The sequence below is a fragment of the Vicugna pacos genome, chromosome 25, assembly GCF_048564905.1.
Source record: "Vicugna pacos chromosome 25, VicPac4, whole genome shotgun sequence".
NCBI lineage: Eukaryota > Metazoa > Chordata > Mammalia > Artiodactyla > Camelidae > Vicugna > Vicugna pacos.
This window is the reverse complement of record NC_133011.1, coordinates 5,936,157-6,008,245: the sequence shown is the minus strand read 5'-3', so window position 1 is coordinate 6,008,245 and position 72,089 is coordinate 5,936,157. Positions and strand designations below refer to the sequence as shown.

At 44.3% G+C, this 72,089-nt stretch overlaps 1 protein-coding gene and 1 non-coding gene across 3 annotated transcripts; both read left to right on the top strand.

The window, feature by feature from the left end:
• Positions 1-16,527: 16,527 nt before the first annotated feature.
• Positions 16,528-16,609, top strand: TRNAS-AGA (transfer RNA serine (anticodon AGA)). The gene has a single exon. It is a non-coding gene; the product is annotated as a tRNA-Ser (tRNA).
• Positions 16,610-16,969: 360 nt separating this feature from the next.
• Positions 16,970-42,375, top strand: CFAP418 (cilia and flagella associated protein 418). Of its 2 annotated transcripts, none has more exons than XM_006209676.4 (6): positions 16,970-17,243; positions 21,861-21,948; positions 27,636-27,700; positions 28,215-28,280; positions 35,449-35,544; positions 40,175-42,375. In XM_006209676.4, the coding sequence occupies exons 1-6, from the start codon at positions 17,086-17,088 to the stop codon at positions 40,326-40,328; spliced, it is 627 nt and encodes a 208-aa protein (XP_006209738.1). In that variant the 5' UTR covers positions 16,970-17,085; the 3' UTR covers positions 40,329-42,375. The 2 variants fall into 2 exon arrangements, with proteins under 2 accessions (XP_006209738.1, XP_015099443.1); XM_015243957.3 differs by having other exon boundaries at positions 35,431-35,544.
• Positions 42,376-72,089: the final 29,714 nt, after the last annotated feature.

Here is a 72,089-nt window from a genome sequence, read left to right as displayed (position 1 = left end):
AACTCCCTGGGTTAAACTCCCACGAAACTTTTGAAATGATGCAACACACTGAACATACCAAAGAGAAAGGTCCCACTGGTGTGGATCAGAGAGTATTTTCTCCTTTTACTTGTAATGATTCAAACGCTGAGGGAGGGAAACCAGACAAAGATGAGGACGCAGGTGGGGGAGGGAGGATCCTGATAGAGCTCATGTATGCAACATATGGAATAGGTTACCGAAGAAAGCGGCTCTCACAGAATTTGCAAAAGTTGAGGAGGGGCGGCTGTGCTTCTTTTGGAGACAGAGAAGATTGAGGGTGTGGTGAAAAAACAGCAACACGGGATTAAGATAAACCAAAAACAGAGGAGAACTATTGGGCCAGGTGAACTTTCACCTCCCCTAAAATGATTTATGTACTTACGAATAGCTACACTGGACTTGATTTCTGGGGGTGAAAGTTGCTGGTACTCTTGCACGAGTCCAGCATTTCTGCAGGGATTCTGGGCAGACTTACAGTTCTACGGGCAGAGCTAACAGCAAACGCTCATGGTGATGAGGTTTAGCATTTAACTAGAACAAACCACTACTAAGTCTCAGACTTGAGCACCTCACTCTGAGGAGAAGAAGAGATGGAAGGAAGGGAGGGAAGGAAGGAGAGAGAGAAGAGGGAGAGGTACAAAGAGAAGGGAGGCTCTGATTGTATAGAAATTAGAGGAAAGAAGTGGCTCATTTTTTAAATTCTCTAGTCTTTATCTCTGTCCTAGAAAAGGATAGCTTACCACTGTCTCATTTATGACTTATGGGCATAGAAGTCAAGAGGGGCCCAGCGGTGGCTTGAGACCCCGTGAGGACCCAACCAGATCCAACCAGTGGATTTCATAATCGCTTGGGCCAGAGAGGGTTTGGCAGAATAAAGACTGTTAGCACATGGCTGAGATACAGTGTCAGAGTACCTAACTGCTGAACCGTCACAGGGGAAAGCAGGAGCCAGGATCCCAGGGAGATGAGATGTTAAGACTGAGAAATTTTACTGGGAGTCAGGTAATGGATGGGGAGATTGGGAGAATGAAGACTTGCCAAGCTAAGGCCCAACGAGTCCGCTGGAGGCTAACCCTGACAGCTTTACTAAGGGTTGAGATCCATGGAAGGGTCATGAAATCAATGTAGTCCTATTTCTCCATAATTAAAAAAAATAAAAAGGGTAGGTTGAAATAAGACAGACTACAGTAGACTATACTAGAAGTGTGCCTCACATTTTATACTAAGGATAAATATTGTTCAATGAAACTTTTAATTCAGGGTGTGTGTGCCTGTGTCTGTGTGTGTGTGCACTAGGTCGTTAGATAAAATACACATCTTACCATGGGTATTTAACCAAAAAAAAGTTTGAAACCACTAATAAGCACAGGCCCCAGGGAAATTAGGGGAAGAGGGAGAAAAGAGTTGTAAAATTCATGAAAATTAGAGTTCTTAGCAAAAGATGCCACAACAGTTCTAACGTCTTCCTTGAAGAAATCGAAGCCCAAAGTTCTACGGTTCAGGGCAGAGCAGAAAAAGGATCTTCATTACTGTAGTGTCAGGGCCGGACTTTGAGCTTTTGACTGCTGAGGCATCCATTTCAAAGACGTCCATCTTTAATAAATACATTACCAGTTGAATGACACAGCTACTAACAAAACACTCAGATAAAGAGTTAGGCCACCCTCACCCATGAAATTTCCTCTTTCAGAAAGCCCTGGGTAACCTCGGTAACCGACCACTTGAGTGACTTCCCGGCTCCTTTCCTGTGCCCTAACTCCCCCATCATGCTTTAAGTTAGCCAGCAGTGAACCTACAAAACCCTAGACATCCCACCCTTGGGCCCTAACAAAGGCAGAGACCCAGGTCTCCTCACGCGCGCTCTCTCTATCTCTCTCTCTCCACCCACCTCCCACTTGGCTGAGCAGACTTCAGGTGTGCTGTGTACCCTCCAGGACTCATGAGTAACAAATCTCGTTCAGTGATAGCTTGACTGAAGGGCGTCCTGTGTTTACAATAAGACCTACAAGGACTGATCCAACCACAGCACTGGTCCAGTTTAGGGGGATGTCTGAGGGGGCTCAACAAGTACTGTGGTGAGGCCTTCCGAGTGCCTCAGGTGCCCAGCAGAGGGCACCGCTGTCAGTAGGCTGAGATCTCCCAACAAGGCAAGCGAGTACTTTTTTATAACTTGCAAGGGGAAGAGGATGAGAGCGGAGGAGGAGAGGAGAGGGAGGTGCTGCAGACAAACTCTGCTTTGGGTGTCATCTTGGGTTGGCTCTACTGCTAAGGTGGACAGTGGATTTATAATTAGAAGTGTCTGTTCCGTCACCCACTTAACTGTGAGTAACCCTCAGGTTTTTCCTTTGTAGCTCAGCAACAAACACTTGCAGTAAACCCTATGGAGTGCTGCCAGTGCCCATTCCCCTCTGCTTATGTCCTAACAGAGCCCTGACTTTGTTCATTCATCCAGCCCCTCCCCATGACCCAGGGGAAACTGACTCCATGTCCAGCTCCAATCTATGGTCTGTGCCAATCACAGTCACCCCATCCTTTCTTGCCAGTAATTGGCCTGGGAACCCAAGCCAGTCACTGTGGGTCACCACCCACTGCCCCTGCACCATAGGATGGACACATTGCCTAACCTGACTAATCAGGAGAAGAGAAGGACTTCTCTCCCACACTTGGGAAGGAGAATTTTTCTTCTTTTGAGCTAGACACGAGTAGTGAGACAGGCAGTCCCAGGTGTTAATAACTGAGCTCTTACTACCACGAGGGGAAAAGTAGTCTTGGCTTGAGCTGATGCCCTGGCTCACAGGGCAGAAAGAGAGAGAACAGGACCTGAGTCCTCACCAACCTGCTGGATTAACAACCCTGAGACCAGGACACCTCTGGATTTGGAGTTAAGGCAATCATAACTTTTCTTACTGTCTGATGCAGTTTGAGTTAGGCTTTCGGTTGCTTGCTACTGACTACATCACAAGGCAACAAGGCTAAAGATTAAATGAGATAATCTACGTAAAAACATTTTATAAACTGCAGAAAATTTATTCAAATGTCAGCTTTTTCCAAAATTATAAAATTTTAACTAACCTTGATAGATGGGGTTTTTAGGAAAAATCCTTAACTATTATCAGCTTCATATTCTTTCTTTTGGGAGATGCTTGCCCTCTCTTGACCTCTGAACAGGGATTGTATTCTGTACAACACCTATTGCATTATCAACACTTAATAAATGCAAAATAATGTTGTGTTAACTACAAATTGCCACCAGCTGTTCTTAAGGCTTTGGAAACTTCAAGTGAAACTGATTGCACAAAATAGCAGTTTAATTATTACATCATCCATCTCAGTAATGGCAAGCGTCTGTCTGTCCTAGGGCCGAAACCTCAAGTCAGACCGCTGCTGCCGTGTTGAAGATCAAATGTTTGATCTGTGGTCCCTAAAGGCTGATTTTGGGAAGAGCCAACAATCAGCTTCTCTCTACATCATCATCTTGACTTATTTTGTTCAAAGACAAAGCTCAGCATCCAAAACAAGATGTCAAATGAGAAGATGTCAGAAAAAAAAAAAGTTTCTGGCTGAAATGAAGTTTAGAAAGATGAGTACTTCCAGCAGTGCAGACAAGCAACTAGAAGCATTATCCATAAGTGGTTAATAAATAATAAGGTAGGATGACAAGGCTGTTTAGAAGAGCTACAAGGAACTGTCTCTTTGCTGAAGGGCAACAGGAAAGGATTCCTGCATCCTCAGAAAATGTTCCTCCCATGCAGTGGTTCTCAACCCTATCTGTAGATTGGAATCACCCAGATGGGGGTTTTTGTTTGGGCTCTTGTTTTTTTTTTTTAATTGTTCCAGAACCCCACTGCAACTAATTAAATCAGAATTCCTTGGGGAGGGACTTAAAGTACATTTTTTGAACCAACATTATTAACATCACTTAGGAATTTGTTAGAAATGCGGAATCTCAAGTCCCACACAAGCCTGCATTCAAGGCCCACTGAACCAGGATCTGCCTTTTAACAAGACTTCCAGGTGATTCTTGTGCCCATTAAAGTATGAGAAATGCACGTTCAGATAACAAAGCAGCTTATTTTTCCTCACATGACAGTTCCAGGGCTAACATTCTAGGGTAGCAGGGAAGTCCTACTCCACACAGTCATTTGCGATCCAGGCACTTTACTTTATGTTGCTCTGTCGTCCTCTAGGACAGTGCTAACACCTGCCTGATCAAAGCTGACCTACTGTGGGTTCCAACCAGCCACAGGAAAAGAGAGCGCTGGAGGAAAACCCTCTGCTGTCCTGAGGCCTAAGGCCAGAAGTACTACACAATGTTTCTTCTCTGAATTTAGGCACAGGACCACCTCTAACTCGAAGGATGTTGGGAAAGCTAGTTTAGTCATGTCCAGGAAGGAGGAGGGGACATATTTTGGTGAACAAAGATCAGTCTCCATGCCAGAACATAGTAAGTGCCCAATAAATGATAGCTATGATTAGAGCTATCATTAAGCATTAATGATCAAATAATTATCATTAATTATATAGTAAAGGATATATGCTTCACAAGCTTAGAATACAAATACTGTTTCATTCATTCCATTCTTCCAGTAAATTGCTTGAGGCCCAAAGGTCATACCGGCAGAAAGTCTGGAATTCCTTCCTTGAGGCCTCTCCCATTCTTTCATCCCTATTCAGTACAACATCCTCGGGCCTTTCTCAGTTCTAAACAGTCAATCGTGCTTCCAAATGCCAGGTGAGAGAAGTCACTAGAAAGTTCCACTAGCTCACCAGTACCACTGCTTTGGTGGCTACTCATGGGCATACAAGACACTGGTCCCACCCAGTCCAGGGGTTGATTATCCCTGCCATGAAGCAGTCTTTGCTTCTCATAAGCCACAGTCACACCTCCACCCACCCTTTCAAGTCAAATGCATCTACTCGGTCATCATCCCTAAGCGTGAAACTATGGCCAGCTGGCTGGGTGTAGAAAGGTCCAGCTTCATGCAATTGCTCTGGAACTACCCCTTTCCACAGTCCCAGGGTCCCATGAAACCCTGACCCAGACCTTGAGTCCAGACTAGACATGCCTATGGTGAATTTCATTCAAGAACCCTTGGTGTTCTTTCTTTCCAACAAATTTCACCCAGTATCTCAGTGTCTCATTAACCCTCAAAAGAGAAGAGCCAAGGACTTTATGCCTTTCCTTCCAGGGGGTTACTTGGCCTCCTAGAAAAACTACCAACTCCTATTCAAGACCAGCTCTATATACCAAGGGCTACGGTGAAGGGGCTACCTTTGTCAGACCCTAAACAAAAACCCCTTGAGAATATTACTTCAGGGACAAGAGGTACCTACTGGCCTTACATTTTTACAACTAAGGGATGCACTCAAGTGATTTTTCCTATTATAACAAAAAATCTGCTCCAAGACTGTTGCTGGATATTAAAGGGGTTAGTACCATTTTAAAAACATCATCTCCGCAGTTTTCAATAACGTCTAACATCTCCTCAAGGCAAATATCATTAACCTTTTCTGTTTATCATTTTAGAAATGGAGAGTTTAAGAGACCCCCTAGTCTCCAAGAGCCAGGATTCAAACAAGGTCTTTCTGACTAATAATAGTAATAATAATATCTAACCTTTATTAAGCACTTTTTATTCACTGTGCACTATTAAAAAAATTAGTAAACAAAAACTTCTATTAAATAGAGTTGAAAGACCAGAAGGGGCGACCATAGCAGAGCCCAAGAGGAACAAGAACGACTCTTCTTTTCTGGCAAGAACTCAGTCAAAATCCATGGACTCTTTGTTTACTCTAGCCCTCCCAACTTCCTTTCCCCTACATAAAAGAGTTCTTCCCTCCCCACACAGGGACTTGCACGTGGTTCACCATGGTTGCAGTCCCTGCATTGCAATTTTTTGCTGATCCTGAATAAACCTACCTTTGCTGGAGAAAGATCTGGCAGTGGCAGTCTACTTATTTCAGGTTAACATTTTAGTGGCCCATACGGGGACCAGAGAAGACCCCTGACAACTCTGGGTCTGGTGAGCAAACAGGTGCAAGAGCCACAATTGAGCCCACTGTCACCCACTACTTTTCTCACCAATCCTGAAGTTTGAAGGTATGCCTTTCTCCTCAATCCAAGCTCACTCCATCTTTGCATTCAAAGATTTCCAGGTTTTACCTGGGATTTATTTTAAGGTTTCATCTTTCTGGTTAAGACCTTATTTTGTATATGAGTACTCATTTAGCACTCTGATCTGATCTTGAAATCAAACTATTTCAACCAAAGCTGGCTGAAAATGCCTTTGGCTCATCCTTCCGGAGGAAGCTGCTTCACATGAAACTAGCTGGTCAGCCTCCATCCTATTCCTTAGGAGGGGACTGTCTTCTGGAAACTGGCTGGAAAAGCCTTCAGCCTGGCTCCTCCAGGACCAAGCTGTTTCCTTTGAATCGGTTAGTATTCAGGCTTGCAAAATGTTTGAACTGTTCAAAAACTGTTCTTTTACTCTAGAGAAAAACCTCTGAGAAGTGGGATCCCAGTTATCCAAATATTTTGAAAGTGCCTCCCACACACACAATGACTCCAGCCAAATTTACATGTAAGAACTATGGTCCTTCCTCATGCACATCTCTAACTATAAAAGGACCAACCTGACCAAAGGCAATCTAGAGTATCAGTGGCCACTGTGGGGAACTTTTTGCAATCCTCAAACTTAATTTCCTTAAAGCCAAATGGGACTGCAATAGGTCAAAAATTTCCAGAACCGAGTGGAATGCTTATTTCAATTGGTATTTTGAGACTTCCCAGTGTTATGAGGGGTATAAAATTGCCTCTCTACGAAATAAAATTTTAAGATTAACTGAGGCAAGCAATCGATTTAAGAAAAATAGTTTGGGATTAGCTTATACAAACTACTGTATATAAAACAGATAAACAACAAGGTCCTACTGTACAGCACAGAGAACTACATTCAGTATCTTGTAATAACCTATAATGAAAAAGAATATGAAAAAGAATATACACGTATGTGTAACTGAATCACTGTGCTGTACACCAGAAACTAACACAACATTGTAAATCAACTATACTTCAATTTTAAAAAATTAAGAAAGTTTAAAAAGAAAGAAAGGAAGAAAGCAGTTCCCAAAGCCTTAAGCTCTTCTTCCTCAGCTTCTTTGCCTCAGGCTCTGCCTCCAGCACCATCTTCCTCTTTCCTTTCTACACGTCCTCTTTACCTTCAATCCCCCCATACCAATTCTCTCACCAAACTCCCCCTTTTCTCTGAAATTCTCCCCACTCTCTTTTCCTCTGAACTTGTCAGAACCTGTCCCTTTAAAATTTTAGCCTTCTCAGGGTCAAGGGGCTAAACCTTTAGTTTCTTCTACTCTGTAGACTAAAACTAAAATGCAACCCATAGTCGAAGATTTTCCCAAAGTAACCAAAAATCCTCACAGATTTGCTGAGAAATTTAATATAGTCACTCAAACTTACCAACCTGGTTTCTCTGCCTTATGTCACCTAGTACATACGCTTGGCGGTAAAGGCCAGGCTCACCATGGGATGGAAACTGCTAACTGGAAAAATCCTGGAAAGTCTCTAGAGTTAGAACTGGGAGACCAGCCTGCTTATTCTGTGGTCTGGCTTGGGCAACTGCTAGGCAACTTCATCAAGCAATTCCTAGGGCTTTCCCAAAGCCTATTGATCAGAATAAAATTCAGGCTTGCCCACAAAAATCTGATGAACCTGTTGATAATGGTTACAATCAACTTCAGATTATTTTTAAGGAAAATTCTGATCTTTCTTCAGATGTTCAGGCCACCAAGGTAGCTTTCACTCTATGTTTATTAGTGGGCTGAACTAGGACCTTTCCCTTCTAGTAAAAAGGACCAGGAAGGAATGGGAAACTATCTCTACTCCATATTTAATCTGGCAAGCCAGCTCCCTCACATTCTAGATAAATCACCTCAAAGGAAGACAACAAAAATTCTTAATCTTCTACTCCAACAAATGAAGGCTCCTAAATGAAACCAACGGCCTCCTAGTTTCTGCTGTTACTGCAAAGATCCAGGGTATTGGAAAAGAGATTTTTACATATTTAAGCACTTTAGGCAGCTTCAGCCCCCTTACTAGCCTTTCCAACAACCTTCCAATTCTCAAAAACAGACCTCTTAGGAACTGCATGAGCTCTTCCCAGTTCTCCCTCTTAATCAGCTTTGAGAAACATTTCTCCAGATTGAGAACGAATCTCTTCCAATTGTAACTGACACTAGAGCCACACTCTCAGTGCTCAACCTCATACTATAAAGTAGACCCTGCCTTGGAGTAATAAAACAGTTCACCAGTGGGGATCTCTAATGACCCTCAAGAGGCTCCTGTCTCAAACTAGTCCCCTTTGATTAAGCCCTTTAAGATACACACACCCTTTTCTCCTTAGCTTCTCTGCCCCTACTCATTTATTAGGCCAAGACTTCTTAGGGAAGTGTCATACTGGAATTTCTTTCTCCCAAAAGGGAGAAATTATTCTAGAATATTCCAGTAGTCATCAAAGTAACCAACCAGATGAACTAAATGCCCCTTTAACATCTTTAATCTCTTCAATCTCTGATGTTGTTAGAGCTGATTCAGGAAACATTGCTCATCTGTCCCTACTGAATCAGCTACCACTTTCCTTATGGGCAAAATCTCCAGCTGACATTTGTGAAATTCACAGTGCACCTCCCATCAAGATTCAAACAGACCCCTCAAAATCTCTCCCCAGAATTAGCCAATACTCTGTAAGTAAAAAAGACCTTCAAGGCATAAAACCCATAATAGACGATTACAAAGCTCAAGGCCTCATTATCCCTTGTACTAGTCTCCACAATATTCCCATTTTACTGGTGAGAAACCTAAGAGCTACGGGTGGAGGTTTGTCCAGGACCTCCAAGCAATAAACAACATTGTTATCCCTCGACATCCTATTGTTCCTAACCCTCGTACATGACTGACATCCATTCCCACCAGAGGCAAATTCTTTACGATAACTGATTTATACAGTCCATTCTTTAGTATTCCAGTTGATGACGCTGGCCAATACTTTCCGCCTTCACTTTGGAAGAAAAACACTTCACCTTGACAGTAACGCCTCAAGGTTTTCTTATTTCTTGCAAATCCTGAAGGCTAACCTGAATGATATAAAGCTCCCTAGAGGTTCTACCTCGTTGCAATAGGTAGATGATTTGCTTCTTTGCTCTCCTTCTCAGGCCTCCGAACAGAGAGACAGCATCTAGTTGCTAAAGCTTTTCACCTTAAAGGGACATAAAGGTCACCAAGGAAAAACTGCAGGTTGCCCAAACCCGGGTTCAATATTTATAGGGTCTTATATCAAAACAAAGGCTACATCTAGATCCAGATAGATGCTGTGGGGTCCTAAGTTTCCCAAAACAAAAACTAAGGGCCAACTTCAAGGTTTCTTTGGGCTAGTTAGTTATTACTGAAATTAGATCTCTCTTTTGGGGCCAAACCTCCATATGTTTTAGTCAAAAATAACAACCCTGGCCGAATTTTATGGGAAGAACCAGAGACATAGTCTACAGTGCCTTAAAGGAGATTCTGATGAAACTATCTGCCCTTGAGCATCCCAGTTATCAAATCCCCTTTTCCCCTGTTGTATATGAAAAAGAAGGAAATGCCTTTGGGGTACTCAACTAAAAACACGGGGACAACCATCGACCCATAGGGTATTACAGCCAGTGACTGGACCCTGTGACATGTGGCTACTCCCCTTGCCTTAGAGCCATTACTGCCACTGCCCCTCTGGTTAAAGCCGCTGAGAAAATCATTGTGGGATCCCCTTTAACCATTTGTGTGCCTCACGCAGAAGTCCTCCTGAATTCTCATCACACTCATTATTTCTCATACAGTTGCCTCACCTCCTCATGACTGCTTAGTACTGATGGACCACTTCCTGACTCCCCGTGATATCTACAAGAAACTCTTCGGATAATGCTGACTTCTAATGTTTCACTGATGTCCCTTATTTAAAAGGTGAAAACAGCAAATACTGTGCTGGGTGTGCTACTGCAACTCCTTTTGAGGTTGTTGGGGCAACATCTTCACCTATGGCTACTCCAGCCCAACAGGTTGAATCATTTGCTTTTACACAAGCCTGTACCTTAGCCAAGGACAAAACTGCCAATATTTACACTGATGGTAGATATGCTTTTGGAGTAGCTCATGATTTGGGAATGTTGTGGAAGCAATGTAACTTTCTTAATTCCACTGGAAATAAAATTTTAAATGGTGCCTATGTTCAGGAATTATTGAATGCAATGCCTTTCCCTGCCACTTTACCTGCTACTAAGATTCCAAGGCATTCTAAACTTGACTGTCTAGAATTTAAAGGAAATTGCCTTGCTAACATTTCCTCAAGGAATGCTGCCCTTAGAGGGACCAACAACAGCCAGACTTTTCGTGGTCCAAAGGGTTATTTCCCCAAATGATAATTTAGAGAAACTGGCTTAGAGAAGCCCAACTTTGGCCTCAGGGGGAAAAAAGAAAAAAAAAACAACTAAGACTGGAAATTCAACAACTGTTGGTTTGATAAAAGAGAGAAAGCTCTAGTTTAGACCAAGTAATAACCCAGTCCTACTGGAGACTCCTCCACCTCTGTACCTGCATTAAATCATTGGTCAACTGACAAAACGATAGCCTTCTTGAACCAAAATTGGTGGGGAAATACTAGCGAGGCCACACAAGTGTCTACTTTACTTGTCCCACTTGTCTCAAGTACAATCCAGGGAAGCTGTTCACATTGCTCCCACACATTTTAAACAGCCTGACGGACCATCTGAGGTCTAGCAAATGAATTTCGTATAACTCCCTCTGTCTGGATATAAATATGTTTTAGTCTTGGTCTGCATGTTTTCATACTGGACTGAAGCCTTCCCCTTCAGACTACTGCATCTCCTGTGGCTAAGGTTCTTTTGGAAAAGATTGTCCCTGCCTGTAAACCTTTATAGTGATTGAGGAACCCATTTTACTGATCAGATACTTCACCGAGTCTGCACTGTCTTCTGCCTTTATAACACTTTAATTAAGCTTACCACCCTCGATCCTTTGGTTTTGCAAATTCACTAATGGCATTATTAAGATTCAGTTGGCAAAATGTACAGAGACCCTTCAAATACCTTGCCTAAAACATTGCCATTGGTGCTTCTAAATCTCAGATGCACACCTTTTGGAACTCAAACTCTCAAACTTTTGAGGTAGTAACAGGATGCCCAATGCTCCTGCTTCTTTTGACCCACAACTGGTAAAAGTAAAGACAGTCTAATTTTGCAAAGACTTAATTGCTTCTATTAAAAATAACCGGAGTTCAGTCTAAAAGTAGACCAGAAGTCCATCACACAGGGGTTCAAGAGGCAGCATCAAAGTGGCATTTTGCTCAGACTTAGGCTGTCCCAGACCAATTCCAGATTTAACCATGATGGAGAAGAGTGAGTCCTGGGTTGGCTCAGGGAATGGTGGGGTTCATCCTGCAGGCAGGATATTTCAGTAAGCAGGGCAAACAAGAACTGACAGAGCAATCAGAGACGTTCTGCCAATAAATAAGAAGTATCTTGTAGAGCCTGGCAGTATGCAATCTGAGGTGATGTCTGTTTCAGAAGAAAAACAACAAAAAGCCAGAATACACGCTCCTCCTTCTAAGGAAGGAATCTGTCTCTTCATTCAAAGGCCAGGCACATGCCAGCACCGGGGGCGCAGAGGCACACTCGAGGTCTGCCTTGGCCCCCCGGTCCTCCTCTGTGGCCCCCTCAGACTCTCCTGGACCTGAGACCTCCCTGCACACTCAAGGAGACTCTCCTGCAGCCAAGCATTTCTGTGGCTTGAACAGACCATTCTTCAGCCATGTTAGTAAGAATCAGGGAAAGGAAGAATTTTCCATCTCTACCAGTTTCCAACTCACAGGTCGTAGAATCAGCTTTACTGTTAACATACAATGGGGATTCCCTAGCCCCCAAATACGAAGTTTAAACATAATCACTAAAACTACAGAGCAGTGGGTACCTCAGAATGATACAATCAGAGATAAGGAACTTGCGGGGATAAGACAGCTTTAATTGATTTGTCAATCCAGGCGTGAAAGGATTCCAAAATGTGGCAATCTGATAATAAATTTACATCATTAATCTTACACACTAGAAATTGTCTTATCCAGAATAAACAGCATGATAACGAAATAAGACAATGTAACAGTTGCAATGAAAATCTCTTAATAATCAAAGAATTTCCAAATTGTTTCACTTCTCTGGCTTTGATTGCTCACTCCATCTGTGAAATGAAGGTGTATTATACACAATCACAAAAGTGCTTTCCAGCCCCCAAACAGTCCTTGGGCAGTTCATTGTAAGGGAGATAGCTCTGTTGGCTTTATCCTAAGGGGCTTCCATGAGCTTTTCATATGGGTAGAGAGTTTTGGGATTTTTAGAATCCTGCAGGCATCTTTTTAAAAGCTATAAACGGTTAGCTGACATGTGGAAAAGTGACTGAGGAAATAGAGCAAACTGGTTGGCTTAAAACCCTGGGTCCCTCCCTAAGTGGGAGGCGCTGTGGCCAGTTGGGGACACGGAAGACCACGAGGCACTGAACCTAAGCTCAGGCCTGTGAGACACTTCTGGTGGCCTCGTCAGCTTGCTTCCCACTTCACTTTCATGATAATGCCTAGCTGAAATTCCCCCTCCCACATAGGTCCCAACTGATCCTTTTTTCTTTTTCTCGGATCAGGTTTAACTGTCCGAAGGCTGAAAACCATTAAAAAAAAAAAAAAGCGGGGGAGGTATGAAACAAGGAGGAGGGAAGAGGCAGCTGGACTCACAGACTGTAGAAGAGAAACAAATATTTTTTTTTAACTGTCAAAGCCTCAAACAAAGGCTGGACTACTGGTTCCTTGGAGGGTTGATGGGTTTGAGCTATTACCTCCATTAGCACTTGCCTCCTCAGGCTGATCTGTTAGTTGGTTGCTATGTGGATGGTGATAAAATATCCATTTGGGTGGGGTCAAAAATTGTGCTACCCTCTCAGAGCACATCTGCGAGTCCTGGCCTTTTGAACAAATGACTGGAGTTCACTAGGCTTCTGTGCTGTCAGAGGCTGCTTCCCAAATACCAACTTTGAGCCTCGTCCTACCATCTGGACACATGGGCGTCCATGAAAAATAGCGTCCAAGGGGCCCGAGAGCATGAGAAGATCTGACAAAAAGTGACAGGTTTTGTCCCGTCTGCTGAAGAGAAATGTACTGAGACTAGAAAGACTAAGGAGGTGCATGCCTTCAGAACGTGTCTGCGGATCAAAATACACACTAACAGAGATTCTTGAGAGAGCCCCCAGCAGCTGTGTTCACCTTGGCATTGTTATCATTAAAAGGCTATGCTCATTTCTGGCACCTAATATTGGACACATTGACAGCAAGAGGGTTGATGGAAGACGAAAGAATCTGTTTTGCAGCTAAAAAAAAAAAAAACAGTTCTCGGATTTCTCAGGCCATTTGAAATCACGCCAGAGAAATACTTGATTTCAGCATTCTTAAGCTCTCTGCGATGATGCCGCAAGTGGTGTCTCCCACGTGTGATGATGTATTTCAGGGCCAGAGTTTTCTCAAGATGTTCCAAGCCTGCAGGCTCCTGATCCTTTTTCAAATTACAAAGATGATCGTATCCCGGTGAGACTTGTGATTAGTCTAAACTCTCCACAGCTGTGAGAGATGCATGTACAAATTCCAATAAAGATTCTGCATGTTCTGGACTGAATTTACCTACACGGCATCGAGGCCTGACTCAGGCACCACTTAAAAGAACCAGAGCTGCCTCATTGCTATTCCATTTCTTCTACACCACTAGCTGCTGGGAGGCTGGCAACTGCTCTGCGAGGATGCCTCCTCTCACACCGCTGTCACTGCCCAGCGCTGGGTATCTATGTAGAAGGTGTGTGATGTGTGGCGAGGAAAGCAGGGCCATGAAAATCAAACCCAAGTACATGGGACTCCACAGAGGCCTTGCAATTTGCTGTGTGAATAGCCAGGAGGATTATAAAACACCTTGTAATTGAAGGGGATGGCCTGGAGCTGTGTGTGACCACAGAAGCAGTCCTTTTACCACCTCTAACTAACTCATTTAGAATGGCGCTAGCAAGAAGGCGGATTCAGAGCATTCTTCAGTTAACTTGGGATAGCCAACACAGCTTTCTTTTCTTATTTTGGACACTTTTTCCCAAAATATTTCCTTGAAATACTAAGTAAATGTAATAAGACACTTCATGCCACTTTTATTTACTATGTTTAAAAATTGTGTCATCTAAAGACTCCTGGCTATCGTCCTTTATGAAACATCTGAGGCTCGGCATGCCTTCCAGGGCTGGGAAAGACAGGGGACAAGGATTCACATCATTGTCTAAAAATATTAATAATTCTAGAGATAATAAATAAGATTCTTCACTTTGAAAACCAAAAAGACCAAAGTAATATACATGGGGTTTTTTTAATTATCTTCTAATATGATTTGCATGAATGCAGAATCTTCCAAAGTCAGGTATACATTCACCATGTACATCCACCTCCACTGTTTATAGAGTCCAGGAAAGTGCACCTGGTATCACTCCTGATATCTGGAGATTTTTAATAGTGCACTATCATTTTCCAGTTTATCACACAGCCATACACAAACGTGATGTGTGGCATTTCTCATTGTAGACACTGAACTTGATTTTCCTCTCTAAAGCAAACCAGAAAGGCAACACAACTGAAGTCAGAAGACCCAGTGAAGAGTTGAATGAGCTGTAAGTGAAATTCTCAAAACACCAACCTCTGAATGATGACCTTTTATTAAAATGGGGGGTGGGAATGGAGGAAGGAGGAAACAAACCCCAGTTTTTTTCCAAAGTCCATAAAACAAAATACACAACTAGAAACAATCCTTCTTTTATATTTTCATAGTCCTTCATGCAAATCTTTTACATGCTAATAGATTATTTCAACTACTGGTGGCATACCTCAGATTTCATCTTTTTTAGAGAAAAATAAAATTATTAATTTAAGCCTGTTAAAATGCTTGGCAACTATGCATTACTCCCCCTGGAACCATATTGTAAGGGCAATTTCAGTATCAAGTGGTTTATTCCTGTGTTTCCGCTGGAGGCCAGTTTCAAGTATAATCACCCAGTGAGGCAACTTGGGGGTAAAAAAACCCACAAAACTTTAAAATATTGAGTGGGAAATTATACAAAATGCCAGGATCCTCATAGCTAAAACAAAGCTGCAGGGAGAATAACCAGGATAGTCCTACAGGTAAGAGAACCATTGCCCTGCTGGGAATATTCAGAGATTGGTCTGATGGTAACATTAGTGGTTTGCTAGCAAGCATGTGACAACCAGCTCTAGAGAGAAAAGCCATGTTTTGTAGCATTTGCAATTTCCCTGGTGTAAATACACCCAGGAAGGCTGACTTCAATCTACCCAAGTGACATCACTGAATGGGAAGTTAAGACAAAATTCACAACAGCAACCCATTGTATAGTATTGCAGATCCAACAGATGTAAATAACTTCAACGGCCTAAATTATAGTAAAATGTGGGGAAATAACTAGACTGTGAACTTGGAATATTCCATTTTTTAATATAGTTCATTTCATTGTAAATTTACATAATTTAATTTTTAACAATGGTTGCTGTTAACGACTCGCTCCCCAAATTCATGAAAATTCAAAGGTGGGCTCTAACCAGCAGGTGCATTCGCTCCATCACACCACTTCATGCTGCTCTTCAGGGACATCAAAAATATTCTGAACAAACAACAAACCAAATAAATGAAGCTACTAATCCACCTGGATCAAACTATCTCTAGAGTTTCCGAGGTTGCTAACCTATCTATCCCACGTTAGCAATACTCAAAGTTCAGGTATCACTGTGAATAGTATTAACAGGAGTGCCCTTAAATGACAATACTTTCTATTTGTGTCACGCATTACAGTTTTCAAAGTAGTGCTTTTATGGCAGTGGGACAGTTTAACCCTGCATAGTGAATCTAACTTAGTGGGTAATAGCATTTTAGCGCCTGGTGGATGAAAAGAGATTCCTGGGAGCTGTTTGTACAAGACAGAGGCGGAGGGGTGGAGCTGGGAGCCAGGCAAGGAAGCCGGGAGGCTGGTCGGCTGCCCCAGGGTTCCCGGTTCCCTCCTGGAAATGGTTCCATCCCTCTGCAAACGGGTGTACATCAGTACTGGGCTTTCCTCTCTCTCTTCCTGTTTTCTGACTCTAACTTTAGCGATTTTATTCGAATTTCGTTTTTTACTGACGGAAAAAAAAAGGGGGGTTGGATAGAATATGCTCTAAGAGCCCTTCAAAAAGCTAAAATTATTACTGTCATAACATTCAAATATTCTGACAGAACAGCTCTGTAATGTTTTCCTCGTGATCCAAACATACCTGTTACTGTAGCAGACATTTGTGTGCAGACTCTAGGCAGATCTCACGGCCAAAATTAACATCAGCAGTAGTCGTGGCCGAGTGGTTAAGGCGATGGACTAGAAATCCATTGGGGTCTCCCCGCGCAGGTTCGAATCCTGCCGACTACGAAGGGGTGAACTTTTGCTACGAATTCTCCTTTTCGTTCTGCAGGCTTCTCCACAGTTATTTAAGGAATTTATGAATGACTGGAATTTAACGGGGACACCCCCACACACACACAGTGGGGCCAAAAGAGGAGTGGGTGAGTGACCTGGGGAGCCGTGTGATTGTGATTACCACCTAAGTCCAGCAGGGAGAGTTGGGACAAAACACGCCACACAATCTGGAACGAAGGGAAAAAAGGCGGCACGGCGTCGCGCAGGAAGGGACAGCTACGACCTCCGCTCCCCGGGGAAAGCCGGGTTGCCCGGGGCCTCGCGAACCCACCACGTCCTCTCGCGCGAGCGCGTCAGCGCCGAAGCCTCGCGGAACGGCGCGCGCATGCGCAGGGGGGCGAGGGCGCGCGCGGCGGGACCTAGCGTTGCCTCTGGCAACTACCCAGCGCTTCTACGACCAGAGTTGGGTAAGGACTTGACGATTGAAGATGGCGGAGGACCTGGACGAGCTCTTGGATGAGGTCGAGTCCAAGTTTTGCAGACCAGACCCACTGAGACTGGACATGGTCGAGCGACCCAGAGGCGGCAGCGGCGGCGGCGTCCTGAGCAACGACCGGAACCGGGCCGGGGAGAAAGAGAATCTCAGGTTAACGGGCGGGAGGGGTGGGCTGCCCCTGTAAAGCCTGCTCCGGGCCCCAAAGCCACCCCTCCGTCGCTTTACCCAAAGAAACGTACCCCGGCCCGCCACGTCCAGTTCCTCTTCCTGTTAGGGCCCAGACCCTCAATTCCCCACTCCTGGGGTAGCTCACACTTCCACTCCCCTACCTGGAGGATCCTGGCATCTCTTCCCAGAGCCCGACTCCGCCCCGGGCAAGCCCCAGAGCCTGGCTCCGCCTCTGAGCGCCCGCGCGGCTTCACGCTGCCTTGTCTCCCACCCCGACAAACCCCAAGGGGTTCCGCTGGGTGAGAGGGGCTGCAGCTTGGGCCCTCGTGAGCCCCGAGGGCGTCACGGTGACCCTGGCCCCCATCTGTCTGAGCCGTTATCATCCCCTTTTGGGGTTCCCGGATGGAGAACCTCATCCTGTTCCCGTGACCCCATCTGCCAGGCAGAACAATCCTTGGCCTAATTGTTGGAGGAAAAGATTCCATTTTATTGCATCATTAGTTTATTTTTTTTAATTCAGAGAACTGGATGAGACTAGCTTTATGATAAAAAGGGTTTAATTATTGACAACACTGTCTCTATTAATTCAGCCACCCTTCTTCTCCCCACGGCCCCAGCTAAGGGTCCCCGGGGAGTTCGCAGGCATCCAAATTGAAATGTGACGAATTTTCTTAAGCCTTGATTTTTAATCCAAAAAACTATCTTTCAAGTTTGTCAGTCATTTTTCATATGTGTAATTATAAAATAATAGGACTTTCTTCTTTATCTCATTTCCCTTCAATCCCAAAAAAACAAAATTTTTGCCAGAATGAGTATCGTCCTTCAAAGTGATGGCTTGGGAGCCTCTGCAGTAACTCTTGCTTGAATCACTTGATAATGCTTGTGGCAGCTTTGGAACAACCCAAGAAAGTCGTTCTTGTTCATTTATGGCTACATCTATGGGTTTTGTTTTGTGTATCTGTGATTTCCCAAAAGCATTACCCAACACCATTGCTACCCAGTTACTTCTGATGACATTTGCTTGTTTATAAAAATTCACCTTCAAAAGATAAAAACGTTGGAAAGAGTAAGGTTCAGAAACAGAAGTTCTGGAAGTTAGTTGAGTATTGGGCAGTATTCTAAAAAAATAAATGACAGCTAAAATGACTGGGCTAATGCTCATTAGACTATTTATGTAAATATCACTCTCATTAATTTGTATATTATTGTCTTGTGTGCTGCAGGTGCCTTATGTACCCATTCCCAGCACATCTGCCATCCCTGTCCCACAACAATGTTACCAGCAATTTCTTTTGGTCTTGTTATTCATTCCTTTGGGGGATGGAGAGAGTTTATCAAAGAGCCTTCCAGAGCCTGTTCATCTCAGGAGAACTGGTGCAGAGGAGTAGGATGTCTTGGAGCAGGCTGCTCAGAATGGAAAGGGTTACTAAGGTGGACAGATCCTCTCCAAGCACAGATCCTCTTAAGCCTCTCTGCCTCTCTCCATAGCTTCTTGTTATACTACTGAAATCTATCCATAATGCTTCTAGCACCCCCATGCCACCTTACTACATCAGATTTTTCAATAATAAATTTATAAAAGCTGTAGCAAACCAGTACTGTTGTCATTCATGTGTTAAAACTTTTCATTTGTCAGTGTAGTTGTAAAGATAAATTATGCAAACGGCAGCAACAAAGATCCTAAACCTAATAACAAATACAGTCCCTACCTGGTATATAATGTCAAACAAAAACGTTAAAATTTTGTCCTGAGCCAAAGTTAATACATGAAAGTTAAGAGCTACTTTATATTATGAATGTATTAAATAGGAGACGATCTGCCACTTGTATATTGATATAACTTATATCTCTTTTTCTTATAAGAGTTAAAATTCTGAAATTTTTGTCTCTTAAAATAGTATCTCTGCAAATAATAAAATAAATGACCATGCCACATCTGGATACCAGGGACAACTGCTGATATAAATGGTCAGAACGTATGCACTTTGATGAAGTGTACAAAATGATAAAGAGAATTATGCAATTCGTTTTTTTTTTAAGCCTGATGTGGGTTGAACTGCAATAAGAATAAAGTGGTTCAGCATGATACAGATAATATCCTAGATAATAAGCTATAATAATAGCCAACATTTATTGAGTCCTTCTGTATGCCAAGTGCCTTATATGTGTTATTTTATTTAATCTCCACAGCCTTGTGAGGTGAATAATATTACTATCTTCATTTCACTGACCAAACCAAGACTTAGAAAAATAGTTGACTTGCCCAAGGTCATATTACCAAGTCCACCAAGACATTGTACCCACACCTAAGCTTTTATATATACCTTTCACATTTAATTGTGGGTTTCAAGTGTTTACATTTATTTTACTTAGAGGGTATCTTTTATTTTCGACAGAAACTGTATTTTAAATCAAGATTCAATATAAGAAGCAAATTTAGGGAAGTAACCAGTAAATGTGTATTAACCTGTGATTAAGATTATTGTATTATAGCATAAAAAGACCAAAAAAAATTACACTGTCCTTTAAAATTTGTATGCTTCCTCAACAAAATGACAACATTTTCCCTCCATTTCTATAGCAAAGCATAAGCAAGCGAAGGCATTATGAAATTGTGTGGTCTAAAAACAGACCAGAATCTTATGTCAGCTGGTAGCTTGGATCCCTAACAGTAGTGATTAGGTTGGTAAGATTTGAATGCATCTGATTCTCGAAATTGTGAAATTGCATGAGAGGAGAACCCAGAGAGTACATCATGACAACCAGAGGAGAGAGTTTCTAGAGGCCATCTTTGCAAAATACTGTCATAAAAGAAATGGAAGGAATTGGTACCCAAGTGTCTGGTGCTTCTGAAAGGTTAAAGAAGATTGGAACTAAGAAAGGCAATTGAATGTAGTGATTTGGGCAGGAGTCACTTGGAAGAAAAAGTTTCACTGGAGTAGAGGGAAATGTCTGAGGTTCAGAGAAGTTAAATAATTTAAACTAGGTCAGTAGTTCTCAACTGGTGATGATTTTAGCACTCAAGGGGCATTTGGCAATGTCCTGATACGTTTGATTGTCACAACTGGGGAAGGGTGTGCTACTGGCACCTAGTGGGTAGAAGTCCAGGATGCTGTAAAACATCCTACAGTGCAGAACAGCCCACTCCCTCTCCCTGCGGCACACACACCAAAGAGTTATCTGGCCGCAAATGTTGGTAGTTCCACAGTTGAGAAGCTCATCCAGGTCACCAGCTGACGCCAAATCCAGTACGCTTATAATGAAGTAGAAATAATGGATATAGACTATTCTTCAGTAGTGAGCGAGAGAGGGTGGCAGCTTCAAGAGTGTTTGGGTGGGGCGGTATTTCTTTGAAGAGGAAAGCATACTTAGCATACTTCTAAGTCAATGGAAGAAACCAGTATAGAGTGAAAAGATGTTGAGAAAAAAACTTAGGGAAGAACTGAAGAGGTAAAACCTGGACATAGATGGAATCAGGCGTTCAGTATTAGGCAGCAGCCTCTGAATTTTCTTACATCAGGTTAAGTATCTTACTCTAAGCAGTATTGAAGGGCTGTAGTCCTGATGTAAAAGATTTCAGAGCAAATTTGTTTCTAGAAATAGAGTTAGATTGAAAAACCTGTCTTCTAAAACAAATCATTTAATGATCTAATGAAGCTGATGGACAGCATATGTAACATATAAACTCTAAAAAGATTTAATCTTGTTTAGTGTTAGGTGTATGGACTGCCCTAGATTTAATTCCAAGTCTCTCCTCCCACTATTTGTATGACCCTGGGCAAGTTTCTGAACCTCTCAGTCCCTTTTTATTCATCTGTGTAGTAAGTATTCAGTAACGTTAGCCATTAAATACAAGTTCCATGCAGTAACAGTTTGTATCAGTAATCGTGTGATGGCTTTACCTGCAGAAGATAAAGAGATAGTTGAGATACTCTGTCAAGCAGATATCACTTTGTGTATGTGTGTGTGTGTATTGGTCATTTGATTATATAAGCTTTGGCTCCTGTAACAGAGAGATATGATTATTTGACTTAACGGTTAAACTCTTAAGGGAAAAATTAGATATATTAAAATTATCTTTGTTTATAATTGTCAGGTTCTACTTATAATTGTACATATTTTGTATTCTTTAAATAAGTAGTTGATGTAATTTAGAGAAGTACATGTCCAGCTTTCTCTTTAATACAACGTATAGCTTTAAATGTTTCATTTAAAAAAATTTTTTTTGATATTTGGGGGGAGGTAATCAGATTTATTTATTTATTTGTTTGTTTGTTTGTTTAGAGGAGGTACTGGGGATTGAAACCAAGACCTCGTGCATGCTGAGGATGTGCTTTACCACTTGGGCTATACCCTCCCCCGCCAAATGTTTTATTTTAAATATGTAAAAGAATATATGTGAATTTGTACCTGATAAACTACATCTTTTTCTCAACAAACTTAGGCTATGTCCATAGCAGGAAAAAATTCACATCACATTTGTCCTTCTGTTAGCAACTCTAATAATGGACTTTACTTAATCAAAATTCTTCCGATACTGGCTGACTTTACCTGCACTTAAGCTTCAGCTGTTATCTTATTTATTGTTTGTTTTTTCAGATCAACAGAAGCATTTAAAAAAGAAGATGATCTTGACAGTCTTATTAATGAAATATTTGAAGAGCCCAACTTTGACAAAAAACACTTTGTAAGTCAAGTGTTATAAATGTACAGTAAAGCTTTCCTTATTTCAAGACATGTTTAGAATAAATGTAAGTCTGAAAACTTACAGAATGCACAACTATCTATAGTCCTTTGATTTCTGAGAAATACAAATGAAATTATTCCACTTAGATATATAGGAGAAAAAATATTTAAAACTCTTAAGTGTATGTTTTGCTATTTATTTCTTAGCAATAATGAGAAATTAGAAAAGCTTTGGAACAAAAGTCAACTTACAGATGAAGCTGGCTACCTGTATTTATTCATAGACTCTGAGAATACTTTTCTAAAAGACTGAAAACAGCTTTCATTATAGGAATGTGCTCACCATCGCGGATGCATTGCCATTGCTCTTCTCCCATGAACTAGTGAATAAGTTGGTAATATTTTAATTTTTAATGCTTATATATCTACATCAACTTTATAAAAGCTCATAAAATAATAGCCACCTATAAATTTACTACTCATACTGAATGTATCTTAACATTTTGCCACAGTTGCTCCTCGATTTTTTTTAAAGAAATTAAAATTATACTTTAAGAACTCTCCAAATTTTACTCTACTGCCTTCCTTCCCAGAGGTAACCATTATCCTTTCCATTCATACTTTTATAATTTTGTGTATATAACCGTAAGCAATTTTAACTGATGTATAATAGTCCGTTATCTAACTGCCAGAGTTTGTCTATCTACTTCCCTGCTGATAGACTTTTAGATTATGCCAAGTGTTTCTCTTACAAACAATGCTTCGTGAGATAGCTTTACATGTCTTTTTTTAACCCATGTACAAGAGTTTCTCTAGAATATATAAACCTAGGATGGGAATTACTAGGTCCTGAGGTGTGCTTATCTTCAACTTTCTACCCATTGCCAAAGTGTTTTCTAGAGTGTTTCATTTATATTCTTCCTACCAGCAGTGTATGAGAATTCATATACTTTAATTTTTACCAGTTTGGTAGGTGCAAAATTTATTTGTTAGATTTTGAGAAAAGAGACCAAATGGAAGTCTAAATTACAAGGACCACAAAGGAAAAAAATCTAACAAATATAATACAGTGTACTGAAAATACGTAGGTAGTGGTGGTGTTAAGGATATGGATACAGCCACTTATATTTTTGTCAAACTAAAAATCCAGTGACCGGTATAGATCTCAAGGTCTGTATTTCTCAAAGCCAGAGAGGAGGAGAGTGAGAGAGATGAATGAAATACATGAGGGATATTAAGAGGTACAAACTAAATGAGTCACAGTGATGAGATTTACAGCATGGGGAATATAGTCAATAATATTGTAGTATATTTGTATGGTGACTAGACTTAATGTGTCATTTTATAATGTATGGAAATAGTGAATCACCGTGTTGTACACCTGAAAGTAACATGGTATTGTAGGTCAATTATACTTCAACTTTTGAAAAAAGAATCAAAAATAAAAACAAGTTAAAAATTATGTATTTTGCTAAATTTAACATTTTCAGTTCAGTGGAAGTAAATTAAAAAGCTAACAGCTGGGCTCCAGTCAAGATGGCAAGTAGTAGGACCACGAGCTTGCCTCTCCTCATGACTACAACAAAACCACAACTGACTGCTAAGCAACCATCAGGGAAAAAAAGACTAGAACCTGGCAAAAAAAGATCCTCTTCAACTGGAAACATAATGAGGGAACCTCCGCAGAGCAGTAGGAGGGGCGTGCTTGAGATATAATTGGGTCCCACATCCCCCAGGTGAGTGAACTGCAAGCTGAGGAATAATTAAGTCACAGAGACCCTCCCCTAGGAGTGAGAGCTCTGAGCCCCATGTCAGGCTCCGCAGCCCAGAGTTCTGGCATTGGGAGGAGGAGGAGACCCCAGGACATCTGGTTTTGAAGTCCAGTGGGGCTTAACTCCAGGAGCCCCTCAGGACTAGGGGAGACAGAGACTTCACTCTCTTGGGAAGTGCACACAGAATTTTGTGTGCACCAGGTCCAAGAGCAGAGGCAGTGACTTCATAGGAACCTGCCCAAACCTGCCTGCTGGTTTTGGAAGGTCTCCTGGGAAGGTAGAGGGTGGCTGTGGCTCACACTATGGACATAAAAGCTGGTGGCAGACATTCAGGGAATGTTCATCTGTGAGCTTTCCTGGACGCTGACATCTTGCTTGGATCATTAGCACCAAGGCCTTGTCCCACCCAACAGCCTGTAGGCTTAAGTCTTGGGAAGCCTCAGGCCAAACAACATACTGGGTGGGGATGCAGCCCCACCCATCAGCAGACTTCCTGAGTCTACAGCCACCTCTAGACACTACCCACCAAAGGGCTAGGACCAAGCAGTGGGCAGGCACTAACTCCTCCTGCCAGGAAACCTACATAAGCCTCTAGGTCAGCCTCATCCACCAGGGGACAGATAACCAGAAGTGAAAAAATAACAATCCTAAAGTTTGTGGAAGGAATCCTCAAACGCAGGCCAGACCCTACCTTGGGACTGACTGGACCCTGGCCCTTCGGTGACAAGAGGAGTGTACTGCTGGGACACATAGGACGTCTCCCACAGAGGGCCACTTCTCCAAGGTTGAGGAACATAACTAACCTACCTAAAAATACAAATAGAAAGATAGGCAATATGAGACGGCAGAGGAATATCTTCCAGGCCAAAGCATAAGATAAAATCCCAGAGGAAGAAATAAGTGATGGAAAAAATAGTCAATCTGTCTGAGGAAGTGTAGAGTAATGATGGTGAAGATGTTCAGAGAACTCAGCAGGAGTATAGATACACAGAGGAAAATGAAGTTTGGAAAATATAAAGAATACCCAAACAGAGTTGAAGAATACAGTTGCTGAAATGAATAATACACCAGAAGGAACCAAGATAGACTAAATGAGGCAGAGGAGTGGATCAGAGAGCTAGAAGACAGATTAGTGGAGATCACTACTGCAGAAATAGAAAAAAGAATGAAAAGAAATGAGGATAGTTCAAGAGAACTCTGGGACAACATGAAGCACACTAATAGTCACATTATAGGGGTCCAAGAAAGAGAAGAGAGAAGACCTGAGAAAATATTCTAAGAGATAATAGCTGAAGCTTCCCTAACTTGGGAAAGGAAATAGTCACCCACATCTAGTAAGCACAGAGAGTTCCACACAGAATCAGTCCAAAGAGGAACACACAAAGGCACATAGTAATCAAATTGACAAAAATTAAGGATAAGGAGAAAATATTAAAGTCAGCAAGAGAAAAGCAACAAATAACATATAAGGAAACTCCCATAAGGTTATCAGCTGATTTTTCAGCATGAACTACAGACCAGAAGGGAGTGGCATGATATATTTAAAGTGAGGAAAGGGAAAACTTACAACCAAGGATACTCTATCCAGCAAGGCTGTCATTCAGATTTGATGGAGAAATCAAAAGCGTCACAGATAAACAAAAACTAAAAGAATTCAGTACCACCAAACCAGCTTTACAACAAATGTTAAGGGAATTTCTCTAGCCATCAGACCACAAGAAAAGAGACCAAAAAGAAGAGAAAAAAAGAAGACTTACAAAACAAACCCAAAACAGTTAACAAAATGGCAATAAAAAGATAGGTATTGATAATTACTTTAAATGTAAATGGATTAAATGCTTCAACCAAAAGACATAGACTGAATGGATACAAAAATAAGACCCATATATATGCTGTCTATTAAGAAGATGTGGGGCATATATGTGTGTATGTGTATATATGTATGTAATAATGGAATACTACTCAGCCATAAAAAAGAATAAAATAATGACATTAGCAGCAACATGAATGGACCTGGAGATTGTCATTCTAAGTGAGGTAAATGAGAAAAAGAGAAATACTACATGATATTACTTATATGTGGAATCTAAAAAAAAAGGACACAAATGAACTTACCTATAAAACAGAAACAGACTCACAGACATAGAGAACAAGCTTATGGTTACCAGGGTGTAAAAGGAGTGGGAAGGAGTAAGTTGGGAATTCGAAATTTGCACCTCTTGGGGAGTGATGGAAACATTAGCTATCTTGATTGTGAGTGGTTTCATTGGTGTATACATCTGTCAAAATTTATCAAATTGTACATCTGAAATATGTGTAGTTAACTGTACAGAAAACATACCATAATAAAAGTGTTTAAAAAAATAAGCTAGTAGCTTAGTTGAATAATATGTCAACACAGTAGCAATGGTGTTGAATACTCTGAACAGAATGCATCATAAATGCCAAATAGCAATACTAAATAAAAAACTACACGATATTCTTGTTATTCATTGATCATCTCAGCCATTCACTATTTAATAAGCACTGCAGGGTGCATGTCTGTGTGTGAGGCACTGTCTCTTCAGTTCAAGGCATTTCAGAAAGAAGGAAATACTTCTCTAATAGAAGTATTAGAGAAGATTACTAAATTGAAATTAAATACTTCTTATAATCTTGAAATAAACTTAATGCGCTTCTTCTATAACTCCCTTTTTGAAGGCATTTATCCAGTTTCCCAGACTACAAGGGAGAAAGCAATCCAAATAAACTTCTAGAGGAAAGCAGATCTATGTAAAACTTTGGTTAGGGGGGAGGAAAAGAAGTATCTGGGAACGGCCAGTCCTGGTCCTTGCCGGCCAGATTGTGCTCCTAAGAGTACTGCTGTTTCCTATTGCTTTCCCATTCTGCTGTATGTGTGGGGTTTTTTTAATTGAAGTAAAGTTGATTTACAGTATTATATTAGTTTAGGTTGTTGTGTTTCTTAGCCACTCTCAAACTCACACAGGAAAGCCCCAAAACCACAGCAGATGTCCCAGTGTGCCAGCTTTGAGTCATGAGCACGAGCCTAGAGGGGACATGGAACATGCTCCCAAAAACAGACTTACGCACATTATTATTTGTCAGATATGCGCCAAAATTCTTTCCAGTTCTGTTTAACATCAAAGAAAAGGGTAAAGAGAAATAGTAAAAAGAAGTATTTTTGCTTCCATTCAGTTTCCTCGCCTACTGGGTAAAATGAAGGCATGTTTCTGCATAGTTTAAATTGCCTTTTCTCCATCCCACTTCCTTTCCTTGGCGGTGGTCCTAATATGTGGTTGGCTCGTGTTGTCTGATACCGTAGAGCAGTTAACACTTAATAAATGCTTGCTAACGATGATGTTAGGTAACCGTATAGGAACTACTGTATGGTTGTGCCTAGGTGGCTCTACATTTTCCTTGAAAGTCTAATGGTTGATCCATTCCATTTGATCAAAATTAATATTCCTGAAGTTATCCAGGAGTTTGGTTAGTTTATTTTTAGTTCAGGTGAGTAACATTCACAGCCTTTAAAAATAAGTCTGAGGTTTTTTTTCCCTTTTGAATTGAATTTTTCCAGGGTGAAGTTTTAAATAGCAGATCCTTCATATTAAATCATTGAACTCCAGTATTAACTGAAAAGTTATAAAGTGACTCTAAATCTTACCATGCTAATAATGGCAATATATCAGTTTTCTAGACTAAAAGTTAACATAGTAATTTGCAAATTCCTCAGCAAGGGCAACTTCCCTTTTGCCTTTAAAATGTTTTGATCATTGTTTTTATTTCAGAAATCTTAAAATGATACAAAATGTTTAGTTAGGCCTTTTAAAAATATTCTTGTTATAAAGAATACTAGTTTTCATGTTACAGTTCTCTGAGTTACCTTTGGCCTTTTATTGTTTTGTTTTTTTAACAGAAATTAAAATCTAAATCTTCAGGTAACACGTCTGTCAGAGCTTCCATCCGAGGTCTTGGTAAGAGGTAAGTTGGAATTGCTTTGGTGAATTATACACACTAGTGAGCGTGGTCTAGTAGATTTTGTTGCCGTTTAACAACATTGAACAACAAAGCAGGAGAAAGACCAATAGCAGTATTTTCAGTGTTCTTATGGTCTGTGACCCCTTAGTGTAAAGGAACTTGAACGAGAGGTTATTGCTATTGTAAATAATTTTCTGCAACATAAAAAAAAAAGTGTGAACAGTTTCTCAAAATTAATGTTCTGTTATATTCTTCAGTGTTTACTTTGTCCCTTACACTATTTGGCAAACACGTTTTTCTGTGACTCATTTTAACTCCTTGAGTGTTCCTGAATTCTACAGGTTATGTCCAATAAAGCACTGATCCTGGAATAAATACATCTTCCTTGGAATAGCTGGCTTGCTCAGGAAAATATATAATTTGATTACAAGAATATAGAGTCATTGAGCCCAATTAACTTCTCAAGTTTCTTTTCTGTTCTAATTTTATTTTCCTCCCATCTGTTGAACGTGTCTAGTTGCAGCCCAGTGTACCTTGGTGGAAGCGCTGTTCCGTGTGGGATTGGAACAAATACTTCACAGAGGTGAGATGTCAGAACTACATTTTACTTTCCTATTAGGTTTTTCCAAATTGATACCCTGTTAAAACATAATTCTTATCATCTTGGCATCAGTCTGTTGCGTAGAGAAAGGTGTATTTTATAAGCCAATCTAAGAACACTTTACCAAAGTGGTTATTATTCTTGGGTGAAAGCTTTTGAAGGCTGTGACAGTGGGTATGTGTCATTCATTGTGTTGACACTTTTCTAAGCTCCGCTTGAAGTGCCTGGATCACTTCCATCCCAGCTTGGTTTCCAGAGGACACCAGGAGAGTGAGCTTCCACCTTGTCATTTTTCCTTCCAGGCAGTAGAAGGCAATGAGTCAGGCAGGTGACCAGTGCAGCCATGCAGCCACATGATGCGTTACCGCACTGCCTTGGCCGGTCAGCACGCAAAGCTGCTGATCTGTAGGACCAGAGAGTTCTTAAGCATAGTCGCTTGATTTTACATATTTCAAAAGCAGAAACCCTCCTTTTGCTGTCACTTCCCCAACCCTCCTTTCACCCAGTATCTCCCTCAGTACATCCTTTCAGGGCAGTCCTATGGTCCTGATGCCGCCTACCCCAAGTGCATACCAGCCTCAGACTCCTAGCATATTCCATTCTCATTGTCATTAAGTGGGGAAAGAGATTGGTTTTAAACAAACCAATAATGTCCTGATACTTCTGGCTCTATTTTTACAGAGGCCTACTTAAATAGATTATTATATTTTTGTCTAGTTATTTCTAAAACACTTTTTCATTTTCTGATTTTTTAAAATATTTATCTATTATTATATTATTTAATTATTTCATTGGGGGGTGGTAATTAGGTTTGTTTACTTTTAGAGGAGGTGGGGGGGCTAGGACCCAGGACCTCGCGCATGCTAAGCATGCAGCTCTACGACTGAGCTATACCCTCCCCCCATGGTAATTTTTTAAGAAAGAAGAAGACTGAGCTATATGATTGGATGTTGACCACATTTCAGGAGAGACAGCTGTTGTACTAAATAATAGAAATGGGATCTAAAAAGACACAAACTGCCCTTAAAGACAAGTACAGCCTGGTTGCTGTCAGTCCCGGCTGACCTGTGTCAGCCCAGTCGGATTTGTCTCAGTCGTTGCCAGACCACTCTGCCTCGAATCCTGGCTTGTCTCCAGTCACCCTTGAACTCCAGCAGCGGTCCCCCAGTTACCATCCACTTCCACCTTCTGTAGTCTCACCCACTTAGGGGTATTAAAGATAATACCCCTAATGTATTATTTTGAGCACCCCCACCCCGTTCAAACAGAAGGAAAACGAGAGTTGCCATCTGCCTCATGTTAACTCTGAACTCCTCGTTTAATGCTTCACCAGTTTATCCTTGTTCTTTCCCTTCTCTTAGTTCTTTGACCTGCAGTTAGACCTGGCTCAGATGCACTGCTTCCACTACAGCCCTTATTACCCTTCTACTTCCCACTTGTATTTTTCTGCCTCTGAATATTTTTACATTTATTCCTTGTCTAGAATGACACCCCTTTCTAATGCATGTCCCCACTGTCTTACCTCTTAATTCACTTACTGCAGATTCATTTTCTCATTCTATTTGAACTTCCTTTTTCTTTTATTTTTCTAATGTTCACTGAATGCCCACTGTGTCTTAAGGACTAGATGCCAAAAAAAGATAAAACAACTGACCAGTAGAGAAACCGATAAAGAAGCAAATGATTGTACCCAGGACATGAAAAGAAAAGGCTCTGATGACAGAATCCGTAAATTCGGATATTCACTCCACCTCTTATCAGCTGTGAAGCCTTGAAGAGGGATATGATCTTACAAAACCTCAGTTTCCTCACCCATAAAAACTAAACATACTTTATGGAGCTATTGTAAGGGTTAAATGAAATAATGCATTAAAATCATGCCTGTGTTGAAAAGACAGCTGGCTACCGTCGTCGGTACACTAGTTTATCATTATTCGTGGACCTTTCTCCTCTGTTAGCGATGCCTTCTCACATGTTATACCTCAGCTGCAAGAATCCTGTATTCTACTTTTCCATTTTATCTCAGGAAACACCTATGTGTTTACTAACAGGTGCCTTCTGATTTTAAAAATGGTCTTTAAGACAATATGTTCTGTTTTACTACCAAAGAGTGAATGTTAAGCTCTTCTTTTACACAGCATATTTTCTCATGTACTTTGATATAATTCTAGCATGGAAGGGTCTTGTTGTAGATGGAATTGCAGTATGTGTCCTATCATATAATATTGGTCCATGAGAATGCCAAAATCTATCAAACCCCATTCCTACCTTCTGCAGAGACAAGAAGGGAACACACATGGAATTTGCATATATGCACGGGTAAATGTTCACAGATCTTTTCTTCTTCACCTGTCACAAGGATACTAGTCATCACCTATCCTCTTCATGATAAAGATCAGCACCCACAGAAAGATAAACACATATATGTTCATGTGCATGTAAAATACTGTATATGTGAAGTACTTCATACTACCCAGAGCATATGTATATGTGTATGTATATTGGTTCACCAGCTTCACAGGAGAAAACAAGATGCAGATAGAGCAAGAATTTTTAAGCCCATGTTACATATAATTGAGGAAATTGAGGTCCTAGTGTTAAATTCATCAATCACACACTAATTAACCATGTGCATGCTAAGTCCTAGGTTTTGAGTGAACACATAAATAAGACACTTCCCTCCCCTCAGTGAGCTTTCAGTACAGATGAGGAGAAAGACTTTAATTCCACAAATAACTATTTAGTTTCCACAGGATATGTAATGTGAAGGGCAAGTACAGGATACTGTAAGCATAGATAGTTGGCATCCTAACCAATATGAACGGTTAGGGAATGCTTTCCTAAGCAAATAACACTTAATCAGATTATGATATGATAAATAAAGAGGAATTAAGCAGAGAGGAGACCACTGGAGCCGGAGGACATACCATGTTAGATGACCCCTGAGCTCAAAGGAGCCAGGGTGTGGAGGAGCAGAGAGCAGCCAGGTGAGCTGGAGTATAGTGATGGGGAAGGAATGGCTCCCGATGGGGCTGGAGAGGTAGTCAAGGGACATTTGGTTTGGAGTCCCTTGGAGACTTTTAGAAAAAGTATGTTCTATATGCAGTGGAAGACAATGGGTTGGCTTTTTTTTTTTTAAGCAAATAGGGGTGACAAAATCCTATTTGTGTTTCTAAAGAAGGCCATTTTGCTTCCTGAATAGAACATAGATTGGAAATTTGAGGGGCAAAATAGGAGAGAACACAGGCAGACCAGTCAACAAGTGGTAGTTACCAGTGGTCCAGGAAAGAGACGACGATGGCAGCTGTGACCTGAGTGGTGGCAGCAACTGTAGAGAAAAGGTGTGACACTTGAGATATTTAGAATACAAGATTCACAGAATTCAGTGATTAAATGGCTGCTGGAGGTAAGAGAGAAAGTTGTCAAGAATGACTCCCAAGTGATGTGCCTTGCCCAAGTCAAGGACTCTAGTGTGTAACTTGAGTCCTAGTCCGTTGTGCTTTCTAGTTTACCAATTTGCAGATCATGTAACGTATATAAGAGGGAAGGATCTTAGCTGCTTTTGCTGTTGTAACTACTGTTATTTTCCAACTCCCCAAACAGCCAGACTCCCTAGTGCGCTGTATAGATCTGACAGAGTTTAACTGAGAACCAAGGAGTCTGTGTAGAAGACTGTATTGGGCTGTACTCTGGGCATTCCTACCATAAACATCTTTAAAACAGGAAAGATTTTTTACTACTATCCAGATAAAAAGACAAAGCTGTTGGTGACACCTTCATGTTTGTATTTTCTCCACATTTTAGAGGAAAGTTCTGACTTTCATGGTAATCATGACTTTATATTAGGCATATTTTTAATATATATTTTATAGAAGAAAAATTTATTTAAGCCCTGAAAATAAGCACTGATTTACATGCCCAGGGCATAAAGGAAATTGAGTCTGTCCTGCTGTTTTCATGTGTTATATTTGTTTGATTCCTGAATAAAGCTCTGTTTCGAGAGTAATCCCGAATGATTTTAGACGTAAGGATTTGAGTCTTTTACCCATTTTGTGGAAAGGAGAAAGAGTAGTAGCAGGAAGCTTGGTAGCGTTAAAAAGGTACAGATAAAACCAAGGCATTGTTTTCAAGCCAAGTTGAATTTTACTCTCCTAATTATTTTTTAAACTACTTGCAAGACTGGATTATTCCATAGACTGGTACTAATTATGATCTAATAGAGTGAATCGTAGCAGCAGAATGATTTCTTAGCTGCAAGTCAGTTTTATTTTTCTCAAAGGACAGTGTTTGTAGGAAAATGTGGTAGTGTGAATGGATTTGAATAAACTACTAAATTTTAAATTAAATTAAAAAGCTGTATTTAACATTATGGTTGAAATTTTACACATACAAAATGTCAGGAAATTCTAAATTATAGTTCCCACCACAGCAGTAATTCAGCCAAATTGCACATATGTATTAAGGCATTAAAGTTAACACCCTGTGCAATCATGTAATAAACTACATATACATAAGAAAGCAAGTTATGGCAGCTTTGGGAACCATCATTGTACATTTCCTGACTTGTACATTCAAAATCCAAGTTCAAGTGTGTACATATGTAATTGTGTTGAATTCGTATGTACAAATACAACTTCATAAATTGCTAACAGTTTAAAAGAAAATATGGAATTGCTTAGGAAACTTGTATAGATTTTAAACGTTTAGTTATTGTTGTGATTAATATTTTTAGAAATATAAAGCATTTATCCTTAAACTTTCAGGCTAGTATATTTGCAATTTCAAAGTTAACGTAGCTGAATTTTAGAGGGAAATAAGAAAAAAAAATCTAATAATGGGTTTTATTTTTTAATTGCAGAAGTATTATATGCTTATTGAAAAAGATTAAAACAAAAGTGAAAAATGTTTAAGGAGGAAGATCATACTCTCCTTCCCTCCTCTGCATTCCCACCCCTCCTGAGGTGGCTAGTGTTAGCCACGTGGCATTTCTGTCCATGTTTTTTCCCATGTTCTTACAAACTTAAAAACACCTATACAGGAAATTTTTTTCAATAGTTGTTACTACTAAGTATAGGATCATACTACATATATTACTGTGTATCTGCTTTGTGCACGTCTAGGTCAGTAGATAAATCTAATTAACTCTCTTTATCAACTGCCTAATATTCCATGGTTTAAATACACTGCATGTTTTTCAGTCTTTTTCCTTTTTGATTGCTATCCAGGTGGTTTCATGTTTTTTGCCCCTTCAACAATACTACAGTAGAAATTCTTGAGAGGTATGCCTATATTATGGTGCTTTTATTTGTATGTAACAGATTTCCCACACTGGGCTTCCTAGTGCAGCAGCTAGGTGCAATTATAATTTTAAAATAATGCCAAGATTTTTCCCAAAAGATTATAGCAGTTCACATGCCTACCAGACATGTCTGAGAGCGCTAATTGTTGCCAAGTTAATTGGTTTAAATACATATTTCATGGTTGCTTTACATTTTAATTCTTTAGTAATATTTTAACTTCCTAACAAATGCTTTGTGCCAGGCACTATTATAAGCGCTTTATCAATATTAACTCGGTTGGCTCCTTATAATAATCCTGTGAGGTGTGTAAATATTATTATCCCCATGTTACAGATGGGGAAACTGAGCCACAGAAAAGTTCAATGACTTAACTATAGTTACACAGCTAGTGAATAGTGGAATCAGCGTTTGAACCTAGCCAGTCTCATCTGTGCTCCTAACTGCTAATCTGTGCTGCCTGTAGTAGTAAGACTGAGTATGTTTTTAGGGTTTTTTCTTTGTTGTCATTGGTAAGCACTCTCTCTTTAAGTATTTGACCATGTGTTGAAAATGTTTTCTTTTACCTTATTACTGATCTATTCACTTTGTTTTTGGTATCTTAAAAACTTATTTCCTTCTAATTTTTAGATGATCAAATGTATGTATGTTAATAATAGCTTTTAAATACTTCGAACAATGGAGATTTCTTTAAAGTAAGTCACGGTTATTATACAAATCAAATTGTTTCCAGCAGCAGTTCGTAACTTACTCTATACTGTTATTTTACTCCTAAAGTTACTATGTAGCATGTGAATCTTGAGATTGGCATTTCAATTCCTCAGGGAGTCACTGAGTACCTGTTATGTGCCGAGTATGTTCTAGAAGCCCTGCCCTCTCTCCTCAGCAGCATTATGCTCTTCACAGCATCTTTGCCATCAACATACAAACATGCTCTTTTTCCTTCCTTCTTAAATATAACCTCCCCTAACCCCACTTCCCTTACCAACTACCACTCCATTTAAAGAAACTGCTTAGGTGAACTTCCTCAGTGAGGCCTTTAAAATTACAACCCACTTCCTCCCAGTGCTTCTGATTTTATTCACTCTACTTTTTATTTCACTTGAAGCATTTTTTACCTTCTAACATACTATATCATTTAGTTATTATGTGTATTGTTTATTTCTTCTCTCATTAGAATCTAAGTTCTGTGAGGACAGACTCTCACCAGCACATAGTAGGCTTTCAGTAAATATTTTTTAAATGAGTGAATGAATACATGTATGCCAAGTAGTAGGGAAACAGAAACAAACAAGATACTGTCCCAGCACTTAAGTGGCTTATGGGAGAAACAGATTCATTTCAGTAAAATATAGCAAATTCTAATAGAGGCGCCCTGAGAATTTCATTAGGAAGGGAAGCATTTAAGAAAGTTGGCTTAAGTGAAGATCTCCCTCAGACACAATTTGAAAACCATTGAAGAATGTATCTGACGATACAGTCACATTTTCAAATAAAAATTAAGGGCTAAAAATTAGGAAAGTATGTATTTCATGCATTTTGGGCTCCCAAAATCTGTGCCCCAAGAAAAACTACACATCATTTTTTTCTTTTATGTCTAAATATACATGTATGCATGTATGTATCAGTGTGCAAGATCTTAGTAAAATAGGTAGGTTTATGCAGAAATTTAACCTGAAAGTTCAAATAGATCATCTGTCCTTTACTATAAAAATTTATAGTCAGATTCATCTTTGCTTTCCTTTGGTTTCCTCAGTAACCTGTAATACGCGGTGTATTCTGTGAGTAAATCAGCACGTTCCCATGTGTAAACACCGGTGATTTCTAACGCACAGGGCTTTTTCTCTGACCAGAGCGTGTGACCGTTTGCGTTGTGTGGCCTGCGACTTCTGGGTAGTAAGCTACGATGACCGCAGGTGGGACGGATCGTGCGATTACCTGTTTTTCAGGTATGTTTCTAAAGAACTTCAGTCTGTGAAAAAAAATGTACTTGTTACAACTTTGTATTTCTTAGTGAGCTGTAATGTCTCTTGCTGGACTTGGCCAGATTCTGTGGTCTCCATCTCTCTGCTGTCAGCCTGGTTAAGGATGTGTTACTTCTGGGCAAAGTACAGAGTAGCCTCCTCACTGATTTTCCTGCCTACAGTCTCTTCTTTCAGGCCACCCTTCCGTTGCTGTGAATTAAAGCATAACTCTGAGTATGCCATTCTCCTGCCCAAAACCTTTCTGCTTACAGTACGATGTCCAAACTCCTTAGCATGGCATTCAAGACCCTCCAAGATCCAGTCCCCATCTACTTGCCAGCCAGCTTTGTCTGGTCTTTCTACCTTTGCAAGGTTTTAGCTACGCCAAAGCACTCAGTGCTCCCCTTCCCTATGACTTTGTGCAAACTCTCCACCTCTCAGGGTACCTTCCCACCGTTTTATCTCCCTAAACCTTATCTGTCCCTCAGGGGACAATGCATTGTGCATCTTCCATGATTCCCTTACCACTGTCTCAACCTGGAAGTGGACTCATCCTTTCCCGTGTGTCCACAGCACCTGTACCTGTGACAGCACTTACTGTAATAGAAGGTGAAAACCTTAGGTTGCTATGTGTCTGCCTCCCTCCTTGTGGCTGGGATACCGTCTTACTCATATTTTTGTAATTTGTGCATTGTAGACGTTCACCTAAAGTTTTTAAATTATAAAAATATATTTGAACTATACATTCACACTTTCAAATAAAAATTAAGGGCTAAAAATTAGTGAAGTACATATATCATGCATTTTGGGCCCCCCAAATCTGTACCTAAAAAAAGACTATTTTCAGATACAACTAATCAGAATTATTGCAGCACTCTTCAATAACATAAAGAAAAGGGTGAGAGGCTTTTTTCACACCTCTTCTGGAAGCCTCACGTAAATCTAGTTTCCTCTACTGTTAATATAAAAGGTTTTCAACTTTTCATGTTAACTGCTCTGAAAAATCTTATGAAAACTTTAAATCCTCTCCACACACACAGAAAATTTCAAATATGCAAATACATAGAAAAATTACAATTTGAGTGGTTTCATAGACCCCAACCCAAATAAAACCTATTACAGTCCCAAAATCCCAGATCAGGAGCTCCTAGTCTCTGGGTTTGTGTTAGCCCACTTTTTAATCCTATAGTGGGAAAAGTTAACTTTTAATTTCAGGTCTATTTTGCCTTTTCTGACTTCTCTAAATCCTCTGCTATATATTTTCTTCTGTTTAATCTAATGAGTGATCAATAACCACATATGCCACCAAGATGAAACATCAATTTTTGTAAAACTAGTACAAGATGATAGAATGTACACACCATCAAAACTGTGGTGAGCACAGGCGTGAAGTGAGCTTATTGGTGATTCAGTTGGTACTTGAGGGACCTCAGTGTTACCAACAACATTGGTTGGTTTGCTCTAGATCGATAGCAGCCCGGTCTAAAAAAATACATACTTTCAGATAAAATAATGAGAACTAGAATATTCAATACACTATTAAAAATAAGTGGCGGTATTTATTGTTACTTGTTTTACACAATATACTGAAGACGATATTAATAACAGTGAGTAATTATTTAAGTCAGTAGAAAATACCATCTCAGGGCCTGTGATGCTTAGGAGTATTGAGGGGGAGAGAATGGAACCAGCAAAAAGGTTCACCGTCAGGATAGAAATCATTGATGTGATTTTTTGTAGAGTTTATTAGCATTTTTTTTCAAATCAGACACTATTTAGTACATAGTCTGTGGCATTGTTAGGTACTGGGCTCACAAGACGAAAAGAACTCAATATCTGCTCTCAACTAACGCACAGCTCTGAGAAGCAGAGCCATCCTGTTACGCTGCGATCAGTGTGGTGGAGGAGTAAGTACCACGGGACAAGGCGGAGCCACCTCGCCCTGAGGTGGCAGGGGAGGCCGGTCTTCAAGAGTGAACAGGAGTTTGCCTGGCAAACCAGATGGACACTGGTATTCTTTTAGGCACAGGTGAAACCACATGGCATGTTTGGCAACTGAACAGGCAGTTTGGACTGTGTGAAGTTTTGGATACAAGAGAGGAACTTGGCAAGAGGTGAAGTAAGAGAGAAAAATCAAAAAGAGTAGAGCCAAGGAAGCAGTACTGAGGAGTCTGGACTTGATTCTTCAGGCAGTGGGTGACCATCGAAGGGTTTTAATCAGGGGAGAGATCTGAATAGTTGCATTTTTTAGAAGATTACTAACTACTTATGGGAACCAGTCCTGTTTAGAATCATGGGAATTGGTGAAGGATGTTGCAACCCAGTGGGAAAGAAATAAAGATCTGAATTACAGCAGTGAGGAATGTAGACAGGAGTAAATGTGTTTGAGAGAGATTTTAGAGGCAGTCCTGAATGGAAGCTGAGTGACATGTATCACCCAAGATAATCCTGGACTTCTCTCTTAATTTACAAAGATGGGCCATGATACTGTCCTAGATGGAATTTAAGAACAGATTTGAAGGAAGAGTCTGTGTTCATTGTGGGAGCTGTTGAACCTGTGGCTCCGAAGCTCAGGTAGGAAATATAATCTGGAAAATGGTAGTTGAAGCCATGAAACTGGATGATAACCCAGGAAAGTGACTTGGAAGCCTTTCGGTGAATGCAGAGTTAAAGGACCACTTAGTTAAAATGGGAGATGCTTTGATGTTTATATTGTGGGGGGTAAGGAAGACATGGGAAGGGGAGGTTATGTGAGTAACAAGGTCCTAGAGGCTTTGGGTCCAGAGTGCTGAAGGAAAGTGAGGCTTGGTTAGGAAGAGGAGGGCCTCCTCTGTGTGTGGGTGGAAGGAGGTCAGATACTGATGTCATGTGTTCAGGAGGAGAGCTAGGAAATGGAAGCCTTTTCACATCACATGGCCTGATTTTGTGAATGAAGATGTGATCTGCTTGAAAGTAAAGAAATAGAGGGGAGTTGCAACACTTGAGAAGGGTGGGGAATAATCGCTGGGGAAACCAGAAGTAGGTGGTGACCTAAGGCAAGTTAAAAGGTTTGCAGAGTTATCATTGAACGCCCAGCAAAACGTGGGAGCTGTTTGTTTTTCGTGGTGCCAGTCTGCACACTGATTATACAGTGAAACCCTGTTTAGTAGTTTGTTTCATTGTCCTTAACTTAAAGTTGAGGGCAGTAAGTGTATACTAGCTTTGACAAGTTCTAGAATTTTCTAAAAGAAGTACAAGCTATACTTGACTATCCTTTCATAATAGCTAAGTAAAATGCTCTTATTTTCCTGTTAAATCATGTGTTTCCTTTATGGGAAATAATGAAATTTTCTTTCTGAGCTTTTAAGATATGTACTACTTGAAATGTATTCATTAGTTCCTTGGCTATTCATGATTTTTATTCCTAAAATCTCTAGGATTCAATCAAGTGTCAGATGTTAAGTTTGTCAAAATATATTGCAGACTGACTAAAGTACACTCCTTCCTTTAGCCATTTAGTTTTCATTAAACACAATTAGTTTTGTTTGGCTTTTTTCTTTCTGATAAAACTTACTCCGTCATTCCCCTATCTCACTGTAACCTTAGCTAAGTCATGTAGCTGGTCAAAGTTTCTATTCCTGAAGTCACAGTTGGCCTGCAAAATCTCTCAGGTTTTGTTAGGTTCTAATCTTCTAAATTGTGCCTGAATTTTGTGCAACAATAAATGTGGTGCCCATTTGGCCACCAGAGGGCACTTTGCGTCCTGCCTTCTATTGCAGTGACATCAACAAGTAACAGCGCTGTATTTCTTTTCTTTTTTTTTTTTTAATTTACACTGTATTTCATTATTTCCCTATGTGTTTTTCTTCATCAATTCACTTTGAATTTTTTCATTTTTCTTTTGCCATGGAATATTTACATAAATTCAGTTATCATGAATATTATAATTGATTTTTAATTAATTAAACTTCAATTAACTTCTGTAGTCTTTTTTTATAATAGCATCAGTCAGATGGTTATCTTTTTTATGCTGTTCCTGCCCGTTGATTTAATTATGTTAACGTTATTAACATTTATTTCAGGTTAGGCATTTATCTTGTTTCTGATAGTTTAATAAGCAAATCATTGTAATGAATGAGATACAGTGTGAATTCAATACATAGAAATAACAGGCACTTTAACTCTATTAATGAAAAGTTTCTATAGTTAATCCACCAGAAGCCTGTTATCTTTATGCCTCTTACATGCCCTCCATTTGGCACATTGCAGGCTTTAAAACATGGCCCAGGTGAGTATATGAGGTAGGAGATGAAGCCACCGCTCATGCCATGTCATCTCTGATGGGACAGATCGGTAAGTCTTCAGCTCTTCAGGTCATTGTGTTCTACAGCGGCCTTAATAAACAGACCCAGAGGACCACCATTTAAAAATACTGAATACCAAGGAAGTACCCTCAGAAAGAGAACACCGAAGTATATCTTCTATTTTTTGTGTGAGGGCACCAGGTAGTTTAGTGTTCAGATGTTGTAAAGATAGGAAAATAAAGCAATTAGAACTACGTTTTTGTTTTTGTTTTTTCAAGTCATTAAGCACTGAACAAAGGCACTATGCTGAAACCTTCTTGTTTTACTAATAGGAACAATATGCCAGAATTCCACAAATTGAAAACAAAGTTGGTAAAGAAGAAAGGAACACGGGCATACGCCTGCCAGTGTAGCTGGAGAACTATTGAGGACCTGACTGACCTTCAGACCGATCATCAGCTTCGTTGGGTTTGTGGTAAACACTGAGAATACAGACTCTTCACATTCAGACAGATGCGTCCATGAGAGCAGTCTCCATTAATCACGCAGTATTTGGGTAAAGGTGCACAGCCACATCAGGCCCTTGGTAACAGACAGGGAATTGCATTTAATGGCTGTACGGCTTTTCAAAGACCAGATGGACTTGGGAAGATAATGTGTGTTAACATTTTGGAGTTATTTCTTGTTGCTATATGGACATCTCACTTAGTAAGTAAGATAACACGTTATCCAAGTACTTTGCTAGCCTATCTCCTGTTAAATAGAAGTTTAATTGTGGAGTTTCATACAAATACATAGCCATTCAGTAGCCACTGCAGTATTCCTGACCGCTAATACACTTAGCATAGACGTTCCTCGTCTATAGAAGTTAAAGGGGATAAAGCCGGCTCGTGCAGGGAGGCCCTCTAGGGGTGTGTACATCACCTCCTCTGGTCACATCTGCAGTTATCAAAGGTCATAACTTAAGTATGTCAGAGACCGTGTGGCCAGTGGCTAGTTGAAGGGTTTTGAGAGTATAGGTATATTGTAAATGAAAACACTGCCCATATCTGATCTTACTTCACCAGTTCAGAGTGGTACTATGCATAATGGTATGTATATATTACCAGTTTTAGCTTATTTCTCCTTTTGTTCATTTAGATATCAAAAGTTAATTTAGTTTGCTATTTTAGCAAATATTCATTTATATATAAGAAAAATTTGACACATCTAAAATCACAAGGAAAAGTTCTAATACAGACAGGTCACTGTTGGGTTTTCCACATACGTTCTTTAATGCCCTAAAACTCCATCAAATAAAGTGAACAGCAAGTAAGATACTTTCTGAGTCAGCCTGTGCATTTTTCTGGTAGGATCAGGCTGATACACTATTAGGGGAGTGCATGAAAAGAGAAATAAAGCAAAGCTGAACCAACAAGTAGCCTGCTGGGCTCCTTCTTTGATGTCACCATGACTTGAGGAACCCTGCAATAGCAGCACACTCAGAAAATCAATTGCCTCAAAATGACCAGCTCTCAGCCCCATCAAGAGATTCTCGGGGCTTTCCAGTCTTCCAATCTGCCAGAAGCTCTTTACCACATGTGTCTCATATGTGGTTCAGATGTGTGACAGAAGGCTTGCTGAAAGGGGGTAATTGAAGTGAAGTTATATGATCTGCTTAGTCTTATGCTGAATCTGTTCCAGCCATTTTACTTAAACAAAGAAAGATCTGGTTATTAGAATCCTCCTAACCATGACACATTTGTATAGCCAGTAAGTCTAGAATTCCAACAGACAGGTCTCATTGTGGCAGAAGCTCATATTTTTGTATTAAGAATATGTTTACAGACCTTAACTTACGATAAAAATTTTTTACTCCCTAAAATTTTATTTCATCTGTAATTGTATCAGGAACATAGGGGAATTTGGATTGAAGTCACCTATTTCAAAAATTAGCAGAGCAACAAGATCCACACATTGAGAACCTCATGGAATTTGGCACATTTAATCATAATGGTGATTTTTTTTTTAGTTTAAATGAGCAAATTTACTAAATTATGGATTTGAAATATTTTCCTCTTTTATTATTTCATCATAATTATTCTGTAACTTGTATGTGTTGTCCATGATTGGCATTCCATAACAGGATAATTGTAATAATTCCCCAATGTCAGAAATGTATAAATGAGTTCACATTTTGTTGGCAATTTACTTTATAAGCTTTTGAATATTGTCCAATTTTTAATCTAAAATGTAGAAAGAATACTATTTCTATACAAATGGATAAACTTTATTACCAGTTGAATTTAAGCCAAAATGCAACTATTTTAGTATCAATGTAGAAGAAAAGTATAGTTGCTAATCAACTATAATTTTAAAATGCAAAATCTGTGCAACTTTTGGGACATTTTGTTGATTTGTTTTCAATATTTATCATTTCTACCTTTAGCAAGTATCTATTTTTTATCAAGCCAGGTAGCTATTTAATTTGAACTGTATTGTACTCAGGCCCTTACCTTGCCTAGAAGTGAATAAATAATAGTTTTACTCTGTATATAGTTACTTTGTTTAATAATAAAATATTCATATGGGGATTAATTTGAAATAATTTTTGGTAATTTGTTTTATTTTTTAACATCTTTATTGTGGTATGATTCGTGTACAGTAAACTGCACATATTTGAGATGAAGAATTCGATGAGTTTTGATAGATGTATACACCAGTGAAACCACCAACACAATCAAGAGAGCTAACATTTCCATCAATCCCCAAGAGGTGCAAATTCTCAATTTACCCTCTTCTACCCCTTTTACTGCCACCATAAATTTGTGCTCTATGTTTGTGAGTGTGTTTCTGTTTTGTAAGTACGTTCATTTGTCTCAGTTTTTTTAGATTCCACAGATAAGCAGTATCTTATGGTATTTTTCTTTCTCTTTCTACTTTACTTCACTTAGAATGACCATTTTCAGGTCCATCCATGTTGCTGCAAATGGCATTATTCTACTCTTTTTTATAGCTGAGTAGTATTCCATTGTGTATATACACCACATCTTCTTTATCTGTCAGTGGACATTTGAGTTATTACCATGTCTTGGCTATTGTACATTAATGCTGCTGTGAGTACATTGGAATACATGTGTCTTTTTGAATTATATTTTCCTCCAGGTATATGCCCAGGAGTGGGATTGCTGGATCATATGGTAAGTCTATTTTTAGTTTTACACCATACTGTCCTCCAAGCTAGAAAGAGAAAGAAAAATACCATATGATGTTACTTATATGAAGAATCTTTTTTAAAAAAAAAAGTCACAAATGAACTTATCTACAAAAAGATTCACAGACATAGAGAACAGATTTATGGCTACTGGGGGTAAATGGGGTGGGAAGGGATAATTTGGGAGTTCAAAATTTGCACCTCTTGGGAAGTGATGGAAATCTTAGCTATCTTGATTGTGGTGGTAGTTTAATAGGTATATGCATCCATCAAAATTAATCAATTGTATCAAATTGTACATCTGAAATATGTGTAGTTTACAGGAAGTATACCACAATAAAGGTTTTTTTAATTTAAAAATAAAAAAATTTTAATAAAAAATTTTAAAAAGAAAAAAAGGGTCATTTACAGGAACTCTGAATATTCATGAGTGAGGCCTTTCTTATCAAGGATTTATTCATCACAACAAGTTATTATCAGGAGCCTGAGAGGATTGAGATTCAAACAGATGAGGAAGACTGGGAAAGACTGAGGTGCCAGGCTTTAGTTCTGTTAGAGATCAATACCAGAGGAGAGGCAAGAAGGCTGGACTCATAAGATAGTTTTACCATTATTCTTATTTACAGATGAGGAAACAGACAAACAGACACAAAGAACTCGCCCAGAGTCCCACAGGTTGTAAACAGTGGAGTCGGAGTCAGACCTAGAGCTACTTGACCCTGCACCTGTGTGTAAAGGGGAAGCAGAAGCTCAACAGCGGTTGAGCAACCCTGGTTGGGTGTTCCCCAGCAGAGCTCTGCTAGCCTGCCTGATAAATGCGCTGGGCCGTGAGAGTATACAGCCCCAACTTTACAAGAATAATATTTTCGGATATTTTCTGTGACTTTGTTTAGAGGAAGCAAGATACAGTGCCTGTCTGTAGCAGGGTTTCGGGTTGTCTTGCAATGTTGAAGGACAGGTGGCAGCTTCCAGGAACAACGTGAGGAGGAGGCCAGGCTAGAAGCAGCAGGAAAGAGTCCCAGAATCCATTAGTCAGGTCTTCCATGGGCTCACGGATGAGGAAAGGGAGGCTACTCTGAATTTGATAACCCTGGGAAGGAGTTGGGACCTGGGTTCTTGTCCAGCTCAGTGGTTCTCAACTCTGGCTTCAGATTGAATTGTCTGGGGAGCTTCAAAAAGTGTCAGTGCCCACGCCCCAGGCCTAGAAATTCTGATTAATTTGTGTTAAGTGGTGCCCAACCATCAGTGGTTTTAAAAGACTCTCCCAGTCATTTCAGTGTGCAGCCAGGGTTGATAATCTTGTAGTCATATGACGTTGGGCATGTCACATTACTCTTTCGAAGGAATCATCAATATCCTCACTTGTTTAAAATATATATATATATATATATTTGCTAGGAGCCCTCACTGCCAACATAAAAATACGAGGTTAGACTAAGTGATTTTTAATGTCCTTTCCAGGATTAAACTTTCATGGATCTCTTTCATGATGTCATCGTTTTAAAGTAATTATTTCATTTAGGGTCAGAGTGTATTGTCATCAGTGTTTCTCTTAGTACCAGAAACAGCATGGGGTCAACGCTGAGTTCATGTTTGAGTCCCATAATCACTCACTCACGTTACATAGAACAGCAGCCTCCAGGTGTGGACAGTGCAGGTCCTTCCCTGCTAGAAGCAGCGTCTCAGAGATGCGGCCCTGTAGAAAGTGAGTCACGGGCATCACGGGTTTCTCCTTCAGCAGTCTTCATTTTGCCTTAAACATGTTTTAATACCACAAAGCTTTGTCTTACAGCAAGAGACCCAAAGTGGCCCATTTAAAGGGCTCTTCAAAGCACAGGCACGTTTCACCCAAAGTGCCCACCTGCACTGTGCCAAGTTTGTGGCAACAGCTCGCAGAGGTGCTAGTTTTCAGACAGGAATAGAGTTGGTAACACATGGGTCATTTCCTAAGGAATCGTCACAATTGGTTAGGTGTCTTGACTCTGGTCAACACCAAACATCACAATACAGACATCTCCAGGCAGAGCTGGTACAGTTAGGCGATTTCACAACCTAGGGAAATTCATCACTGGACATCCCCAGTTTACTCATCATTGATTCTAATGTGACCAAAATGGAAACTAACCCATGTGTCAGTTCTTGTGTTAGAAACATACACTGCTCCCAGGGAGGGAGAAAGGAAAGCACTTGGCTTAAAATTCCTCTTTCATAGTCTAAAATTCTTGCTGCAATTTCGAGTCAGCTGTCTAGCATCAAGTCACAGTCTGCGCCCAATACCAGCCATCCCTGAGACCTGAGGGACCAGCAAAGGGAGGAGGTGCTGAAGAAGCCTTCACGTGGCTACAGCTAGTCACAGTGGAGAAGACAGGGACAAATTTTGCTCCAGGGACTTGAGGATTTAAAGTCCCATCTTTCACGTACAGCTGACTTAGTGAAACTGGTAAATTAAGAATCTAGCCCATAGGGGGCAGACCTGCACTGGGGACCAGATCTCATTTCTTTGCTGGGCTTTGGTTTCCGGGAAAAGCACCCAGAAGAACGCTCCTAAACATCATGCATTCCACTTTTCACCAAAATCCGCCTGCTGCTGTTAGAGATATCTCGTAGGAGTGGAGTTAAATGTTTTTCTTTGGCTGGAAATAGAAATCCTCCCTAGTCTAAACCACCTTTGTTCGTAGTGTTCTTAGGAGAAAAGGGTCGGCACCAAACGCTAGGTCAGGCTTACCAAGGAGGTTCCACAGCCCTCTCTACACGGACGCACGTGTCGTCTGGAGTTTGTGGCCCCACCTGAGGAAGAAAAGTGGAACGTTTTAACTGATTCACTTCAAAAATCAACTCCTTAAGCACGTCAAGGAATACAAGTGGATAAAAAGTCAAAGAGGAGCCATTTCATGGCGAAAGATGGGAAGTCAAGGTGCCGCGTTTGGCAGGGGTGATGAGGAAACTGCTGGGGGTGGGGTGAGTTTGTGCTGACAGGCTTTCTGAGACCGGGGAACCGTATCTTCCTGACCTTTAAACATGATTGTTCAGCACAAATAGTCCCAGAGTACAGTGATTTGGGTTTTTTTTTTTAATATACAGAAAGGCAAAAAAGAAAATAAAAAATTATTTCACATTCTCACTTTTTTGTGCATTGAAATACGATATATAAAAATGCAGTAATCTCTCCGCTATCCCAAAAGGTAAACACTGTTCATTTGATGCCCATCCTTCTGGACTTCTGGATGGATGGATGGCTGGGTGATAGAGATATTTCCTGACTCTTTTTTTTAACAAAAATGGAGGCCTGGTATATAGATATACCTGGTGTATAGATACAGATATATTATTTCTGCTATTTGCTCTTTTTACCAAAGCGTATATCATGGACATCTATACATAGATTTTTCTCATTCATAATAGCTCCATGGTATTCCATGGTATGGATGTTCCAAGATTTATTTAACTATTTTTCTATTTATGGCAATATCTGTTTCAATATTTTTCTGTTAATGCTTCAGGGAATATCTTTGTACAGATACACACTTGCTAGTTTCTCCTACAGGTTATTAAAAGTGGGATTTCTGGTCAGATTCTGCATTTCTAAGAAGCTTTCAAGTGATGCCTTTAGTGCTGGTCTATGGACCATACTTTAAGCAGCCATCATAACAAGTCCAGCTGTCTGAGATACATCCACATGCCAGAGAGGCCATGTGTAGACACTCTAGTTGATAGTGCCAATGGAGCCCAGCCTTTCCTATTGAGTGAAGTTATCTTAGACCCTCCAGACCAGCCCATCTGCCATCTAAATACTAGCAAGTGACAGAGTTGATGTGGAGCAAACGAATTGCCCGGGCAAGGATTGTCTGAATTCATGGTCCACAAAGTTGTGAGATAAAATGGTAGTGGTTTTTTAAAAAAAAAAATCAGGATTGCTTGATGAAATTAGCACATTTTTAATTTAGTTGATATTGTCAAATTACCCTTTTTACAAGATTGTAATTTATATTAGTACAAACGATGGATGAGAGTGACTGTTTTCTTCCCTAAAGTAATGGGAGGAAGAGTCTGTATTTGTTGATCATTATTGGCTTTTTAAAATATATTTTCTTATGAAATATTTCAAACATACAGGAAAGTTCAGAGAACAGGATAAAGTATTGGTTCATACATATTTTTATCACTTCTTGAATCAAATTTAATAACTATTTTTCTCCAGAAAATTGTCCACTTCAGCTAAGTTGTTAAACTAAGATTTTAACACAGATATGTCTAACTTCAAAGCCCAAACTCCTTTCATTTACCAACTTTTCCCTTCTCATAGAGTGTAATTCAAATTGTAGGTAAATAGTAGTGGAAGTCTCAGACTTTGGGCCATACTGTCTGAGTAGCTTCTAAAGATCACAGAACTAAGAAGGAAAAGAAAAAGAAACATCCGGCTGGTCCTCCGGCTCTCGCCTTCCCACAGCCTTTGCTTTGGCACCACCAGAGGCTGCAACAGGCGAGATGTAAGCCATAACCTTGAAATCAGCAGATTTCTTCTACCAGGGGCTTCATGGGAAAAGAGGACAGGACATGGGGCAGGGAGGTTCCTGTTGGCAAGATTGAGAACGGGAGGTGGTCAGGGAGAAAAGCAGAAATGAATCTAAGAAATGCGAAGTATGAGAAGCCAACCAAAGTCATATTCCAAAAAGAAATAGATGTGTAAGTTACAACCGCCAGGGCAAAGACTTCAGGCAGTCCAGTCCCAGCCACCGGGTGACAGGAACACAGAGCTCCCAGTGCAGAAGTCCGGGCACCCGACAGCCAGCGTGCGCTCCTCACCTGGGGCAGGTGATACAGGTGGACTCAGAGCCCCGTGCTCAGGACACCAGAGGACAGCTGAGTCAATTCTTCAGGTGCTATTCCAATTCCCCGCTGGCTGCCTGGGCAACCATGAGCCCAGCACCCACAGAGGAGGGCTCCCCACAGAGCCCCCGGGGACAGGGGCCTCCACGCGCTCAGTCCCAGTCAGTCAGAAAACGAAGGCCCAAAACGGTGTCACACCAATACTGCTGTCGTTTGAACTACTACACTGAGCAAATTACTATATTAACCCGAAAAGTGCAAGCCATATAGTAATTACAGAATGTAATGATGTATATATTGTATGTAATATGGAATCTGTATGTCTGTATTTTCCCTTTTACAGTGCATCATAGGCAGTAGGCTCTCCAGAGCTTCTGTCGTATCTTTACCCGCCCCCCCAACTCTCTTCACCCCTCTGTGAACAGCTGCTGCTGCTCTTGCCCCACCTTAAGAGCTGAATGCCAGGAGCTGCCAGTTTTAAGTGATGGGATGGACAACTTTCAGTGCTGTCACTGCTTCTCTGTCCTGTATTTATTGTCTCATTGGCTGTAATACCAAAATCTAAAGCTGAGCCCTTGGTGAATGTTCCCACTGGGCCTCTTGTCTTCCTGCCCCTCAACAGAGCCCATGCCTGAGGGCTGCGCCCACCCTCATGCCCCACAGACCAGCCTGGATTCTCCACCATCACCCGTGTTAGGTCATTGTGAAATGCTGCCCATCCCACCCCCTGACCACTGACAAGCACAGCAACTGCCACCACTGTGCTCCTAGGGCAAGGGCCTTCCTGCTTCCCACAGTGGTGAGGAGCAGCAGCCTTTCCAGGGGCACGGTCACTGGCACAGGTCCTCAGCTCTGCAGAGCTCCACTGGCCAGTGGTGGAGCGTGCTGCATCGGGAGGGCATTAGAGGGCCTGCAGGGAGCTCCCGAGGGTGCAGGGTGAGCGGGGCAGGAAGCAGGTCAACTGCACAGTCAGCTAATTTGTCACCTGCTCATCCACAACTTCAACGAGCAACATTTAAACACAGGAAGGAACTGCAAATGCCCTCACTAGATGCTCTGACACCCTGGCACCCTTCAGTGTTTAAGCTTGGCATATCCTCAAGGTACACGTGTGGTTCCCTGATTACAGCTGAAGTCTTTTCTGAATAGGGGCCGGACGTTAGCACAGAGGAGACAGCATCTTAGAATAAGAGCATCAGAACTGGAAGGGACTTCGGACTAGATCATTAATCCAGCCCCTTTGTTTTATAGATGAGGCAACAGGCATGGAAAGTTGAAGGGACAGGCCTACGTACAGACACACAGGTAGTGGGGGTCAGGAGCTTTTTTAGATAAAAGAAGTCTTGGAAATTATCAAGCCAAGCCAGGGACAGGTGGGCCCCTGGGAAAGAGTACCTTTGATGCCCCTCCTCTCCTTTCGGCCTGCCTGACTCCTCTCCCTCTCACCTTGTCAGGTGTGTGATCTGCCCAGGCCAGACCTCTCCAGATTGTCCCCTGATTCTTCATCGCTTTTTCTACCTCCCCTTCCTCAACCAGGACAAACTACTCCTGCCCAGTATATCAGGGCCTCCCCCAATGAAACCAGCTCCCCCAGTTGAAAGATGAGCTAACAAATAAATGCCCCTGACCCGAGCTGTCAGGAGCTAGTAAGTGCTTCCAGTGGTTCTGCACCCTCATGGACATTCTTTTTTTAACTTAATTTTTGAAAAGGCAATACATTCATATGGCTTAAAATTCAACCAGTGTTAAAGTTCTCATTCCTACACCTGCCTGCTTTGCATTGAGCCAAGTCCCATCCCAGCTTTCTGCAGGCAACCATTTGTATTGGTTTCTTGTGTGTCTTTTCAGAGTATCTTTATACTCATATAAGCAGATACAGATATATATTTACATAGGCTTCCTAAGAGGCCTCATAACTGTAAGCCAAAGGGATCTTGCTCACAGTAGAACTTGAGACACTCTGAATACCTCATCGAGCAACAGGGCTTTCCCAGGGCCTCTTTTGTCATGACTTATAAGTGGCTTCTTTCTTGTAGCTGAAGCTCCCCACTCTAAAGAAAATGGGTTCCAGTGGGACTCTGTAACAAGATCAGAAAAGAACCCCAGAAAGAACCCCAACCCACTGCCCCATTCCCAGGTCTGAAAGCACGAAGGTGAGCCTGGAGAAGCTCTGAGACCTCCCTCTTTGCTTCCTGATTCATCTCTTGTGGACCAGGCACTAAGCCAGGCCCTGGAGACACATAGTCCCTGGGCTCAAGGCAAAAGGCCACTTAGACCAAGGCTAAGGTTTCGATTATTTCAGTTGCAGCTGACAGAAAATCCAACCTAAACAGGTCTGTGTTTAAGAAGGAAATTGATTAGCTCCCATAACAAATGTGCACAGATCGAGGTGGCTTTAGGTGCAGCTTGATTCAGAGCTTCAGCAGTGCCACCAGGAAACATCTCGGCTCTGCTCCCTCCAGCCTGGTTCCATTGTCACTCATGGGGGTCCAAACAAACCCAGTTCATATCCAGGAAGTGAGTCGGTGATCCCCGAAACCCAACTATCCAGGGCTTGAGTGTCCTTAGCCCTGATTGGCTTAATTTTATCACCTGCCCACTCCTGAACCAATCACTGAAGCCCACAGGAAAGACACACTGCACTGATCTGTCTAGCCTAGGTCACATGTTCCACTCTCAGCACTCAGGGGTGGGGATCAACTTTACCCAAAGCACATAGGTGGAGAGTGAAGGAGGGGTGGGACCCCAAAATAAAACAAGGGTAGTGTAGCCATACAAAATAGGGGCCTGGGCCACAAAAATAAGGAGTATCTACTCCATCCGTGTGACTACAGGCACAGTGAATATTTCCAAGGGGAACTGCAGGGTGCCCCGGGGGGCCTGCCTCAGGGTCAGGCATCAGGGACGAGTTGCCTAGGGAAGAAGCAGGCCTCAGCTAAGTAAAGTTTGTGGGTTTATATTCATGGAAGGGAAGCAAGCCCTTTCCTGGAACTTGAAGATCTACAATATGACTGGAGCTCAGAGAGCAGGAGTGGGGAGTGACTGAGACCAGATGGGAAAGGGGCCCATAGGATGGATGTGCCACCTTTAACCCAAGCCGGGGTCCACTGCCCAGCTCCACACATGAGGCACTCCCTGTGCTCAGGCCCGGCACCCTGCACAGCAGTCGGAAACCCAGTGCTGTGTGAGTATGAACATAACTCTGACCAGGTCGCTTCCCTTAAAACACAGACTCTCACATTCAGCATGGCCTTCAAGCCCCTGCCCACTCTCCAGCCTCCTGTCTCTCCCACTGCTGGCTTCTCCCTGCACTGCTGGAACCACACCACCAATTCAGCAGAGTATTCGGAGGGCAATCCAGCCCAGCAGGGGGACCAGCTGAGAGCCTGTCAGGACCTGGCCTCGCTCTACTCACCAAGGCTTCTTCTCCGCTGGTCACCCGCCTTGGGAACTGAGGCCCAGACAGGGGCTGTCACAGGGCCTGGAGTCCAGAACAAACCCGGGGAGTGAGCAGTGACCTTCCAGGGCGAGGAGAGGACCACAGAGCAAGGGCCACAGGACCAAAATGGATGGTCCTGAGTGCTCTCCGGGTTCTGAAAACTGCTGACAGCTGCTCCAGGCTCCAGCTTTGAACTCCTGGGGAAATTTTCCATGACTTCTTTGACAGGAGCCTCAGGGAATGGAACTTCCTCAGCGTCTCATATAGAGGAAGGTGGAGAAAGCGAGACAAGAGAGCCTCAGACCTATACTTAGTGGCGGGTACCTTTTCCCTTAGGTTCTGGGCAGAATTTTTTCCCCACTTCCCCTCTGGTTTCTGGTCTTCCTGCCAGTTTACATAGGTGTTTTTCATTATAAGCTGCCTCTATTACATTCTGGAAATAGATTAATAAATAAATGAAAGAAGAATATGAAAGCAGGTTTTTTTAATTCCACAGAGATGCCATAGTTGTAAAATAATTTGCAATAGGTCGACTCCAGGTCCTCCCTTGTTTTAAAGTACTTCCTTATCTCCTGTCTATGCTGTCAAAGTGGAGTCAGAGCCACCACTGGTGGACAGTCAGCTTCCTCTATTTAATCAGTTGCTCATTAATGCAAAATACACAATTTCCTCCTGACAGCCCGACAAGTGTAACCACAGCTGCAAACACACATCTGTGTTTAGCTAACAGACCAGCCAGGCTCACGCCAATCATCTCTTTTATGCAAGACCAAAAAAGTGCACACAGCCTCACAGGGGCTCCAATGTCCTCTTGAATGTGGTTTATGTGCATTAATTGCCATCTGCATTTTCTCATTCATCGGCTCGAAAATTACACTCCTCCGGATCTGCTCATAGCATCTGACCTTAGAGCTCACCCAGTGCAACCCCAAGTGGCAGCATCTCCACTCCAGCGCCAGACTCTCCCAGAACCCTACTCCTCCTTCAGTTTCACGCAATTTAGTAAATCACAACTTTACATTTCTCGACGTTAGAACTTACGTGGAGCCCACACTGAGCTTCTTGTTGGCTGACGCTAGGGCTGTCAGAAACCTGGGGAAGTCCTGCCACCCGAGAGGAGACCTGCGCAGGACTCAGCCCCGGCAATGCTGGGACCCCTCAGCGGGGCTACTGGCCCTGTTCCTCGGTGCATCTGCCCATTTTCCTCTTTTCTCCAGAGTATTTCAGGGCACTTAATGGAGATGGCTCTTTGAAGCGGGCCTTGACCTGTATGCAAGGCCACTGTATCTCCCTCCTCCTCCCCACTGGGGTGCGCAGAGGTGTGGCAGAGAGGGTGCTCCCGGCCCTTCATTGGGCCTCCCTCCGGGGCAGGCACTCCTCACTCCAACCAGCCAGGGCTTCCGGGCATCTGCTAAACCCTTTCCCAGCAGAGAAACTGAGTCCCATACCTGACAGCCTGACAGCCACCATCCCCCACCCAGAGGGAAGGCCTGTCTAAAGCAACCACCTGTCTTGCTAAGCCCCATACCACTTAAAATCACCTAAAAATCTTCTTTAAAACAAGCCCTGGCTGACTAACCTCTCACACCCCAAGCAGCCTTGGAGGCATTTTGCTAGATGAAGGTCATCCACTCCTGAGACAACGCCTCTGTCCTTTCCCTCTCCCACCGTGACGGCTCCCGCAGTCATTCGGGGCTGCATGTCAGAAATTTCCTCCTCTGTTTCGGCAAGGCTGCTCCGACAAGAGTGAGCCGCTGGCCTGGAGCCGCGGGGAGGCTGGAGGGGCCGGCCGGCCGGGCCTGGCCCTGCGAGGGTGGGGAGAAAACCTCCCACCGCCGGCTCACACCTGGTCCTGGGGGGGGGGGGTGCAGGGGCTCCCTGGGGAGCTCCTTAGAAATGCAGGCTCCCCTGCAAGCCTGCTGGATCTGAGTCTGCACTTTATAGACCCTTGAGCGATTCTGATTGGAATGTGAAAATCTGAGAAGCACTGGAGTCTGTAGGGCTTCCCAGATTGATCAGATCAGAGTGAGTCTCCCCCGCAGCTACTGTTAATAATAAACGCCAGGTCTGAAGGTCTTCATTGTGCAAAGTAAAAACGCACAACTTCATTTACTTACTGAATTCTGGGAGCAACTCTGGGAGGCTGGTATTGTTATCCCCATCTCACAGATGAAGGAACTAGACTCAAAGAGGTTACACCACTTGCCCCAGGTTACAAACTCAAGGCGCTAGGACTTCACCCAGGGCTGCTTTTCCTCTAAATCTGCCACCTGATGCAGGAATTCTGCGCTTTAGGGGCTGCACCTTAAACAAAGCCCCAAGGAGAAAACGTCCCCACTGTAAATCCCAGCTGGAACTCACTTTAGGAATCTGGGCTGAGGCGCCTTGGGGCCTCCCTGAAAGGTTAGGAGGAATGGGAAGGGCTGGGCGGGGCCACCAGCTGCTCCCATGAAACAGCTGGGCACAAAGTCCCAGCAGCCTGCGGGTCCAGGCCTGTCCTTTAGCGGCAAGCTTCCCCGCCCTCGGACAAAACAGAGCCCTTTGGGCCTGGGCCTGACTCAGCAGTTCCCGGGCAGGGGCGGGGGTGGGGTGGGGATGGGCCAATCACCACTGACCCCCTTGCTCCTTCCAGTCTTCTAGAAACTCCCTTGCCTGCAGCTTCACTCAGTTCCAGCCCCTAGCTCCTGGACCTCTGTCCAGAAATGTGATTTACAGCCACCCTCTCCAAATCTAGTGCAGCCAGACAGTTCTACAAACATTAATTGAGCATAGATTATGCACCCAGTAACTATACAGGATGCTTTTGCATACTTCATCTCATTTTATCCTTGGCCTATGGAGATAGGAACTGTCATTCCCATTGCACAGTTATGAAAACAGAGGCCACTGGGTGATGGAGCTAGGATCTGTTGACTGAAAAAAAAAAAACACACACAACATGAGAGTTGCGAGTTAAGTTTTATTTGGGAGAAAATGAGGCCTAAGCCCAGAAGACGGCATCTCAGCCCCAAGAACTGCCCCAAAGCGGGGCGGGGGGGGGGCGCGGTCCAGTATGTATGTGATTTTGGTGGGTTGGGGTCCATGCAATCTGGTGCATGTTTTGGCAGAAGGTTGCTGCTGGTCACAAGGAGCAGATGTTGCTGTTAATGATTTTAGTGCTTTTCTAGATATGAGAAGATGCAAGAAATGGGGCTCATAAAACCTTCTCCTGAAAATATCTAACTGTCTGAAGGCCTGTTCTGCCAGTTTCTCCCAGAGCCCTGAGCGCCTCATTCCTGATCTCCAGCCTGAGCTCCTGTCAGGGTGTGTTGGAGGTCAGTGACTGGGCAGTGGCTTCATCCTTGTAGAGGCAGGTGGCAAGCGCCAATTTTTAGCTGGCATGTTTAAACCCAGTCTTAACTCCAGATCCAGTACTTCTTGCCCAAGAGCTGCATTCTTCATAGATTTCGTGGAGGACTTATCCTATTACTTGATAATTACTTAACCGCCAGTGCATGCACCTCTTCCAGTGGGCATACACCTCCAGGGGTCACCATCTCACTCACTCTTGCCTTCCAATGTGAAGGAGAAGCCGGGCTGGGCTAACAAGCTAAGTCACAAATCTAAGTGGAACAAGCGTCGGATTGCTGATCTGAGCTCTGCTGGGCTAACTCGTAAATCTAAGTTAATTAGTGTTGGTTTGCTGATTCCCTGTTCATGTTTTTTTTGCTAGCCAGCTGCATTTTCAAAGAGACATATCTGGCCTTGAAATGTTGGTTTGCTGCCTGCCCGCCTCCACTTTTGTGATAATGATGCTGCTAAAGCTGTTCCATGCCTATTGGCTAAATACCCCAAACTTGTAACTAACCCTATAAAACCACATGCACAAGTCTTGGAGGTGCTCAGAGCTTCAGAGCAGAAGCCCCTCTGAGCCTGCCGGTGTAATAAATCTGAGTACTCCAGCCCTCCGAGTGGTGCTTGTTCCTTGGCTGGCCTATCATTTCCTTAACACCAATGCTTGCATCACCGTGCCCAGAACAGACTAGGAAGGAATACATGCGGAATAGACTATGTTGAACTGAAGTAGTCAGTAACTGTTACCAAGCAAAATACTGTGTGCCAGACCTTGTGTGAGGAGCAAGGGCTACAAAAATGAAAAGGAAGTGGTGGGATGGGGTGGGGGAAGGGAACCTGCATTCGACACACAAACACTGTGGTAGAGATAGGTACTTTCAAGAACGGGAAGGATGCTCCAAGGAAGGAGGAAGCCTGGGGAAGGAGCCCTGGAGCCCTGGGAAGGGGTGGGGGAGACCCCATGGCTGACACAGAGCCTGAGCAAGACGGCACACGAAGAGAGAAATCTGCCACAAGAAGGTTGGGCCATTTCAGGAAGAGAAGCGCAGAGGCTGACGCAGGGATGTTTGGAAGAGCCTGGTTTGGCCAGGGTTGCAGGGAAATAATCAACAGCACTCTGGAGGGAATGGGTCTTCGAAGGGGTCCCCCATAAACTGGATTCCTCCTACCCAATACTACAGGCCTCCGCTTCCTCTGAAGCAAAGCCCACCCTACTCGGCCAACACCGGCCAACAGCGCCAAATGCATGTTTCTGCAGGATGGGAGGGGGAAACCTGGCTGACAGGGCTGGGTTTCTCCCCCCAGCCCCAGGAGAAGCAGGGAGGGGCTGCTTCTTCCATACTGTCCTCTGGGGGAGTCTGAGATTCCTTCCAGTCTGTAGAAACAAAAGAATTGGGCATAGCCTCCACCCCCTCACCTCTGCAGTGTTCAGAGAGGCTACTCTGGCCAAGTGCTGCAGGGGTGAAAGGGGCAGAAGGCTGGACAGGCAGCCAGGCCTGTGCACCGTGCAGGGGGAAAGCTGTCCTCCCCAAGGTGCCAGGGAGCCACTGAAGAAGGGTGAGCAGGCGGGGACAGCCCCGGGGAGGCACCCTGGGCACTGTGGGTGAGGAGAGGGGAGAGGAGAATGTGGCTGAGAGGTTAACCCGTCAGGGGCCACCCCAGGAACCTGGCCAGAGCCTCGAGGATGGAAAAAAAGCAAGGGGGATGGAGAGGTGTTTAGGAGAGGACACGCAGGGTGGGATGATTAACTGAGTGTCACAGATGAAAGGAAAGAGGGAGCCGAGCTGCACTCCAGGCTCTGGAGACCGGGAGAGCAGGAGGGAGGGAGGGCAGAAGGGGAGGAGCTCACTCTAGGACGTGTGGGGTTGGGGATCCTGGGTATTGGAAGCCAAGGTACCCAGAAGCTGTGGATGTCAGGGGAGAACACTGGCCAGGAGAGAGGGATCAGGAGTCAGCTGACAAGAAGGCAGCCCGCCCAGGCAACAGAAGCCCAGAGTGAAGAAGAACGTGACAGTGAGTCACCCAGACTGGCTTTCTCTGCCTTGGGCTCTTCCCACTCCTGGGGAACTGCGGCCCCTCTCAAACATGTCCCAGGGAGCTGGGCACACCCCTGGCGTGTGTAGCGGGGCGGGGCGGGAAGTATTACAAGAATTTACTTGGAATAGACCTAGAACTCTTGAACTAGACTCTGCTGCCATGTGGTGGCCATGGTTCCCCGCTCCCTGCTCCTGCTCAATGGGGAACAACCACTCTGAGCCATGCCTGGGTCCCAATGCCCACCCAAGAGCTATGGCTCCAGCTCTGACCCACTGGGACCAGGGCCCACCAGCAAGGGCACTGACGTGTCTGCACTGAAAGGAATAAATGTTCAATAAGCAGGTGAAGTATGACAACTCTTAGAAGTGGCTTCTCATAAAAAAGAATGAAATAATGCCATTTGCAGCAACATAGATGAACCAGAGATTGTCGTACTAAGTGAAGTCAGACAGAGAAAGATAAATATCATATGATATCATTTATGTGGAATCTAAAAAAATGACACAAACGAACTTATTTACAAATTGAAACAGACCCACAGACATAGAAAACAAAGTTATGGTTACTGGGGGGAAAGGGGGAGGTGGGGGGATAAAGCAGGAGTTCAGGATGTGCAGATACTAACTGCTATACATAAAGTAGATGAACAACAAGGTCCTACCGCACAGCACAGGGAACTACATTTAATACCTTGTAATAGCCTATAATGAAAAAGAATATGAAAGGAATATATATGTATAACTGAATCACTATGATGCACACCAAAAATTAACACAATGTTGTAAACTGACTGTACTTCAATAAAATAAAATAAAATAAAAAATAAAAAGAAGTGGCTTCTCTGAAAATCAACAGAACCCACTACACCCTAGTCCCTCAGCCGGCCAGATCCTTAACTCACTCAGCCCCCACCGTCACCATCACCAAAACCACCAACACCCCAACCGTCACCCACCGTCACCAGGAGTGCCCCCAGCATCTCTGCACGTGGGAATCCAGGCCCCACTGACACCCTAGCCCCAGTCCAAGCCTGCCTCCATTCCTACCCCAAGATTAGCATCTTTCCATAACCACTGACGCTGAGGGAAGACTGCTGACCCAGACTGTGCAATCTGAAGGAGTGGTCCAAATAGACAAGAAACAATGACCCAGAGTCTGGATCATTCGGTCCGCGGGCCCAGCGTTGCCTTTCTGTTGCTGCTACCCTCAAAACCCATGCAGATTCCAACCGCTCCTCGTCGCCGCCACTGCTCCCAGCCCGGACCCGCCGCAGTCTCTTGCCTGGGTTACCTCAACAGCCTCCTCACTGGTCGTCCTGTTTCTGCCCTCCAGCCTCGTTGTAACACAGTAGCCTGAGGAAAACCTCCATCAGACCTCGGTGCGCTCTGCTCAGACCCCTCCTATCCTCCCACCTCAGCGTAAAACCCAAGTCCTGACAAAGCCCTGTGCTCTTAGACTTAACACCACCACTGCCCCCAACCCCACCCCACCCCACCCCGAGCCCACCCTGGCCGCACATCCTGCGATGTCCCTCCTCATTCACTCTGCTCTCCTCTCAGGCCCTTCGCACTTGCTGTTCCCTGGGCCTGGAGTGTTCTCCCTGCATGTGGCCACACGCCACCCCCCTCTCAGTCTTTGCTCACGGGCTCAGGGATTACCCTGCCTCACGAGTCAGCACCAGTCCACACACACACACACACCACTTCCTACCTCTTCACCTGCTTGAGTTTCCCTCTTAGCATTTCTCACAGCACAGCTCACTTATTGATCTGGTTTATGACTGTTTCCATGAAGACCAAAATGCCATCTGCTTTGTTCCTCTGACCACCCCTCCACCCAGTGCCTAGAAAAGAGCTCGTGAACACATGCTGAGGTAAATCTGTTGGGTGATTGTGACTAAGGGGATGAAACAGGATCTTCCCTGGAGACTCCTAGTTCCCTTACAAATAGACCTGGGCGGGTCTGTCCACCGGGCTCCTGGATAGGCCCAAACGTGCCTGAGAAATGGGCAGACTCTGCTTCCTTCAAACCAGGGAGCCCTGCTGGGATGCAGGGAGCGGTTGAACCGCTGGGTGTGAAACACATCGCTGGGGAACGTGGCCCCTGAGAAGAGCGGGGAGGGGGGCGGGGGGCGGCAGGAAGGCACTGTCGAGTGACAACAGTAAAACAATTTAGTAAGTGTGATGTGGAACAAGCTAAAAAATTCAACCCTGTTACCGAGGAAGAAGGGATGGATGGATGGAAATTGGGAGGCAACTCTCAGTGGTTCCCCCGCCGTCCTCTACCGTCCCAACTGCTGCCTTCCAAGGCAAGGGTCTCCCTCACAAGCCTGAGGACGTCAGGGCTCATTTCCTCCAGCTTTACCATCATCATGGGAGACCCACTCTTTGACCTCTCCATGACCCAAGCGGCCTCCCCTCCCTACGGTCACAGCATGGAACTTGTCATCCTGCCTCCAAAGTGTCCTCTGAACACAGCCTCTTATCCTTCCCCGTGCTCTCCTCCCTCCTCCACGTCTATTCCGGGACCTCGCTGGGACCTTGAGTTCCCAGCATCCTCTGCACTGACTACGCTCAGTTTTCTCCTGCAGGCCGCAGGGTGCCCTGCCCTTCTCTCCCGGCGCTCCCAGCCCCTCCCACGCTTGCCTGCCTCGGCCTCCGGCCTCCAGCATTCAGCTCAGAGCCTGCTCCTCGGCAGAGGCCGGGAGGCCGCACAGCGGGATCTGGTGATCCGGGGCCAGCGGCCTGCACGCCGCCTTCAGCCTCGTGCAGGGACTTGGGCAGCTCCTCCTCCACTTGCCTTCACAGCTGGCTCAAGCCTAACACTCTCCTCAGGCCCCCCCCAACCCCCGGTAACGACCCTGCTCCCTAGTTTTTAGAAAAGAGGTCCTCAGTGTGGCCTCCTCCACTTTCTGCCCGCCTCTCCTTCCAAGCCTCCAGGGCTGGCCTCTCCCTTCTGCCCCAGCTCCCCGCCAGCTGGGCCGCAGGCAGTTATACGTCCTATCTCCCCACTCCTGGGATTATCGCTCCTCTGAGTAGCCCCTGGACTTCCAGCGCCTTCACCCTCGTCTTCTTCGTTGGCTTCCTCCTCCCTGGATATAAATGTGAGCACTTCCCCCAAACTGAGAAAGCCCTCGTGCACCTGGCTCTGACCACTGGCCTCTGGAGGCCCTCTCACAGCCCTCCGTGCTGCACAGTTGCCTGGCCCCCCTCTCCACGTCCTCACTCCTGCTCAGACTACTTCCCAGACACCAGCCCAGATTGCCCACTGGCGTGGTCTTTCCAGGGCTCCCCTGGTGACTTCTAGGGGCAGGACTTGTGATCAGCCAGCCACCCGTCTCTGCCCCTGCAGTTCTCTGCTCCCTTAGCTTCCTGGCCCCTCTTTCTCCAGGTGCCCCTTCTCTGTCTCTGGCGCCATCTGCTCTTCCTCTCTGTGTGGATAAAGGTAATTCATATTTGGGGGCCACCCTGGTCACAAATCTAACAAATCTAAGTCATCCAGCACTTATGGGACACCCTTCACTCTGAAGGAAACGAACACACCAGTCACCATCCTATAACCCAGTGCCAGCTTCCCTTGTCCTGGAAAACAAGACCTGCTGGCCTTGTAGGGAAATTCCGACCTCCCAGCCAGCTGGCCCTATTTCCGCTTCTAAGCTCTACAAACTTGCTCTTGCCCCAGATACCCCCGGAGGAGGCCTGCTCTGCTTGTGAAGTGCTGTACCACCCCCATCCCTGGATGGTTCCCCTTGAGTAAAGGACATCACACTCAAATCACTCTGCTCAGCCCAGCTGGCAGCTTGGAGTGGCCAGGTGACCACCCCGAGGTACTTCTGGAAGTCCTTCCTGTTTCCTTCCCTCTGTGGCTGGCCTGGAACACCGGTGTGATGACTGAAGCTTGTGCAGCGCACTAGGGACGATGGTCCCATCGAAGAAAGAGCAGTGACCAGGAATAAGCCTGGGTCCTGAGACTTCATGCAGCCAACTTACTGGCCCTGGACTGTCTACCTTCTGAGACTTCTTTTAGTTAAAAAATGAAATCTTGAAGGGTGGTGTGCATGCTCAGCATGCGTGAGGTCCTGGGTTCAACCCCAGCACCTCCATTAAAAAAAATAAAAGTACAAAGAAGAAATAAAATCTAGTGTTTGAGACACGGTCATTTCAGGCTTGCTGTCAGCAGAGAAACTAATCCTGAACGTCACAGATCTTGTGTGGGAAATGGCACAGATTTCAAAGGAACATCATTGTCTAGAGGAGGGTGACACGTATTTGCCTGTAAACAGCAAGGAGAGGCTACGGCTATCTCAGCAGTGGCTCCCAGGCCCGAGGTAAACTGGGGGGTGAGAACAGGCAGCCTCCGTCCCCAGGGCAGCGTGTTCCTTCCTTCGCTCAAGTGACAAGGAGCAGGAGGTTCTGCCAAGAGCCCTGGGAGAGGGTGTCGTCCATGGAACAGGGTTTCTAAAAGGCAAAGCCGAAAAGCCCAGAAAGGAGCTCTCAGGGAGAAGGTGGGCTGGGAGCCCGGGGTCAGAGGCTGTGCGGTGGACCACAAGGGGGTCTCTATTTAGGACAGATCAACAAGAACCAAGGGTAAAACGGGCTCGCATTTTTCAGTAGAGTTTAGCCCATCTCCTGCTGAACTTGTGCGTTTAGGGAGCCTCAACTTCCTTCTGGCAGCCGCCTCCTGACTGGGGAGAGATGGGCAGGACGCCAGCCCCGGGCAGGGAGGCGGCCCAGCTGCAGGGGGGCCGGAAGGGGAGCGGCCCTGGGCGGAGCGGTCCTGATGGTGGGGCACCGAGTTCCCCACTTTCTTTCCTCGAAAAATTTTAATCATGTGTTTCGAGCCCATCTATCGTCTTCACTTCAGAGAACGCTACACACCTCTATTTTGAAGGGCAGACGCCTAAACAGAGGTGAAAGTATAAATCCTAGGCGAGGGCGCGGGGTCTTGAAGAGGACCGTTTCCTAGACAGCAGCCTGCCAGGCTCCAAAGGAAGCCAGTGCAAAACCAGGCCCAGGGAGACGAACTCGGGGTGGTGGCCGGGCACGGACTTGGGACTGCAGTTCTGAAAGGATCAAAGACTTTAGAGAGATCCCCTGAGTGAAGCGCAGGGGCCACACATGAGAAATGACTTTACAGAGGAACTGGGCAGATGGGTGGACACCTTAACCGGTTCACAGCGCAGACCCAGGACAAAGTCCAAAAGTTGGTTACAGGAATTTAGCACAGGGTTGGGTGGATTAACAGCCAGGCATGCTCGCTGTTGACACACACTCTTGAGCAGAAGAAGCCACGTGTGCTCCCCCCCACTGGGGGGGTGGGCAGAGGACTCGGGGTGGGATGGCGCTGGACTTGGGGGTGAGCTCATGGTTTCCAGCTGTGAGGCGGGGAGGCCAAGAGGTCAAGAGTCAGACAGATTTTGCGAAGCTCACAGCCATGCCACTAACCTGAAACTCATATTCTTCCCTCTATTGACCCCAAATGGAGGAATGTAGTCATTCGCCAGCGACAGCTGCCCAAGTCACTGCCCTGGTGCCTACAAGGAATGAATTGCCTCTCCCACACAGACCCTGGACTCTGGAGGGCAGGGCTTGTTGGAATCACTTGTGTGCTATAAATAAAAGAAAAAAGCCTCATGCTCAGGCCACACCCCCAATCCATCAAATCAGAATCTCCAGCGCCAGGAACCAGAGACCAGCAGATGGCAAAGCTCTCCAGATACCTGCACTGTGCAGCCAGAGTTAGGACCTGAGGTTGGATTCTGGCTCGGCCATAAAGCTGTGTGACTTTGGGCAGTTTACTCACACTGGACTTCAGCTTTCTCGTGTGTGAAACGTAGCCTGTCCTTACAGGGTTCCCTGTGAGGCTGGCGCGTGCTTGGTAGGCATGTGAGAGCTCTTTGCCAAGCACTAGACCCTGTTATTAATAGCAGCCAGGATTCAGTCTGCAAACCCAATCTGAAAAATAATGGTTAGCCTCTTTGGCTCTTTGGGATTTATCAAATCTCACCCTCTTAAATACTGACGTGGTTTGTAGAGGTGGGGTGGGTCAGGTTCTGTGGTGCTAACGATCACATGCTGGCATTTCCAAACAGGATAGGAGAGAAAACCAAGTCCCACACAGGCTGCTCATCATGTCTGAAAATGAGAAACTACCTTTTCAGGAAGTCATTATCCACATTTTACTTTTTTAATTTTTTTTTTGCAGGGAGGATGGGTGGGTAACAGTTTTAAGACATAATTCTCATACCATATGATGGCCCACTTAAAGTGCACAGCTCCATGGCTTTCAGTGGCATATTCTCACTGTTGTTGCTCTGTTTTCAAAAATCACTTTCCAAAGACTTGTTCATTTCCTGCCATATCTGGTGATCCTTGTCTGGTCTTGGAAAAATGCTGTTGATCCAGCACTGGTTCATTACAAACGTCAACATGCCTTGTTGGATGTTTCCACAAAAGGTGACTATTTGAGCATGATATCGTTCAAATTATTTTCAAGTTCCTATTACAGAAGTCATGTCAGCAAAGCTAAGGCACCAGAAGCAAGGGGTTCAGCGAGCAAAGCTAACCCCTTGGCAGCCGGCCCCAGGGAGGAGACGGACAGGAGGGGCTGCAATGGGAAGAGAAGTCCTTGGAAAAAGAGGGCGTGGGGAGAGTGAAGGCCTTAGCCTCCCCCGAGCTCATGTCTCACTAGGGTTGGCCAAGCAGGCTTCTCCTTGTCCCACGAGTGGTAGGACAGGTTCCAGCATTTCCTAGGCTTCCCACGCTCATGGGGAAGGTTAGCGCTCCCAGAATTCCCCAGGGGGAAGCAGCCTGAGAGGCTGCACCATCTTGGAAAGTGATCAAAGTAGGGACTGTTGGGTTTCAGTTGCTGGACCCTCCATCCAGGATGGAGTCCTAAATTCTCCCCGTGGGGATATCCCCTTATGCTTTGGGGTTTTTTAAGTGTTGGAGATAATATTTCTCTGAGCGCTATCTCAGCCCCCAATTTCTACAGTTTTAGCCAATTCTTTTTTTTCTACTGTGAGCTGGTCTTGAGATGAGTTAAGGCCGTGGGACCCAAGGCCACAATCAAAGCGTGTTTGTAGTATGCAGCAAATAATTGCTCCACGCATGCGTCAATTATGTAAGATTTAGAACAAAGAAAATAGAAGTATGCATGTGCTAGAGATATTCTGTAAGCCTAACGAACAAAGAAACTCAGACCGCGCATGTGTTGACAAAAAACAGATAAAAGCAGGACTGGTGCATCATAGGCGCACCTCCCTGTGGCAATAAAGTGTTGTTAACCCCATGGTGTCTCCAGCTAAAGTCTGTCTGGCGGCATGGCAACTCCTTGTGCATTTTTTCGTTTGGGCCGCTCACCTCCTAGAACCCCACGTCAGCCTCCCTCGGCTGACATCTACCATCATCATAGGGGGTTTTCAGAAGTGTGTTGGGTGTATATAAACACATATACACACTAACGAAGGTTTTATGCTTTGTAATCCCCAAACACAGCTCTCAGGTCTCCTCACCATGAATGGTGTTTCCAGATGCTTGGCTGGAGATGGAAGCATCATGGAGAATCGAGGGCAGTAAAGGAGGAGGCTTCTGACTAGCTAGATGGTGCCCGCAGAAGGGCAAGCTCGCTTTAAACTAGTGTTTCCCTAACTTTTCCAAAGAATCACCTGTATAAAAATGCAAATTTCAGAACCCATCCCCAACTCCCTACAGCAGAATCTCCAGAAGTCAGGGAAGATGTTTCTACAAGTTTCTCCGAGTGATTTTTTTCTTGATTCTAGGAAAGTTGTTTTTTTTTTTAATGCGGATACCTCCTCACTAGAGAGCCCAGTTTGATAGGGGTGGGGTGCAGTTGGAACCCGGTTAGAACGCATGATTTTGAACACAGTGGCTCTGACGTGTCATCTGCTGCAGAGAATCACTGCTGAGCTCCAGGCACTCCTCAGCCTGGCTTCACCACTTTGATCAAAAAAGCCAAACCTCAGCTGAGCTTTGTGATGATGATTTCGATCAGGTTTTCTCTCTTTTGGATAAGATACAAGTTAATTTTCATCATCATCATTATTTAAAATCAAAAATTAATAAAAACAAAAGCTCTGCTTTTGGCACTGTCCTGTGCACCAGGTGAGACACCTGTTTTACTGACCCCCACGTAGTCTTCTCAGCAAACCCCCGAGGTTGGCTCTGTTGTTGCCCCACTTTACAGATGAGGAAATAGCTTGCTTAAGAACATCTAGCTAATGAGGAGCAAAGTCAATCTCACCGAATCCTAGACTAGCCTCTAAGTGCTGCGCCCCCGTGCCCAGCCTGCCCACTCAGGGTTGCTTGGGGCCAGGAGGCCTCCATATCCCACGACCAGTTTCCCAAGCTGGGACTGAGGCTCCGCCCCAAAGCACACACACACCTGCTTTGGATCAGGCCAGCAATGGTGGGCCGTGTTGGAAGTACCTTCAGATCAATCATTCCCAGTTGATGGTGCCCCAGAATCCTCTGGGGAAGGTGTTAAAAATGCAGACACCGAGGTCCTGTCCTGGGATGCAGGAATCTGTAAGCATAGCCAGTGATTCTGATGCAAATTAATTGAAGGGCTCTACTGAAAAAAGAAAAAAAAAGTGAGGGAAGGAATGAAGAAAAGTAGAAAAATTGCCCTGAGTGAGCAATCAGCCCTTGTCAGAAGGATAAGAAAGGCCCCAAGGTGGGGAGGAGGCGTGGGTACTGCACCCTTAGGGATTTCTTGTCTCTTTCTTCGCACCTAGATAATTTCCACTCCTCCTTCAAGGCCCAGCTCCTTTGTCACCTCTCCTCTGTGCTGTCTTCCTCTGTGGCTCCAGAGTCAAGGATGCCCCCCTCAGGAATTTCAGAGCCTTTAAATCTAGGCACCCTGCGTTTTCCTTATCATGTGGGCTCAAGTGATGGTTTTCACTGCTTAATGCTTTGTGGGTAAATCAATCACCTTGTGGGGGTGAAGCCACAACTCCCTGGCTGCTGTCTACTGAGCTGCAGCTGGGCAGCCAGGGTGCTGGAGGAGACCCAGCTGTTGAGCGGAGTGCAGGTGGGCTGAGCAGATGTTCAGAGACTAACAAGAGCTTTCAATGCTCCGGAGGTGATACGCCCACACCCCCACACCCGCACACCCCGGCACCGGCCAAGACTCTGAGCCCCTTGAGAACAGTGGCCCTGCAGACCCTTTCCTGAACTGCCAGGGCCTTGCCCGGTGGTAGGTGCTGAACCAAGAATGCCGGTAGGTTTCATGCAGCTTGTCAGCTCCGGTCGGTGGGTGGCAGCTGCCCGGAGGGCCCTGCAGACGGATGGAGGCAGTGTCAGTTTCCATGGGAAAGAACGCAGAGAATGCCTACTGATGTCCGCCTGGGGCACGTGTTGGCCAGCTGTGTTGGCCAGCTGTGTTCATTTCCTGGGGCTACCACAACAAATTACCACAAACTTGATGGCTTACAACAACAGAAATTTATTCTCTCACAGCTCTGGAGGTCAGAAGTCTAAACTTAGTCTCACTGGGTCAAAATCAAGATGTTGGTCGGACTGTGCTCTCTCCAAAAGCTCTCAAGGAGAATCTGTCCTTGCCCCTTCCAGCATCTGGTAGCCCCAGGGGTCCCATGGCTTGTGGCAGCATTGCTCCAGTCTCTGCCTCCGGCCTTTCATGGCCTTCCATGCGGTCAGACCACCCTCTCCTTTCTTTCATAAGGACACCGGGTCATTGGATTTTGTACCCACCCCAAATCCAGGATGATCTTGTCTCAAGTATCTTAATTACATCTGCAAAGACCTTTTTTCCAAATAAGGTCACATTCACCAGGGCCAGGGGTTAGGACTTGGACATATTTGTCAGGAGGCACAGGGGACACAATTCAACCCACTCCACCAGCCTTGTACTAAATAAATGTCAGTGATTAAGTACCCACCCCCACCTTGTTCCCCACCTCCCATTCCCTTGTGCAAACCTTTCAAAATCTACTGCTGGTGAACCTCTCCTTCTACCAGGGACAGGTGTGCCCTGGTGCCAGGCTCCCCTCCAGTGGCTAGCACGCAGGGGATGCGGAGGACGGAGAGAGGCAGAGAGCCTCCCACTCTGACAAGGATGGCAGAATAAGGGCCAAGCCCTCTCCGAGTGTCACCGGAGATCACTGGTCTGAGGCTCCCCCATGGTACACCAGATGCAGAACCCCAGCAAAGAAACCTAGGTCAAGGCCACGATCAGGTTTCCTGCGCCTCTCTGACTCATGCCACCCCCATGAGTGGGCATCATGTTCCACCCCAATCTGAGCATCTCCCGCTCAAAGGTCACCCACATCACGGAAGGCAGTTGTGGTGAGGACCAGGCCGCAGGAGACAGGCTCCAAACCCCTCTCTGCCACCTTCTGTGCAGCCTGACCTTGAACTGCTCATTTCACTCTCTGGAACCTCACTGTGCAGTCAGACTGATCATAATCCCCACAGACAAATCCTTTCTGCATCCAGGCCAGGTGCCAATAAACAGATCCCTCCTCTCAGGCCAGATGGGCTAAATGGGTAAGTGTGAAGGTTCCTGGCCCACAGGAGGCCTTCCCTAAGCCTTTTTTTTTTTTTAACTGAATAAAAGTGTCTGACAACACAGCAGGTTCATCTCTCAGTGGTCACCAGGTTTGAACACACTCCTGTCTTTAATGAGCACCTGCACATTGGTAACTCCTCAATGTCTCTTCCTCCTGCACACCTGCCTGCCTGATCCCCATCTCAGTGTTCCCACCGTCAAACTGCATCTCCCACGCCTCACCTGCTCCTCACCCTGTAACCCTCCTCTGCATGAGTAGCCCCCAACCCAAACCTCTCCCAGGCGTCTCTCCTTCCCCCTCCAAGTCGGTCACCAAGTGGAATTGGTCCTTCTTCCTTAATATTCCTCGAGTCTCCCTCCACCTCTTTACATCCGCCTTGTCTTCACATTTTTAAAGCCACATCATTTCTCCCCTGAATAATGAAACAGTTACTTCCCTTCTTTATCCCTCCCCTGCCCAGTTTACAGTGACAAGCCTGACATTTCTAAGACCCAGATCTAATCACATACCAGGACTACCACCCCTCTAAAGGGCCCATGTGACCAGCCCCAGTGACGTCTCCAGCCGTGCTCCCACTGGCGAGTAAACCAGAGCCCCGTGCACCTGCTTGGGCTCCTGAAGCACCTCTCCCCGCCCTCTCTCAGTTCTTCACGCTTTTGCACACACTGTTCCCTTGCTGGGAACATTCTTTTATCCATGCCTCACATTATTAACCCTTACTCAACCTTCAAGACTCAGCTCCTTCAGAAGACCTTCTCAATCTTCCCTCTCCAGGCTCCCCCAGCATCTTGCCCAGTGTCCCCCACAACACTTACACGTTCTATCATAAATGCTTATTACTCATCAGTCCGTGACACACCACACACCACACACCCCACCCCCGGCCCCGGACTGTCTCTCTTCTCCCTGCATTGCCGGCACCTGGCACAGTACCTGTCAACAGCGCCCTGACAGACATTTGGAGTGCTGAATGCCAAGCACAGAGCAGCAAGATATTAAGAGATACAGCTGGTTGATTATTTTTTATTTATGATTTTTGTTTTTAGCATTCCATATTGAAGAGATGTCTACATATGGAAAATTCCCTTTGTTCAGTAAATCACACACACATCCAGCAGAAATCATGAAAACTCTGAAAGACAACATGGCCATTTTGGAAAAGCAAAACAAAAAGACAAGGTATGAGCTAAAGCGAGGACACTATTATTAAATAATTTTTTTAAAGTCATACTTTAAAAAAATAAAAAAATAAATGAGGTTGAAATTTTAAAAAGAACACTATTATTAAAATATATGTCTTCTGAATGGAAAAACCAATATAAAAATTAACAAAGAATCCCAAATGTGGTCTGTGGTATGCATATAGGGTCTCTATAAATACATTTAAAATGTTTAAAGTCTTTTTCCCAGCTATATGGAGGTATAATTGACATATAACTTGTTGATTCTTATACAAAGAAAAATTCCATATTATTCAGTGAACATCCTTAATGTTTTATCGAAACGTACCAAAGTGTTCTTCATGTGGTCATTGCTTCCAAAAGCTTAACACAAAATCCAGCACAGGGAAGGTCTCTGGCTAGGCCCTCAGGCTGGCGGGGTCCTTTATGGAATGTGTATTGAAGGGCAGTCAGCATGTGATATAAGAATCACTGTTGAAAGTAGCTCCCTTTGGGAGCCAAGATTGTGACCAAATCTAGATTGCTGTCAGTTCAAGATTAGATTTCCTGAGTAGGGCCGACGGTGCACGCATCCTGCGCGGCTGGTTAGAGGAGGTTTGTTTTCGGATAGCAGGTGACGAGGATCACATTCTCTGGGAAGGCGGGGCATCCTAATAAAGAGACGAAGCCTGTCCCATCTCTGCCCAAACATGGGCTGCGCCATCCTCTGCATGAGTCCTCCACCCTAGGGAAGCTGGACCTTCACTTTCTCCAAATCCATCCTGCACCTGCCCACACCCCTGCCGTTTTCTCCACCTGGAATCCTTCCCCCTCTAATTATCCCTTTTGTCCGCATTGAACTTCTGGCTGGAAACTTGGCTGCTGGGCTATAGACTACATTTCCCAGCCTCCTTTGTAACTAAATGTGGCCAAATGACCAAGTTCTGGCCAACAGCATAGATGAGCCACTCTGAGTCTGCGACTTAAAACATCCTTTTGTTCCTCCATCCTCTCTTTGTGCTTGCCACTAGGTGGAAGGTCCACGTGGCAATGACCAAGCTTTAACCATACAGCTGAAGGCAATACCCAGCAGGTCAGTGGAGCAAAGCAATGCGCTAGAGCAGAACCTGGATGACCCCGCAGGGCCGAGCTGTCCCACCAGCCTAGTGCCGCCTGCAGCCGCACTGTTGTGGGAGAGAGAAATAAAATTCTCTCTTAAGATTGACCTCATATAGACTGCTGTGTTTAGGGATCTCTGTTCTACAGTTGTTTATCCCCCAGCTCCCCTGAAAAGGCTTTCCTGAGGGCTGTGTCTGCGGTCCTGCTGTGAATTTGGTGACAATGCTCATATGGCATCCATGCGCCAAGACAGCCACCTCCGTGCATGGTGACATTTGTCACCGGTGGACTGTAAGATTCTTGAGGTCAAAGCCAACACCGATCTCATCTTGGACGTGCCCCCAGGGCAATCGGCACAGCGTCCCTCCGCGGGAGCCACGTTTGCTGAAGAAGCGAGTGACCACACAGGGCTTCCCGCTCGAACACCGCTTTTAGAAAGGAAGCAGGGTTAGCAGCAGCGGAGTCGACACGCACTTAAACAGAAACCAGAAAGAGTGAGGCTGACAAATAAGAGGCCTGCTGTGCCAAACAGGGAATAGTAATTCTCCAAAAATAAGTGTATTGTGGTAACAAAAGCCTGAAGACATTGCCCTGAAAAACACAGATGGTTACCGAAGCCGCGGAACAGCCCCTCCCTGCCGTCCCCAGTGACCTTGGAGCCCCGGGAAGACCGAGGGGGGCCGCCACGCGCTCTCAGGCCCTGCGCCGCCGCCTCTGCAGCCTGGGTCGCCTCCCCCGGGGCACCGGGCCGAAGAGCCGGGCCTGCAAATGCGGCTCCTCCGCGGTCCCGGGAGAGGGGCACCAACGCTGTTTTCCCAGACCGTGGAAGTTCAGGAAGGGAAGAGCGTTTCCCAGACCATCAAGAGAACAGTCTTCAGGGAGTGAGGTCTGGGGCCAGACTGCTGAGCTTGAATCCCCGCTTGGCCACTTACCCGCTGTGCAACCTTGGACAAGTGTCTTAACCGCTCTGCACCTCCATTTCCTCCCCTGTCAGAGGGACCTGATAACAGTACCTACTGATGAGGCTGTGGTAGGACTGAGTGAGTTCCTACATTAAGGCACCTAGGACACGGCCTGGTGCACAGTCAGTGACAAGCGCTGCCATGAGCATCATCCTCGTCGTTGTTGCCTTCACCCTTAGAGGTCACTCGCAACGCAGAACCCTTTGTGCAACAGGCAGAACAAAATAAAATATGTTTCGAGGTGAAAAATACTGAGGCTCTAAGGGATTACGTGACTTGCCAGGGGTCGCCAGGAACAGAGGCAGGACCCCGACTGCTCCTCCGGTATCCCAGCTCTAAATCCTGTGCTAGCGGGGAACTCTGTGGCCTCCACCTGAGCGCTCTTCTGCTGGACTTCCGGAGGGAGCCGCCCAGGGGAGGCTGTCATCTGCTCCAGCTTGAGGGCTCCTCAGGAGCCCAGGGGACAGACGAGCCAGACCTCTCCGCCTGCCGCCCCTCCCCCAGCAGCCCCTCCCCCCACCCCGGGCCCCGGGGAGCTGAGCCTTCTCTGCAGGCTGCATGGGGGTGGGGAGGCACCAGGAAGACGTTTGGGCGTTTGCTGATAAAAATAGGTGAAGATATGTGGGGGGACCAGAAAGTCTCAGATGGCACTGTGAGCAGGTCTGTATAAAGGAAAGGATGAATGAGGAAGTGCAAACGAGAAAATAGAAAAAGTGTGCCTGGGCCGTGTCAGAGCACAGGTGTTTCCTGTGATGTTGTGGCTGGCCCATTAGCCAAAGTGATCTGAATAAAGCCAGGCTGTGTGTGTGTGTGTGTGTGTGTGTGTGTGTGTATGAGAGAGAGAGACACTGGTGTGAAAGAGGACAGAGAGCCGTGCCGCCACATTAGTCCTCACCATGTCAGGTTCTCAAAAGCTGAACAGAGTGAGCCTTCTCCCCCGAAGGACCTCCTTCAGGCAAGTGCTGGAATGTTCCAGGTGCTGGGTGCTGACCAGGATCCCAGCCTCGCTTCCTGGCTAATCTCCCCTTTTTTTTCTCTTCCTGATTTGATAGGACCCCACCCTCTTCACTGAGATCTGTTTCTTCCATAAAATTGAAGAGAAGATGCTTCGGGCCCCTCTCAGCTGACCCAGGGAGTCGAGCATGCGGAGCTCCGGGCCAGGGTGCCCATGGATGACCTCCGAGAAGAGGTCCTGTACATTCCCAGCCCAGGTTGGAGTGTCACGTGACAACCAAGGTCCAGAAACCCTCAGGCCCAAGGTTAACACCCAGCAGTGGTGGAGCAGCCCAGAGGCCCCTCCATCCTCCAGGGACAGCCGCTCCCTTCCCTCAGGCCAAGCAGGCACAAAAGTGACTGCAAACCACAGCTCCAGTGGGGCCCCATCTCTGTCCCTGGAGAAGGCCGGCTGGCCTTCTATAAGGAAGGTGACGCCCATGCTTCTAGGGATTGAGACCTAGATGTTGGAGGGGGTGGTGCATTATTTAGTCTAACACACCTGGCAAGGCAAAAAGTCTGAACACAGGAAGATCTAAATCCTCCCCAGCCCTAAGTCCCTACCCCACCCCACACCCAACCATCTCGGAGAATCAGCAGCAGCTGAATGAATGAAGGTAGAGATGGTGACACAG

Excerpts from the sequence above, each read along its gene's own strand:
- CFAP418 (XM_015243957.3), top strand. The coding sequence starts at position 17,086 with ATGGCGGAGGACCTGGACGAGCTCTTGGATGAGGTCGAGTCCAAGTTT. Across the intron at positions 17,244-21,860 it reads GGGGAGAAAGAGAATCTCAG|ATCAACAGAAGCATTTAAAA; the intron begins GTTAACGGGCGG and ends TTGTTTTTTCAG. Across the intron at positions 28,281-35,430 it reads GGAACAAATACTTCACAGAG|GGCTTTTTCTCTGACCAGAG; the intron begins GTGAGATGTCAG and ends TCTAACGCACAG.